At 40.9% G+C, this 72,089-nt stretch overlaps 3 protein-coding genes across 3 annotated transcripts in view; 2 read left to right on the top strand and 1 right to left on the bottom strand.

Annotated features, from left to right (window-relative positions):
* The window catches only part of LOC121926637 (P2Y purinoceptor 8-like), a 17,094-nt gene extending 1,651 nt beyond the window's left edge, over window positions 1–15,443 (bottom strand). The window contains exons 1-2 of the mRNA XM_042459778.1: window positions 15,361–15,443; window positions 1–361 (exon numbers count right to left, since the gene is read on the bottom strand). The exon at window positions 1–361 is cut by the window's left edge and continues 1,651 nt beyond it. Of these exons, the coding sequence (XP_042315712.1) occupies window positions 1–330 (330 nt within the window). The 5' untranslated portion in view covers window positions 331–361; window positions 15,361–15,443. The remainder of the gene's footprint in view (window positions 362–15,360) is intronic.
* A 16,010-nt stretch (window positions 15,444–31,453) lies between these two features.
* AKAP17A (A-kinase anchoring protein 17A) lies at window positions 31,454–40,055 on the top strand. Its single transcript, XM_042460298.1, has 4 exons — window positions 31,454–32,657; window positions 35,548–35,696; window positions 36,371–36,611; window positions 38,219–40,055. Exons 1-4 carry the CDS (start codon window positions 31,896–31,898, stop codon window positions 39,113–39,115), a joined length of 2,049 nt encoding a protein of 682 aa, XP_042316232.1. The 5' UTR covers window positions 31,454–31,895; the 3' UTR covers window positions 39,116–40,055.
* Window positions 40,056–47,079: 7,024 nt separating this feature from the next.
* ASMT (acetylserotonin O-methyltransferase) lies at window positions 47,080–64,495 on the top strand. Its single transcript, XM_042460216.1, has 8 exons — window positions 47,080–47,181; window positions 49,707–49,881; window positions 52,074–52,203; window positions 56,533–56,601; window positions 58,058–58,176; window positions 60,839–60,979; window positions 62,940–63,062; window positions 64,284–64,495. Exons 1-8 carry the CDS (start codon window positions 47,110–47,112, stop codon window positions 64,493–64,495), a joined length of 1,041 nt encoding a protein of 346 aa, XP_042316150.1. The 5' UTR covers window positions 47,080–47,109.
* Window positions 64,496–72,089: the final 7,594 nt, after the last annotated feature.

Raw genomic sequence — 72,089 nt, 5'->3', positions numbered from 1 at the left:
ACCAAAGGGCCAAGTGTTATCCTTGAAATGGTAAATGATTTGAAATGGGAGGAGCATGCTGTACAACAAGTCAGCAATGGTGAGATTAATGCAGAACACTATGGTGGGTGTCCAAGGTCTTGAGTGCCGGCAAAGGAACCACAAGGAGATGGAATTGAGAGGAATGCTGATGGTGAAGATAATGGAGAAGATGATAGGCAAGATGAAACTGAACACGGAGCTCTGAAGCATCTCCAGTGTGGCATCTGTTACATTTCTTCCACTGTTCAGTAGAGGCGATGATTCCAAAATCCTTCTTGATGTCAAGACAAGTGGGATATCTTGGGGCATCCTTCTTTAGAAGAGACTTGGAGCTTTAGCTCTAAAATGAGACATAGCACATTTTAAGAATGAAAAATAACATGTTGATGAAACTGTACTTCATTGCAAGAAATGTGATAATTAAATTTGTTCTTCGGCTATTATTTCTTAGGCAAATGTCCAGTTAAAAATATCTATGAGAGCAGCTGTGCATAAAATGGAAATATATAAATACTCAGAATCATTCATGATAGTAATTTGCACAGGAGGCCTGTGTTATTAATTGAAAGGAGTACATTCGACATATATTGAAAGTGGGCCAGGTTGTCCCTTCAGGGTAAGCTTGGAGAGATTGTTATCACATATGAAAAACCAATAGACCAAAAGAGAAATAGAATGGCTATTGGAGAAGTCTGCAGTTACTGATGATGGACATGAGGTGGCACTGAAAGATACAGCTGCACAAGAGGAGGGAGCGATACCTATAGGAAGAAAGGGCCCGAAGAGACAGGTCAAAATAAAGCTCCTTTGGGTCACTTTGGAGGTATGCTGTTTAAATGATGCATGCATCCTAAGAGGCTGGAAGCTGTGCCAAAGCCATGCTCCAAATGACGTGTGTCATTTAAACAGCATACCTCCAAAGTGACCCAAAGCAGCTTTATTTTGGCCTGTCTGTTTGGGCCCAAAGTTACAAATGGAGCAGCAGCAAGTGACTAAAATAAATCTCTATAGTCTTCCTAAAGCCATTTTCTAGTTGGAGGTAGAATAGATCCAGCGAATGAATGGAACTTATATTAAGTATTGAATTATCAAATTCTATTGAATAAATGGATCTAATCTGCATGGGAAAATCCATTAGATTTAAACCACACAAACAAAATGTGGTATTGTATATGGATGAGAGGGATACCCTCTGAATAAACTTGGAGATGAATTCACTTTCACTGGTTATGGAGCCCCACTCTTATTCCTACAGCCCAATAAAAATGATATCCTGGTGTGTGTGTGTGTGCGCGCACACACACACACACACACACAACTGTTGTTTTTATATGTCTGCAAGTCAACTCTGACTTATGGTGACCTTATTCTAGAGTTTTCTTAGCAAGATCTATTCAAAGGAGATTTGCCATTGCCTTCCACTAAGGCCCAGAGAGTGAAATGTGCCCAAACTCACCCAGTCGGTTTCCATGGCTGCACAAGGATTCAAACCTTGGTCCAGCATTAAAACCACTACACTACCCTAGCTCAGACACACTTAGGTGCATTCCAGATGCGCACAAAATACGTACTAGGTACGTACTAGGGTTAGGAAAGGGCATCCTTTCCGGCCGCCCTAACCCTAGTACATACCTAGTACGTACAAAATGGTGGCGCCCCATCTACATCTATCCCCCTGTCATTCTCATCCATTTCAGTCGCATCTACATCTACCGTCCTGTCATTCTCCTCATCCATTTCAGCTACATCTACATTTACCCTCCTGTCATTCTCCTCATCCATTTCAGCTACATCTATATCTATCCCCCTGTCATTCTCCTCATCCATTTCAGCCGCATCTACATCTATCCCCCTGTCATTCTCCTCATCCATTTCAGCTACATCTACATCTATCCCCCTGTCATTCTCCTCATCCATTTCAGCCGCATCTACATCTACCCTCCTGTCATTCTCCTCATCCATTTCAGCTACATCTACATCTATCCTCCTGTCATTCTCCTCACCATTTCAGCCACATCTACATCTATCCTCCTGTCATTCTCCTCATCCATTTCAGCCACATCTACATCTATCCTGCTGTCATTCTCCTCACCATTTCAGCCACATCTACATCTATCCTCCTGTCATTCTCCTCACCATTTCAGCCACATCTACATCTATCCTCCTGTCATTCTCCTCACCATTTCAGCCACATCTACATCTATCCTCCGTGTCAGAGCCCCCATCCAATTATTATTATTATTATTATTATTATTATTAAAATTTTATTTCACTGCAAAGTAATCAGTGTAGAAGCTGCAGCTTTACTTGGAAGTAAATCCTTTGGTTCTGAAGGAGACCCATTTTGGAGGAGTACAGAAATGATCCAGTTTACCTTATTCTTGCTCCCTAAAATACCATCTCCCTGTATCCTATTCACTCTCCTTCCCTTGTAGGAGGTGTAGTTTGTCTCTTTCATCTTTGTTCCATACACAGTTATTTAAAGTACAGGTGCCTGTTCTCTGTTGCCTAGAATTTCAGTGTTTTCAAACAGCATTTTATGCCCAGGATGGTGTATAATGTGTTCTGCTACTGCTGATTTTTCTGACTGACTGAGTCTGCAGTGTCTCTCGTGTTCCTTGATTAGTGTTTAAACACTGCATTTGGTGGTCCCTATGTAGACTTCTCTGCATCTGCACAGTATGCAGTAAACTTCTGTGGCCATGAGAGGGTTTCTCCTGTACTTCACTGAGTGCAGCATTTGTAGAAATTTTGGACCATGCCAACAACTATCAGGTCAGAATGCATAGGGAAGCCATTGAAATCCCTAAAAACCTGGACAACTTCAACAGGAAATAGGAAATCCTTAAAGTAAAGAAAGTTCGGCTACCCAGAATCAAGACCCAGCCCATGCAAAGGAAAACCACCCAGCAGACAATAGATAATTAGTTAAATAGACACTCTGAGGCCTTGCCATTCAACAACAGAACAATACACAGATTGACATGCAAATCATTTCCCCTCAACCAACAGTATATATGCTCCATTCTCTTCCATGCCAGTGTTCTCTGAGGATGCCAGCCACAGCTGCTGCCAAAATGTCAGGAAAGAACTCTTTTAGAACATGGCCTCATGGCCTGAAAAAACCACAAAAACTATGTATACCAGCTGTGAAAGCCTCCGACTTCACATAGGCCTAGAAAACATAGGATGGGGAAACTGGGATGTACCTTTTGCTTTCCCAGTAGTCCAGGTCTTCATGTTTGTATCTGGGTTGCTATGAGGAAAAGGAGAAAGGATAGGGACCTTGGGGAATTTCCACAGGAAGGGGCAGGGATAGAAGACCTGCAATACTATATTTTCTGCCAAAGCAACATGGCCCATATACATCTGTACTCACTTCTACAACAAAACTTTTATTGAGTGTGCAAGGATTATTTCATAAACAATAATGCAAATTAATCCTCACCTTCATCATCTTTCTTTATTTTGTTCCCCTACCTTCTAGCTGTTAAACTTTTATTATCGCTAATATAATTATGCATGACAGAATGTGGGGAGAGAATAATGCTTGAAATTGCCTTGAGAAGACCGGTCATCTAGAATTTTTCAAAGAAAAAGTAATGGAAGACGTTTGGGCTGTTTGAAGCTGGAGAATTTGCTCAGGGAGCCATGCACTTTGAGGAGGAAATAAGAAGAAAATAAATTGTGTGATTGAAATTTGTTTGCAGAAAAATGTGCTGGAGATCCTGTAGGGAGCAAAAATTATTCCCTTTTTCCTGTGGCTGTAGCATCCCTGCCTTCTGGCTCTTGGCCTAAGACTTCAAAACCAGAATTGCCAGCAAAGGTAACCATTGTCCATATGAACCTAAATGGCCCCACTAATGCTAACAAAGCAGATTATTTTTTTGGAGCTTGCTAACAATGATCAAAATGAAATAATTCTTTCTACTAATGTTCTAAACCCTGGCTTAAATGTAGGCTCACATGCAACCTATCTAATATGGAGGCTGGAGTTTAGGGAAGAAAATGGAGCAAATTGCTTGTGTGCTTTTTGTCTTTCACCATATATTTGATGATGGCTATGTGAGGGTTGTGTCTGACTTAATTATGTTAGGAAACACTTTTTTCCTGTTGCAAGTCACAAAAAATAATAAAAAAATAAAGGCAGCAGGAACTAGCTTGCAACATACACTGCAGTGCGTGACCATCTTTCTTCATCGCTCTTTCACAAGTGAGAAAGGAAGAGGGTTCCTTGCTTCCATAGGCTCAGTTGCTCTCCAGGGACTCAAACGCCCTCAGAGAGAAGGCTGAGAGGTCTTTTTGTACACATACACTTCCTCTTACAATGTATTTCCTGGCATGCTTTGTGCTGAGGTTTGCTTCTCACATTCTTATTTTCTCAAAGTAATGAGTGTGATTCCCTGAAGTGTGTCATGATGCATTTTTATAGAGGGGACTTTCCAAAAGTTGAATCAGCTAGGTGCTGCAAGTAAAACAGAGAGTGGGAACTCCTGTTACAATAATTGATAATCAATCACACATTCTTCTGTAAAGTCTACAGGTGGATCCACACTGCAGAAATAAAGCTGTTTGACACCCCTTTAACTGACATGGCTCTATCCTGTGGAATTCTGGGATTTGTCATTTTCCAAGGTCTTTAGCCTTCTCTGCCAAAGAGTGCTGGTGACTCACCAAACTGCAAATCCCAGGATTCCACAGGCAGGAGCCGTGACAGTTAAAATGGTATCAAACAGCTCTATTTCTGCCATGTTACAATAGCCTAAGTGACAATGAAAGTGTGTAGATGCCAGGCCATTCCCATGCTGGGCTTCACTATAATTGATGTGCATATGCCATAAAGTATGAAAAACCCTCTACCAATACAACCCTTTGTGTTTCAGGCTTTGTGGAGAAGAACTGCTGTACATTATGTACAGTTACCTGCACAGGTGTGGTACAGAGCTACTATCTCAGTGTTGCATATGTCTCCTCAGACCCCTCACATTCAGGACTTTAGCACATGAGCCTTATTCTCACTGTGATCATGTTGATAAAATGAAGTGCATACATATCGGATTGGGAGTACTTCCTACCACATGTCCCTACATTAGTGCAACCAGGCTGTTGCTGATCTCACATAACTTCTTCCACCTGCATCCTTAACCCTGACTCCCTGCATTATTCCCTATCCAGTGTGCCTTTCATCTCTGTGTGTGTGTGTTTAATGCAATTCATAAATTGTGCTAATGTAGTTTAACAAAAAACAAAAAGGAAAAAAGTAAGTAAAATAAGAAAGTAAGTAAAACAAACAAAAAGAGTAAAACAAAAAAAAAACTTTGCTGTTATGGAATTGTGAAGTGGAGAGGAAAGTGGGGAAGAGGAGGAGACACTAACACCATAACGCCACAGGATAATTTACCACGTCTGTTGATTAGCACTATACCAGCGTGATAGGGAGCTTATTGACAAGTTTTCCCTATTAATAGCAAAGTGTGGGCTAACCACAATTGGAAGACAAGGCAGCACCAAAGTGCTATGAAATAAATAAATTATCACACTTCTATGTTTTGATATATATTTCATTTTATTTTTAAAAAATTAATTGTGTTTGTATTTTAACATGTTGTACGCTGTCTTGAGGAGAGAGGGGAAAGAAATAAAAGTTATTTATTTATTTGTTTATTTATATTTATTTTTGCAGTTAAAAAGTCATGTGTGTGCATGAAGAATCTATGCATTGTCGAATGGCTGGCTATGGTTACCACAAGAGCCAACTCAGCCATTAGGAAGAATGAAGCATCTCTCCTCCGGATCACTTTGGAGTACCATTTATCTATTTACAATATTGTTATCCTACCCCTGTACCTAAAAGAGTGAAATATAACTATCAAATACAGTGTGCCCTTGCCTTACATAGGGGATCCATTCCGGACCCCCCTGCGTAAGGCAAATTCCACGTAAGATCAAGCCCCATTCATTTGAATAAGGTGTGTCCCTGCAGCGTGCACCACAGGCGCACACCCCATTCACCATATTAGGGCTCGCTGTACATGTGACCCCAAGTCTACATATGGCAAGCCCGCTTTTGGTGTGGGTGTGCTGTACAGTCAGACCTGTGTATCCATGGATTCTATATCCACCAATTCAACCGACAGCTTCAATTTTTTTTTTAATTTCCAACAAGCAAACCTTGATTTTGCTGGTTTATATAAAGGACACTATGTTACTAAGCCATTGTATTTAAAGGTACTTGAGCATTCATAGATTTTGGTATCCACAGGGTGTCCTGGAACCAAACTCCAGTGGATACCAAGGGCCTACTGTAATACAAAAGCCAGGAAAATATATTAGAAAACACACATACACACATCACACACGCACACACCTAAAGACACATTAGGAGCAGGAGGTATCACAAATATAACGTAGAAACATGACCACTGCAGCAACAGTACACACAAAAGTGGAAAAATACAGTAATACCAACGAAAGAGGACTGGTATCTGAAAATAACGGAGTAGGCTGAAATGAACAAATTAACAACACTGATTAGAGAAAGAAAACACTGGTGACATTCCTGAAGGACTGGAAATCTTTAATTGGCTTTTGCAGAGAAAAGAGAATAATATTTTAACTGTAGGTATTTACACTTGGTAGATTTGAAAAAGATGAAGAAGTATATGTATAATAATTATAATCAGAAAAGTTACTTTATATAGTTATGTTTAATCAACATTAGGAAGAGAAAAATATATATATTTCCTTTTATATATTATATTATATTATATTAATTTGTATCCTGGTTTTCCCTCAAAACTGGGACCTAAAGCAGCCCATAGTCCAAAAACAAACAAAAATGCAATTAAAAATTTACAAAAGTGATAATTAAAATGGAATTAAACTATTACAATATGAAAATAGATCATTTGTTGAACATAGAATACAATAAAAAAGATAAAAGCACTTAAAAACCACACACATTATAACAATACACCACCCTCAGGACATTCTTTAAAAGCTTTCTGTTTTAAACACCTGTCTAAACAAAAAGATCTTCGCTTGCCAGCAAAAGAACAAAGAGGGGGCCATTCTGGTTTCCCCTGGAAGGAAGTTTCAGAACCTAGGGGCAACCACCGAGAAGGCCCTCTCTCACCTCCCCACCAGCCATGCTTGTGATGATGATGGGACTGAGAGAAAGGCCTCTCCTGGAGATCTCAGAGCCTGGGCTGGTTCATACAAGGAAATACAATCTGCCAACTATCCTGGACCTGAGCCATCTAGGGCTTTATAGGTCTTAATCAGCACTTTGAATTGTGTTTGGAAACAGGATCTCTGTAACCTGCCCTAGTTAACAATTTGGCTGCAGCTCTTTGGACCAGCTGGAGTTTCTGAACACTCTTCAAGTACAACGTGTTACAATAGTCCATGTACCACTTGGCACACAAGTTTTAAATGTGCAAAAGCACTCCTGATCACTGCAGAGACCTAGACCTCCAGGTTCAGAGCTGAGCCCAGGAGTACTCCCAAACTGCGAACCTGAGGGTAATCCCATTTAACACAGGATGGATCCATATTCCCTGATCTGCCTTCTGACTGACCAGGAGCACCTCCGTCTTGTCTGGATTAAGTTTCAGTTTGTTCACCCTCATCCAGTTCGTTACTGACAAGCAGACACTAGAAATGAGAGATAGAATTGTATGTCATCAGCATATTGATGACACTGAACCCCAAAACTCTGGATGACCTCTCCTAGTATTTAATAGCATGGGGCATTCAGCCTATGGTGGATGGGGTTACATTTCCTCAAAATCTAAGGTTTACATTTTGGGTGTGCTCCTTGACTCAGACCCAGGTCATAGCAGTACCCAGGACTACATTTGCACAGTTAAAACTAGTGTGCCAGCTACGCCAATTCCTTAAAAAGTCATATTTGGCTATGGTGACACATGCCTTGTTAAAATCTCATCTATACTACTGTAACACACTCTATTTGGGGCTGTCTTTGAAAACTGTTCAGACACTTCAGCGACTCTAAAATGCTGCAGCCAGGCTGTTGACCAGGGCTGGGTGTCGGGAACATGTGACACCTCTTCCATTGAAACAGCTGGATTGTCTGTTTCTTGGCAGAATTCATAGTGCTGGCTTTGAGCTTTAAAGCCCTATAAGGCTTGTGTCCAGACTATGTGAAAGACTATATCTACTTATATAAGCCAGGGTGTACATTAAGATCTGCAGATTGGTGACCACTTTTGACAGAGTCTTCTCTGTGGCTGCTCCCAGGCTGTGGAACTTCAGTTCATCTTCAGTACCTAGACTGGGCTCTACAGGCTAATGGTTATTCCAGCTCAGATATCAGAAGGGCTGTCAAACCCAGAAAAACCCAGAGGAGTGAAGACAAGCAGCCATCCAAAGGGAAGGTATTTTTACCATGCATCAAAGGAGTCACAGACAGAATAGGCAAAGTGGTAAGGAAGCACAACCTGCAAATGATTTGCAAACCGACGAAGAAAATCTAGCAAATGCTTTGTTCAGCCTACATAGGGACCACCAAACGTAGTGTGCAAACAAGAATCAAGGAACATGAGAGACACTGCAGACTGAGCCAGCCAGAAAAATCAGCAGTAGCAAAACATGCCACAAACCATCCTGGGCATACAATACTGTTTGAAAACACTGAAATTCTGGACCATGCCAACCACTACCATGTAAGGATGCACAGGGAAGCCATTGAATCCACAAACACCTGGACAATTTCAACAGGAAAGAGGAATCCTTTAAAGTAAACAAGGTTTGGCTACCAGTCCTGAAAGATAGCAAGATAAAGACAAATGCAAATGAGAAATCTCCCAGGGTCAGGGATTTTCCCCGCAGACAATGAGCACTAATCAAGTAGACATTAGTCTTCTTGTGCAGACCCTCACACCCTGAGGACTGCCATTAGCAACCAACAACACACATGCAAATCACTCCTGCCTTTCCAGATCACACAATATATATAGCCAAGTCCTTTCCAGGCAAACATTTGCTGGCAAAATGTCAGGAAGAAACTTTGCTAGAACATGGCCACATAGCCTGAAAAGCCCACAAAAAACTATGGATGCTGGCCATGAAAGCCTTCGACTTCACAGAACTTAGAAACATCACGTTTTGGATGACAACTCCCAGAAACCCCAGCCACCACAATCAGTGCACTCCCAACAAGTAGCTAGAAACTGTAGTCCAAGTAGCTTTTCAAAGTTCCAACAAAAAAATTGCTGGAAAAAAATTAGGGTGTAGAGAGCTAATTAAATTGAGACTGTCTTACTTTGGCCGCATCATGGGAAGGCATGAATCATTAGAAAAGACCATGATGCCAGGGAAAGATAGAAGGCAGTAGAGAGAGAGGAAGACCACATGCCAGATGGTTAGACTCAATCAGGGAGAGCTTGAAGGGGTCCCATCCACGAGGTCAGCTCAAGGGCAGCTAACAACGAGAGCCCAAAATCAAGCAGTGATGGAGGAAATTCAGTTAACCCGAGCATTGCATAGCCTAGAAACCTTATACAAAAAAAGCCCTGGCAAAAAAGCTGCAGGGAGGCTGTGGCGTGTGGTTGCCATGGCACCCACCTAACTATCTCAGGGGCTCTGTCATGCTGCCCCTTTGGAACAGTCTATTTCGCCCCTGAGAGTAGGAAGTTTGTAGCATCAGCTGATCAAGCACTTAGAAGCATATCTCACAAAAAAATTTTCCATTATGGGAAGGGGACACTCAGGGCTGACGTGACCGAAAAGAAACAGATTTTACCACACACCAAAGTGTCCTCAAAATGGCCCCATTCTGATCCCTGTCCCCAAGCCGTCCCCATTCAGTGCTGAGGAGCATTAAATGTTCAGGTCAGAAGTCTTCAAGCCGAGCAAAATGGCGCACCTCAGCACTGAATGGGGATGGCTTGGGGCCAGAGAATGGAATGAGGCCATTTTGAGGACACTTTGGTGTGTGGTAAAATCCATTTTTTCTCGGTCACGTGTGGTCCTGAGTGTCCCTTTCCCATTCCCATAATGGGGGGGAAATGTGTATGATAAGCTTCTTACTCTGCTTCATCAGATGCATGGACTGAAGTGCTTATGGAAAGATATTTATAAACTTGTGATCTGATCACCACACAGACAACTGTTCATTCAGGGGTATAAATGAATGTCCATAGACATTTCGCTCCATACATCTGATGAAGCAGACTTAAGTCTACAAAAGCTTAGGCTACAAACTTCTTTCTCTCAGTTAGTCTTAAAGGTGCTACCTTTGCATACTGATTTTCCAGACTAACCTGACTATGTCTTTGAATGGAAGCAAATTAATTAAACAATGAAGATAGAACAGAACTGGACTTATTCATACAAGACACAGAGCAAGCCTCTCTTAAATCATGGTACTTTGAGCCAACTGTAGTTTCTTAACATTGTACCACATGTTATAATAATCTAATCTAATTTGGATGTCACCAGGAAAGCACACAGCTGGTTTATTACGCTAAACCACAAGAAAGTACTATATAGGCGATTATCACACGGAAGAATGCAGGTGTGATAGCCAATCATGCTTGCCTCCCATGATTTAATCGTCATTGAGGCATCCCGCTCCTGTCCCATCATCAAAGCGTTTGCAGAGCAGCTAGAGGGAATGACATCTGTACTAATGCACAGAATATGGGAAATAAGCAAGAGTAACTTGGACTCTTAACACAGCAAAACCACCACTTGCCCTTCCTGACTTATTAAACGAGAGGGGGACTGGCTGAGTGTGTACAGAGTGTGGCTAATGCCTCATTAAAACAAGGCAACAACTCCAAGGGCTGCCAGTTCATTCCAGGCAAAATTCAGTGTTGCTTATGACCTTTAAAGTCCTACACAGCTGGGGTCCAGGTTATTTGAAGGACCATATTCTCCTTTAGAAACCAACATGTGCTCTGATATCTGCTGGGGAGGCCCTTCTCTCTGCCCCACCACCCTCATAGGAATGGGAATATGGGAGAGGGTCTTTTCAGTGGCTGCCCCTGTGCTCTGGAACTTGTAAAACTACAAATCCCAGGATTCCATAGGATGGATCTAAAGCACTTAAAGTGGTGTCAAACTGTGTTATTTTTACAGTGTAGATGCATCCTTTGATGGCATTTAAAGGTATGCTGTGGAGATGAGCTGTGCCTTGGAGGCAGTGTAGTGACTAGCATGAATGCCTTATACAGGCAGAAAAGCTTTTGCATTGGGGATTCCTGCTGACTTGGCATGCTTAGAACTGAGTTGTGAAAATTGTACAAATTGGTAAGAACACCATCTGCTCTACCTACTTTGCTGTGGCTCAGATTAATTTGTGCTTGGTCTCACCCCAAGCTTTTTGGTTCACTCACTGTTAGAATGTGGCCACCAAGGCTCTTCTCAGATTAGAAGGTGTCCCCTCCAGGCCAAAAACATTACATGGTTGGAAACTGAATGATGCCACTCCATTGGTCCTTATCATTGGCACACTGTCCCTGACAATCCACTAGGAGCTATACCATCAAGTCCTCTCCACAAGAGGCCCCCTGATTTCACAGAGTTTTGAGTCACTGAGGAGATTCTAAACACATTCAGGTGAATATATGTTCAGGTCCAGGCTACCTATCTTACTTTATCTCCCTGTATGAGCCAGTCTGGGCTCTGAGGTCCTCAGGAGAGGCCCTTCTCTCAGTCACACCACCACTACAAGCACAGTTAGTAGGGACACGAGAGAGGGCCTTCTTGATGGCTGCACCTAGACTCTGAAACTCCCTGGCCCAAGAGAGATCTGAGAGATCTATGACCTTTCAGTAACACCAGGTCGGGTTCCCAGGAAAAAAGGATAATTTTCCCCAAGGCAAGTGTACATCCAGGTAAACAAAACCATCAAATCTAAATTGCTCCTTCATTCCCCCAAGTAATCTGCATTTCTTCTAAATTTGAAACAAAGGCGTGTTCCAGATGCACCAATAGTACGCGCTCGGCATGTACTAGGGTTACGAAAAGGTGTCCTTTCCGAACGGCCTAACCCTAGTACATGCCGAGCACGTACAAAATGGCGGCACCCTTTCTACATGGGCGCCGCTATTTTGATGTAGCGGACGCTTAGAGTCCACACATTGCGGTGCGGAAATGACACCGCAAGTGCGCCATCGGCGCCATCACTGTGCCGCAAAAAGAAGCCGTTTGGAGGCTGAGGCTTCCTGGCAGCGGAAACGGAGGTGGCGGCAGACCGCCCTTTTTGGGTGGTCTATAAACCGCCAAAGGATTTCTTTGCACTCAAGGAGTTATCCAATCTCCCTCTGTCTACTCCCATTGTGTTCCCAACCACACTTCTCCATCCACCCATCTCAGGGATATCCCGATCCAATCACAGCCTTGGTTAAAACCATTAACCAGTCCGGAATCCCATTGTTAATTCCTAGGACAAGTAATTCAGTCTTTGAGCCAAAATTCAGTCTTTGAACCACTATAGAAATAATCCAGTTCAAGACCACTTTAACTGCCCTGGCTCAGTGCTAGGGAATTCTTGAAATTATAGTTTGTTGTAGCACCAGACCTCTCTGACAGAGAAGGCTAAATGTTTCACAAAACTATAGTTCCCATAATACACTAACATTGAGCCAGGGCAGCTAAAGGGATCTCAAACTGGATTATTTCTGCAGTGTTTTTTGGCTCTTTGGCCCGGAAAGTGGCAGTCTGGGGCCGATTTTAGGGCTCGGGAGTGTGGAGCAACCACATGCTCCCGAGCCCTACCACATGCTAGCGGCGCCAGCATGGCTCGGCCCCGTCCATATGGGGGCCGCCATGACGACGCAAGCATGTCGCAGTGTCTAAATGTCGCTGCACTGTGCACATGTCATCACTGCTTGCAAGTGCGCCATTGGCGCACTCATGGCACCCTCTGAGCTGACTAAAAAGAACTTGCTTTCAGCGGGTTCTTTTTAGTCCTGACGGAGGCCACGCCATTTGCTTGCTGCAGCCTCCGTCAGGAGTAAAAACGGGCGGCTCCAGCCCGCCCTTTCAGGGCAGTCTGTCGAGCCCCTTTGTTATCTGGCCAGATAGTCCATCGCCTAAGGCTGGTTTTAAGGTATAAATATGGTTTCAAAACCTAACCTCTGAGCACACAGCTAGCATACAGCCGGCATAGACCTCTCCATATGTTCTGTGTTGCTCCCAGATCTCCCAGTCCGAGCCTCTCCAGCTTTCCAGAGTCTTCTCCTTGGATAGGTAATTATAATCACACTGCAGCCACTAAAAACACTGCTATCCCCTTTCCATATTTCCATTTTTGTTAGCTCTGTATGCTGTGTTAGTTGAACTGCTATCTTGTGTGTGTGGCTGCACTCTGCATTTTTCTGAATAAAACCTCTTTCAATCCAACCCAATTCAATCTAAATCTGGAGTCCTCCCAGTTAATACTGGTATATATTGGTGCACACAGCCCAAAGGTTACTCAAGCCTCTACCAAAGTGAATTTCCCTCTTCAAAAGTGAATATTAATGGAGCCCTGGTGGTGCAGTGGTTAAATGCCTGTACTGCAACCACTCACTCAAAAACCACAAGGTTGTAAGTTCAGTATGAACCAGAGGCTCAAGGTTGACTTAGCTTTGCATCCTTCTGAGGTCGCTAAAATGAGTACCCAGCTTGTTGAGGGTGATTGGCTTACACATTGTAAACCACTTATAGAGTGCTTAAGTTCACTGATAAGCGGTATAGAAATGTAGTTGCTATTGCTGATATCTGATGGGGCTGCCCAGCTCCCCCCCCCACCCACCCACACACCTGTTCTTCGAGAAACAGGCCAGAATGCCCCTCTCCTTGTTGTCCTTCTGTCCACAGGCTAAGACATTTTATTCAGACAGGTTTTTAAAATAGAAAGTCTTTAAAGAATGGACTGGGGGTGTTGTATTGTTTAAAGTATACAATTTTTAAGCACTTTTATTTTTTTCAGCAGCATTTTATTCTTCTGATGAGTAATGTATTTTAATACTGTAACAGTTTAATTCTATTTTAATACTCACGTTTGTATTGTTCTATTTTATCATTAATTGTATTGCTCTATTTTGAATCCAATTATAGCAGAAAGTGGAATATTAATTAACAACAACAACAACATCCCTGGAGCTTTCCCTCAGTCCTTCACATGAAATGGACAGATGTCAAGAGCAGAAGAGTATGGGGGTGGCACATACAGTTCAGATCTCCAATCCCATGTTCTTTGAATGGTAGTAAAACTAAAGCTTAAATAAGAACCTACTTTTTGGAATGCTTTAAATGACAGAGAAGAGCCATATAACTTTGGGCTTAAATATTGTTAAACTTTAGGGAGGGAGGGGAGTAAAGTATTTCTTTAGACCTATAGTGCAGAAATATCAATCCAAGAAAGAACCCACTCTGTAACAGTTTTTTTTAAAAACCCAATGAAAATATGATAATAACCCAAGCAAGTTGTTAACAGTGTAGGGGGAAACGGTTTAATGGTTAAGAATAAACCTGAGTCTCTGATCTCTGAATAGATAATAAATAACTATATCATAAAATTTTGCTATATGAAGCAAATTATTTCTCTGTATGTTGCAAAATCCCATAAACCAGTGGTGCTCAAATTTTTTATGCTTGGGACTCCATTTAACCTACATGGAATCACACACACCCAGTTGATGTAGTATATGAATAAAAATATTCTGTTTATTTAGTCTGCGTATTTTCAGTCACACATTCATGTATATTCATGTTTCAACATTTTATATGTAAATAACATTGTTTGAATTAGAACAGATTTAAGTAAATTCAATATTTAACTCAACACATGTGGGAATTGGAGGGGAAGGATAGATCATGGCCTCCAAGATCAAACTCCCTCAGGGGGTTGCACCCCACCATTTCAGAACCATTGTCATAAGCACTTCTCCTTTTAGTAAAAATACAATAGAAACAAAATAAATAACTAACAATATTACATACTTTTGTGATATCCAGAATCTTACTCTGTCTAATGATTGGACTGACCATGAATGCTGGCACTTTAGTGCTAGTGTAGTTAGGTAAAGATAAATTTATGACACCACTACCACCACCACCAACAACAACATTACTACATGTGGTGACCCACATAGTAACCAAGTAAGGAAAATTTAAATGTAGCACTTGCCTTACCTTCCATAAATATTCACCATATGCATTTAAATATTTTAGCTTGAATTCCAAATCAGCTTCCTTGGGCAACATTATTGACCCTTGCAATCATTTTAATGTTAAGCTAAATAAAACTTTAGCAATGGAAAACAATATTGCATAATAAAAACAAAATATTTGCTAAAAAGAGATTAAGTAGGTTTCATCTACCTGATTATGCATCCACATCTGACACGCCGAAGTTTTGTCAAACTGCATTCATTTTTTTCTCCAGTTTCTTGATGTAAGTGCATGGCATATTACAAAACACCCACTTCCTTTGCTGTTTTAGTTTTGTTCATACATACATAAACTACGAAGACAATGACTCAAGTTCCCCATCTCTTCTAAAGCCCAGGAGACTGGGGAGGGTACAACAATTCATTGAACATTCTCTTTTTAAAATTTAAATTAGTCACAGAAAGGAGAGGTGCTCTGATTATTATTAGAGTAGAAGTGGTGTAGAACTGAAACATACTTATTTCTTGGTCAAACCGCCCCTCCTTACGTTATTCTTTAGACATGCCTCATCTACTATGACCAACGGTAACATTTATTCCACTAGAAATTTTAGATTACAACTCCCAGTGTTTCTTACCACTGGCCATGCTATTTGGAGTTCATGGAAGTTCTAGGCTAATACATCTGGAAGGCAAAAGGTTCGTCATCTCTGATTGAACTACTCCAAGGAAAGGGCAAATATCATGCAATAGTTGTCCCCTCAGTGGGGTTAAAACATTTACCTATTCGGGCTTGATTTAAAAATTGTATAGTGAAGAAGGGGTTAACCTCCTCCTTCCTGAGGGGCAAGGTGAAGGGCCCCTAGACGTGGTGTTCATAAATACCTGGAACAATGCAAGGACAGGTGGTCCAGAGTGTGTGTTAAACAGGATGGTGGGCAGTTTAACCAGGCTCTGCCACAATATAACCAATCACTGGGAGAAGTGAACATACTCCCTCGGGCGTGGTAGAGTCTCCTTCTGTTGAGGTTTTTAACAGAGGCTGGATGGCCATCTGTACAAGGATCTTTGATTTTGAGTTTCCTGCAGTAGCAGGGGGTTGGATTGGATAGTCTTTATGGTCTCTTCCAACTCTTAATTGGTGTTATCAGACGAGCTCTTAAGAGGTACTATTCCAGTGTGACTCCTCAGCTGCCTCCTGTTGCATGCTGGGGATTGGCAGTTTAAGGAGGGGAATTTAGAATTCTCAGGCAGAGAAATTCAGCTCCTTAAAACTGCAATCCCAGCATGCAACAGGAGGCTGCTAGAGAGTCACACTGGAATAGTAGCTCTTTAAGAGCATAGTGTGATAACATCTATATTCTATCATTCTATGAAGATATTAAGCACTGCTAGCGCACCTGAGGTTTATTTTGTTTCATTGTCAAAGCAGTTATAAATCACAAGTTCACTATTCTTCCTTGTGCTCATCAAGCATGCAATCACATTCATGACCTATCCTACTAACCTGGAGAAGGGTGAATTTCTTATCTCTTAAGAAGGAAGGGAGGGAGAAGAAAAAAATGTGGTAGAGTCCTTTAAGTTTTAGCCTGTTTTTATTTCAGCATGAGCTTTCATAGAATAACCCTCATTTTTTCAGATGCAGAATGTAATAGACGCCAAGAAAAATACAAATCATGCCCTGAAATTTCAGAGGGCTTGATCTTTACAGTGTCAGTTAATGTTGATAGGCAAAAGCAATAAATCTGGTTACCAAAAGTCCGTTTCCCAGGTTCGTCAGAACTCTCACTGAGAGATCCTTTTGATAATGTGCAGTAACAAGGATTCTGGTTCAATATATGTAAGCACCATGACCCATTCTCACTGTCAACCTCTGCGCTGCTGGATTGGAATTCGTGGATATACTTACATACCAGATGGTTAGATCTCAGGGAGACCATGAGCTGCGGACCCAAAACGTTGGAGGAGAGGAGGTCTTGGAAATGTCCATCATAGGGTTGCCATGAGTTAGAGATCAACTCAAAGGCAGTTAAGGAACTAAATTTATTCAGCTGTTTTTCTTTCTAGACGTCCTTTGTAATTTCCTTGCTCAGGGACTTTTAGCCAGTAAATCCTATACTGTATCCCCAGGAAGGTTGAAATGTTCTACAAACTAGTTTTTGGTTTTGCCATTTCTAATGCAGATTCGTGCCCATTTTAGCCTCTTGCTAGGACTGTCCTATTTGTCCAATGTAAAGCGTAGAGAGAATTTTTAAAAACTTTGTCCACCAGGGGAGGTGGCCTCTCATTTACCATTTGGAAACTGGGGAGGAGGGCACTGTAAACCACAAGTGGAATATCCCAGATGTTTTTACTAAATATAACTGTTCACACCACACTACTAAGCTTGCTGTCATCAAAATATAAATCACAGTATGTAGTATTATGCAACTTCTCTGCTTTTTTGTGTCATGAACAGGAAGAAGTTGGAGAAAATGCCTCTTCTTGTTGCTGACAGAATGCTCGTTTTAATAGCTCCATTGTCAAATGACTATACAGTTGTCCCCCAATTTTGCTAGTTAGGGGAACAAGACCCCCGTGAATATGGGAAAACGAAAAACAAACACTGTTTTACCTGAGAGACAACTCCTCTAGGAATCTCAGGTCCTCCAATGCAACTCTGTGGTCATGTCCAACATACACTGACCATAAGAATGTCACTTTAGTAGCTACAAATGGTCTTTCAGTGCAACTTTTAGTTAAAGTTGACCACAGAGTTTGCACTGGAGGACCTAGAGATTCCAGAGAGAACATATTAAGTAGATCTGTGAATAAATCAAAGCAGCAATATCAAAGCCGCAAATATGGAGGGATGACTGTATTCCCAAAATCTGAGAAAATCCAAAACTAAAAGACTTCTGCTCCCAATATTTTCAGATAAAAGATACTGAGCGTGAAAATATATTTCTAAATTGTATTGAAAATGTTCAATGTGTCAATGGTTAACTAAGGTTTAAAATGGTTTCCTGTTGCAGGCAGAAAGCCTAGGCCTGGAAGAACGTCTTCAAGTACATGTGCTGAGACATAATATAAACAAATGTATTATTGTTATGCTTTTGTGTGTATGGGGACTTCATGGGTAAAGAGGTGTGTCCACTTGGTGGGAAGGTTGATCTTGTGAGAAGAACAAAGAGATGTCACATCAAGCTTCTAGCTGGATGCTAAAGAGTATAGATGTATAGTAGCCTGCTGTAAAGTGTAAATGCAACAAGTCAAAACCCTCATTTGAGTGAAAACTGTGTTTGAAGTTACTTTGTTCCTGAATAGCTGAGAAACGGCATCTGTTTCAGCTGTACCAGTTCAAACCACACGCAGCACGAGACATCAAACAGTCCAAGATCTTTTCTCTAAGTGGTAGCAGAGGAGGTGGTGCAGGATGGGTTTGCCAGCTGGTGTGCTGAGATGGTCTTCTGGAGGGTCTGCTGTTGCTGAGTTCCGGTTCCACTGGAGGCGGCTGTGGAGGTTTTCTTCCATCTGTAAGTTTGCTCTGTGTTGTTCATTGCCCTGTGCCGGGAGGCAAATGGAAGATACCAGTGTTTGTTGGACATTTTGCTGGGACTCTTGGCTGTTTGCCATTTGCTTTGAGTCATGGGAGCTGGCAGCAAGATTTCCCAAGTTAAAACAACAACATTACAGCTCTTGGGCTGTTTACACAGAAGCGCTGTTGGTCCGTGAGGTCTCTGGCGTGTGGTGGAACAAGGTCCTACTGATGCACACGTGCTGATGATTCGAGGGCACGAGCTACATTTTAACTCACTGTTGAGCCTAACCAGATTAACATGTGAGGCTCAAGCTAGTGCTAAAGCTGTCTGGGACACTTTGAAGAATGTGCATGAAATAACACGGCCTTGTCAGGATGCTGTTTCAAAAGGTTATATGCCTGCAAGATGCAAGCAATCAAGATCCTGAGAGCATTTAGAGGAAATGCATGACCTGTTGCACAAGTGCAGCTGAGAGGTGTCACCTTGCCTGAGGACAAAAGGCGTACATCTTGCTTGGGAGTGGTCCCAAGACTTTGAGCACATATTGCTAGCTTCCAAGGGATGGCTGAAGACATAGACTGCTGAGTTGGTGTCAGCGCGCCTTGGAAGAGAGCCAGCGACGGAAGTCTGAAGGGCTCCAGAGCAGCAGCGACAGATACCAAAGGTTTTCAAACCCACTGGAGGTTGTGGAGAATTACCTGCAGGAGAAAGCTGCAGTGTCCAAGTCTGTTTCTATTGCAAGACAAAGGACCGTCCAAAGAAACTGTTGGAAGTTTGCAGCATCGAAGAAAGCGGTACTAGTTCCAGGAGTGGCAGCAGCAGTTGTGGCTGGGGACAATGACTCAAAGTTCATCAAGCAGCCACATGAGTTCAGTCTGGATGCTGGATTCTGGAGCTTCTAACCATATGTGTAAGCAATAAGTTCCTGAAAACTAAGTCTGTGTCAAATGTTCAGTCTGTTGCAATGGCTGATGGTGTTTCACAGAGAGGTAAAACAATGGGTACTGTGCATGTCCTAGTTTTGGGGAAGATTTTGAAATGTTTGTGTGGTTCCCAAATTGCCAGAATTGCTTGTTAGTGTGTTCGGCATTACACTGATGGTTATACTTTGAAATTGAGGGATAAATGTATAATTAGCAAAGGGAACAAGTGTGCAAAAGCACAAAAGAAAAACAAAATGTATTATATGCTGACAACGCTGAGTTTGCCAGTGGCAAAAGGTGCCTTTACATGCAAATGTGCACATGATTTTCACAGAGTGTTTGGTTCATATAGGGTTTTCACACGTTTAGAAAAGCTAGGAGAGTTTTGTCCTGAGTTCAAAATGAACTCTTGTCCTAATCATCTTGATTGTCAGTTGTGCAGTAAAACAAATTGAAGGTTTTTTCCTGTGGCCAAGCAAACAAAATGTGTCACCAAGAGGCCATTGAGGTGGTGCATGCTGATCTGGCTGGGCCTTTAACTAAAACGGTTTGGGGAAGTCAGTATTTGTTCTTGTAATAGTAGACAGGCACACAAGGTACTCTATGTGAAAGCTGAAGGAGAAAGTGAGGTGCTGAAGTCTAAAAGACTGGTGAATCAAAGAGGCGCAATTTGAGTATAAAGTGGGTTCTTTGGTCACTGACAGAGGAGGCGAATTTTTATCTCTGACCTAAAGAATTGGTTGCAGAGAAAGGTATACGTCACAACACCACAATCCTGCAGTTCCACAGGAAGATGGTTGGCAAGAGAGACGTATTGTGTGTTTAAAGCAGATGAAAGACTGCATTTTATTGGAGCTAATGTAATCTGAAAAATTTTGGGGTGAAGCTGTTTTAATGGCTAACCATATAGCAAATAGGGTGTGGAATTCAGCTGTAAAGCAAACACCTACAGATGCCTGGTAGACCACCAAACTTAAAATACCTGAGGGTGTTTGGGCAAGGCAAATGTGTTTGTGCCAGCAAAATTCAGAAAGAAGGGTGAATTAAATGGAAAGGTTGATGTTTGTGGGTTATTCTGGCAACAGTTATAAATTTTTTACAAGGGTCATGGGAGATTTTGTTGTCCAAAAGTGCCAATTTGAGAAACATTCTGGCGGGAGAGATTGCATTCCAATCAGGAAGTGTTTCTGCGACGGGCAAAGTACTGGAAATGGAGGGGTAAGAAGCCCACAATGTCCACAATGTTCTCCAGAGGAGGAGAAACCCAGTACTTTCACAATATACTCAAACACAGCCAACACTTAACAACACACCATCACAACAAGTCGTTTGAAGTTGTGTCAAGAGGGCACGGAGTGCAAACTAGTTCAAAAAGTGAGGATGAGAGAGGTAAGACAAAGGTGTTGATCCTAGGAGGACTCAAGAGTGAGAAAGCCTCCTGAGAGATTTGTGTTCAAACTGCAACTGCTTGTGTGCAGTGGCTGAATGAGCCTGAGAGTTTTAAGAATTGGCAAAGTTTTCCTAAGGAGGAGAAAGAGAAATGGTATTCTGCTAGGGACCAGAGTTCTGTTCGCTAGTTGAGAAGCAGGTTTTTAATATTGTTGAAGGCCCTAAAGACCACAAGGTTGTGGGTTGCAAGTGGGTCTAAGAAGAAGGAAATGCCTGATAGTAGTCAAAAGTACAAGCCAGGTTGGTGGCTAAAGGCTTCACACAGCAAGGTTTGAGAATTTTGACAAGACTTCTCACCTACTGCAAGCCAGAAAGTTTGAGATTAGTGCTTGCATTAGCTGTGAGGCAAAGAAAAGTGGTAGGCATTTTGATTTTGAGACGGCTTATTACCTGAATGCTAAACTTGAAGAGGAGAGTTACATGGAACAACCTCCTGGTTTTTGGTAATGATACTGAGACGAAAGTGTGTAAGTTGAACAACGCATTGTAGGGCTTGAAACAAAGTGCACGTTGTTGGAATCAGTGTACTCAGGCAGAGCTTGAAAGGCTTGGGTTTTAAAAGAAGTGTTGCAGATGCTTGTGTTTACACTAGAGGAGGGGTAGTTCTTGTGTGATTTAGGTGTGAGTCTTTGTGTAACAGCTAATTCAGAACAAGAAGTGCAGAGAGGTACAAAAGGAATTGTCTCAGAAGTTCGCATTGAAGGACTGGGAAATCTAAAAGCTACCTAGGGATAGAGGTAGAGTGGACAGAAGATGGCAGATATCTGTTGCAGTCCAGAAGAAAAAGATTAGAGGCTGATGAGAAGTTGGATTGCAGGATGCAAAACCTGTGAAAAGTCCAATGAACTCCTGGTTATGCAGTGCAGAGTCTGCTGAGATTGTTTGATATCCGGAATTTTACAGAAGTTGTAATGGTAGTTTGTGTGTTCATTGCTAACAATACACGGCCTGTATATTTCTTTTGCAGTTGGTTTATTGAGTAGAAGGGCAAATAGTCCAAAGGGGGATGATTGGACAGCTGTGAAACATGTTTTGAGGTATGGAAAGGTAGCAAGAAACAAGAAGCTTGTGTTTCAAGGGAGTGAAAAAAGTTCTAGTGTGTTCGCAGATAGTTCTTTTGCAAGTGAGGCGAAAAGAAGCAATAACAGGAATTGTGATTAAGGCCTGTTACAGACTGCCAAATAAAGCTGCTTTGGTTCTCTTTGGGGTATGCTATTTAAATGATGCATGGGTCCTAGAGTCCGACAGTCGCACCAAAGCCACACTCCATTCCTAAGCAACTGGAGTGCAGCTTTTGGTGCAGCTTCTGGATTCTTAGGATGCATGCCATAAATTGCAATAACTCCAAAGAGACCCGAGCAGCTTTATTTGGGCAGTCTGTAACAGCTCATGTTTGCAGGTAGTCCAGTTTGTGGAGAAGTAGAAAAACAGAACTGTGTAGCACTTAGTACTTCAGAATCAGAATGGCTGCATTGTCTGATTTGTCTGGAAGAGGAGTTTGGATTAGACAGTTGTTAAGTGTCTGGGAGAAATTGCACTGAGCCTACTTTGGTTTTTGAGGATTCATAATCATGTATTGGGATGGCAAAGGGCTGAGAATTTGAAGTGCAGGACTAAGTACATTGGAGTAAGGTACAGAATGTAAGAGAGTTAGTTCAGAATGGTAACCTAAAGATAGAGTACATTGACACAAAGGATACCTACCTGGCTGATGTTTTAACAAAAGCATTTCTGGACAAAGACATGAACAAATTTTCTTGTGCAAGTGTATGGTTCCTTAACTTCAAAAAGAATGAAGTGTAAATAAATGGTGTTATTTGCACTCTTACATTTGGAGGGGCATGTTTAAAATATATTTCTAAATTGTATTGAAAATGTTCAGATGTGTCAATGGTTAACTAAGGTTAAAATGGTTCCTGTTGCAGGCCAGAAAGCCTAGGCCTGGAAGAACCTTCAAGGACATGTGCTGAGACATAATTATAAACAAATGTATTATGTTATGCTTTGTGTAGTATGTAGGTGACTTCATGGGAAAAAGAGTGGTGGTCCGTGGTGGGAAGGTTGATCTTGTGAGAGACAAAGACTGATGTCAACATCAGCTTCTAGCATGGATCGGAAAGAGTATAGATGTATACAGTAGTCCCTCGGGTTACAAATTAATTCGTTCCGCGGCTCCGTTCTAACCGTAATTTCGCAACCCAAAAGGCTTTTTTTAGCGCTGGAAAGCCGCTAGCCGCGCTTTGCGGTTTGAATTCGCGCCGAAAAAAATTCGTAACCCGAAAAAAACATCGTATCCCGGACTTTTTTTCCAATGTAACTTTTTCGTATTCCAAAATTTCGTAACGCGATCAATTCGTATCCCGGGACACACTGGTAAGCCTGCTGTAAAGTGTAAAAGCCAACAAAGTCACATAAACCCTCATTTGAGTGAAAATCTGTGTTGAAGTTACGTTGTTCCTGGTAGCTGAGAAGACTGCATCTGTTCCAGTTGGTACCAGTTCAAACCACCGGCAGAACGAGACACAACAATCCCAAAGATCTTTTCTCTACAGGCCATGTATCCAATTCTTGTGTTTTTGAAAGAATGAACAAAATGCTTTTTTGCTCTCTATCAGTAGTGGACATGGGAAAGGTGGGATGGGTGATGAGCAACAACCCTGGAGACCTAAAGTTGTATTTATACTCTCTCTCTCTGCCTCTCTCTCTAAGAGCAAAATGCTATTGGAGTAATTTACCATCTAGAAGAGCGACACTTCCGACCTGGGTCTTTCTGCTAATTATTGTGTATGTTCAAAAAATAAAAATGGGAGAAGAGTAGAGAGAATGGGCTGATGATTAACGGATAACATTATCTGGTTGGCTATGAAACTACCACAATGATCCAAGTACATTAAATGCACATTTAAGAGTGTATGGAAGCAATCCTAGATCTTTATTTAACATCTATATGAAGCCGCTGGGTGAGATTATTCGGAGTTATGGAGCTGGGTGTTATCAGTACGCTGATGACACCCAGATCTATTTCTCCATGTCTTGTTCCTCGGCCTCAAATTCTTTTTTTCTTTTCTTTATTTCTCCATCCAAAACATCGGCATCTTATCACTTAAAAAAAACAACAACAAAAAAAAAACAGCACATAGAGCATGTAGTAGCCTCTCCTCCTTTCCCCCTAAAAGCGAAAGAAGCTACAGCCAACTCCGGTAAAAAAATCCTCCAGGAACACCGCAGACTCTCTCTGTTCTTGTCACTCAAGTAGGAAAAAAAAAAGTAAAGGAAAAAAAAACACTCACCCCAAGTGGTGCAACACCACGGGTTGGGTCTAATTGTAGAAAGGAGTTCTGCTGGTGAAACAAACTTTTTCAAATTGTCTGGAAAGTCCCAAGGATAAAAGATAAAAAGTGGTGGCTGAGCCCTTGCTGCGGCGCCTTAGCTCGCAGCGGCCGACGCGGACGTGGTTGCCCAAAGTCTCTCTCGATCTGCAGCTGTTTTCCTTTGTTCTATTTATGCTGCTTAAGATTTACAGCCGGGAGAGAAATTTGATGGGCCCCTCTGCCTTCCCCTGATCAAGGGGAATACTTTCAGCTGCCGGTGCCTCACCCCAGGCAGCTCCTTTCCGCGAGTAGCCAGGCGCCCTTTGGAGATCTCCTAAAGGGCGTCCTTTTGCTCGGCCATGCCACCGGAAGTCATCACCGGCCTCAAATTCTGATGGCGTCTCTTCTCTCAATGAATGTCTTCAGGCAGTAATGGGCTGGATGAGGAAAAACAGATTGAAACTGAATGCGGACAAGACGGAGGTGCTCACGGTAGCAGCCCCGAAACCAAGAATTGGGTTGCAACTTCCAGTCCTGGATGGGGTCACACTCTCCTCTAGTGACTGTGTTCGCAGTCTGGGGGTGCTCCTTGACTCGTCGCTCCTGATGATAAATCAGGTAAATGCAACAGTCAAGAGCGCCTGTTATCAGCTTCGGCTGATATGCCAACTGCGCCCTTTTCTGGAAGTAAGGGATCTCGAGACTGTTGTACACGCGCTGGTAACCTCACGCCTTGACTTCTGTAATGCGCTCTACATGGGGCTACCCTTGTGCCTGGTTCGGAAACTGCAATTAGTGCAGAACATGGCAGCCAGAGTAGTGTCAGGAACATCGAGGAGGGACCATATTACTCCGGTATTAAAGTCCCTCCACTGGCTGCCTATTAGTTTCCGGGCCCAGTACAAGGTGTTTGTTACCTGGGTCCAAACTATCTCAGGGACCGCCTCCTCCCATATAATCCTCCCCGCACACTCCGGTCCTCTGGGAGGAATTTGCTGCAGCCTCAAAGATCTAGGCTTTCGGCTACCTCCCAGAGTGCTTTTTCTGTTGTCGCCCCCAGACTATGGAACGACCTGCTGGATGAGATCCGTCAATTGACATCTTTAGACAGCTTTAAAAAGGCTGTCAAGACGGATCGCTTCCAGCAGGCCTTTCTGGATAGATAATCCCAGCCTCAGGAACCCTCTTCTCATGAGAGTCCCCAAGGTCCTCCCTGGAAATTTAAGTAGAATGCTACCGCAGTTTACCATTTTGTTTTGTTTTGATTTGTAATAATGTGTATGTGTTGATGTTGTTTAATTTGTTGGTTTTAATTATAATTGATTTAATAACTTTTTAAGGGGGGAGGGAAGTAGATTTTGATATATATTGTATTGTATTTTATTATTGTTAGCCGCCCCGATTGACCTCAAAGGGGCGGGATATAAATATAAATATATTATTATTATTATTATTATTATTATTATTCTTGGAGGTTGTTAGGGAAGCAGCTCCAAATGTGCAAAATCAAGCCCTTGCCCATTGCAAAGTTCTGGATTAACACATAACTGAAATAATGCTGTGTATCCTCTCCACAAGCTTCCAACATTTGGCAAGTTTTCACAGTGGGAACGAGAGGCCTTTTGGAATCGATCAGCAACATGGAGCAAAGGCAAATCAGAAAATGATGTAAAATGCAAGTGGGAATGAGCTCCTTGTTAGCTGTTAGAAAGGCCATCAAAACCAGAGTCTTCCCCTTGGCCAGCAGCAGAGTCATCATCATAACAAAGCAACAGAAAACAACCAGTTAGTGTGTACCCCCTGGTAAGACCCTGTCTGAAAAGCAGTTTACATAAAGTACGTAAACCTGCTCATCAGTTTCTCCTCTGAAGGTCTTGTCCCTTCATTTGCAAATGATGCAAAATCTTGGTTGAAAAGATTTAAAGACTTCATTGAGGCATCGAGAAGCCGTTCTCCTGTATGTTTAGTGACTAACAAAACTTCATCACATTCCTAGACATGATTATTCTCCTCTCCTCCTCTTCCCCTTCCCCCTCACTATTACCAAGCAGGTGTTTTTCATGTTTTTCAACTTTTTAAATTTTTTATTGAATGGGTTTCAGTTGTGCTAACAATAGAAAATAAATAAAAAATAAACACAGACCAAAAAGCATGCAAGGCAGTGAGATACAGCAATGGATGCTGGTATGTGGAAGACAGGAAAAAAGCATCACCATGAGAGTTTGGAAGACCTGTGGGATAATGTCTGTCCCCATCCCAGTATGTTTACATTTTATAGACTAATGTGATTGTGACACCTTACAAGCACCTTACAAGCAGGGTGTGATAAAGTCCCTAGAGTCCTAATCCAACATAGTTACACAAGACTGGACACAATTAATTGGACTCATTTCAACACAGGGCAATTGTGGTCTTCTAACAAAGGGCTGCCCTCATTGCAAGGCTATATATAGATACTGCTTGCAGCAAAAACAACAAGGAGTCTTACAGTACATCGAAGAGTAACAAGTTTTATTGAGCATAAGGTTGGACTGCATGAGATGTGATCTCCCATTAAAGCTTTTGCTAACTAAAATTTGTTGTTCTTTTAAGTGTCTCTCGACTCTTCTATTTGTTTTGCTGCTTGGAACTTACACAGCGTCTGTCCTTGTAAAAGGTGCAGCAGTGCCATGACTACAGAAATATTGGTTCTTTAAATCTCCTGTTGAATAGGAAACAAACAAATTAAAAATAACACGATACAGTGTCTCACACACACTAATCCACTAGGAGGCGCTGCATTACAGTACTCCACCAAGATCGCATTTTTAAATTGATGGTTCTGAAACTTGTCCCTTTCTATCTCTATGATTCTAGGCTTATAAATGTGTGTGTGCGCACGCATGCACAAACATGCACCTTCAAGTCAACTGTCAATATATGGCGAACCCATAAGTTTCATAGAGTTTTCATATACAAGGAGTACTGAGAGGTGGTTTTGCCAGTTCCTTCCTCTGAAATATTGCCTATAGCACATGGTATACATTGGTTGTCTCCCATTCAAGTACTAACCAGGGCTCATCCTGCTCAGCAGCCAAGATCAGATGGGATCTAGTGCCTTGAGGGTATTTAGTTCTCTTGTGAATATATTCAAGGAAATATATACTGTAATTGAATACCAACATCAGGATTGTCCATGCCATCCTATTTCTAATATCTACATCTGGTTGTGAAAGCTGGACAATGAAGGAAGCCGATAGGAAGAAAATCAACTCATTTGAAAATGTAGTGCTGAAGGAGAGTTCTGTGGAAACTGTAGACTGCCAAAAGGACATAAAAATGGAGCCAAGAGCAAATCAAGTCTGAAATGTCCCTAGAAGCCAAGATGACTTGAAGATTTCCCATAAAGCTGAAAACTCCATGGATGCTTGGTACCAGCCTTCTCTCCAAAAACAAAAAGTAACTACAGACTTTCACATGTTTTATATGTGGGTTTTTAAAAATGTTTTAAATGTTTTAAAAATTATCAGTGCAAGTGGACAATATAGAGAGCCAATACCGGGGGGGGGGGGGGCACTGTAGAGGGCCAAAGCAGGGGACAATACAGGGGGCAATATTGCAGCCAAATATAGGAGGGTCAATATATGGCTGCCAATATACTGTATGCATCTAATCTAGGGGGTCAATATAGAAGGCCAATATAGGGGGTAATAGTATGCACTTGTCCCTCCATATTCACTAGGGTTAGGGGCACAAAACCCCTGTGAACATGGAAAACCACAAATAACAAAAACACCATCTTTTTACTTGCGAGGGCACCTCTCTAGGAATGTATAGGTCCTCCAGTGCAACTCTGTGGTCAACATCCGACGGACACCGACCATAGAACTGCCCTGGATGCCTAGTAGAGTATTCTCTCTAGGAATAATCTCTTTGTCTTTCAGTGCAATTTTTAGTTAAAACTGACCATAGAGTTGCCCTGGAGGACCTAGAGATTCCTAGAGAGAACATAGTATTAAAACCCACAAATATGGAGGGATTATGTATTTATTTCTCCAGTGTGGGTGCATCGTGCCGCTCTATCCCTCACCAACTCTATGGTCTCCCGGCCGTTTCACTTCCGGTCCTCCTGACAACCACTTCCGTTTTCTGAATTTCCTTGCCTAACTCCCTCCCTCCCCGAAGGGAAGCGGAAGCTTTTTTGTTTTGGTGGCGCTAAGCATTGTGGGAAGGCCGGCGTCGCCGTCGCGCGGCTCTCTGGCGAGGAAGAAGGAGAAGAGGCCTCGGCGGGACCCTCTCTCTTGGGTCGCCCTTCGCGGACAGGGCAAGTCTCCTGAGGGAAAGGGAGAGGGAGGGGGTCCATTCAGCCTCCATGGAAACCTGGCCCCTGAGAGAATACAACGCTTGCCTTCCCCAAGGGCCACTGGCCAAGGATGGGATTATTGCTCTCTCTCTCTCTCTCTCATCTGCCCTCCCATTCCATAGATATGTATATATAACACACACATAATATACATACATATATGTAGAATACACACACATAATACATATATAACACACGTTTATAATATACATAATATACATACATGTATTATAACATACATGTATACATTTTATATATATATATATATATAATACAGTACAGATGGCCTCAGTTATATATATATATGTATATCAAATAAATGCATACATATAACACATATATAATACACATGTACATATAATGCATATATAATATACATGTATGTATAATATATGCATGCATTTTATTTATACACACACACACACATATATCAGTCCTCCTTATCCACAGATTTTCTTTGCATGGATTCAGGCATCCATGGCTTGAACACATTGTTTAAAAAGTATAAACTCCAAATAGCAAACCTAGATGTTGCCATTTGATATCAGGGGCACCATTTTGCTCTGCCACTGTATTTAATGGGGCTTGAGCATCCATGGATTTTGTTCTCTACAGAACATTGAGAGTGGCTTTTTCCAGTGCCTTCCTCTGAAATAGAGCCTCAGTAGCACCCTGTGTGTGTGTGTGTCTGCCCCCTTCCCTACACACACACACATCTATATAATACACACGCACATAGAAAAACAAACAAAATGAAATAAAATAAGGAAGAAAGAGAAAGAAAAATAAGGGAAAAAATCAGTTCGAGATGTGTCCACTTCACACTTATCTTTTGCAAAAGTGGCATAGGTGTGTTGTTGTTGTTGTTGTTGTTGTTGTTGTGTCTTCAGGTTGTTTCTGACTGATGGTGAACCTGTTATGGGTTTTGGGGGAGAGGTTTTGGCAAGATTTGTTCAGAGGGGGCTTGCCATTCCCTTCCCCTGAGGCTGAGAGAGAGCGCCCAGTGGGCTTACATGTGTGTCTCTGGGACCTCAGGGCTGGACCCATGGACATGAATGCTGTTGATAGCTCTTATTGTGTTTCCTTTAAAAGAGTCTTTTATAATTAAGAGAGAAGAGCGGCTTTCTTGTGAGGAATACTTCTTCAGTAGGGCTAGACCTGTTCATCTACCTGTTTGTGTGTGTTCTGGTCACCTGTCGACTTAAGGTGGCCCAATGCATTTCATAGGGTTTTCTTAGGCAAGGAATACTCAGAGGTGGTTTTGCCAGTTCCGTCCTCTGGAATATAACCTCTATAGCATTTATTATAGTTATTGTTGTGTGCTTTCATGTCTTTTCATTGTCGAAGTCTTATCAGGTTGTTTCCTTATGGAAATCCTAAGGGTGTTTTCTTGCCAAGATTTTTTCGATGGAGGTTTGCCATTGCCTTCTCTGTAGGCTGAGAGAGTGTGACTTGCCCAAGGCCACTCAGTGGGTTTCATGGCTGAGCTGGGAATTGAACCCCAGTCTCCAGAGTTGCAGTCCCAATACTCAGAGCACTAGGCCACCCTGGCTCTCCCTCTCTCTCTCTTCATATGTGTGTGTATGTGTATATATACAGGGAACAAGATGAGATGAGAGACAAATCTCTTTCTCTCTCTCTCTCTCTCTCTCACACACACACACACATATGCAAACTGCACATGGTTCTGTTTATCTGTATTCTTACTTCACAGCGGCCTCTTCTGATTATAAACTGCACCAGGACCAAAGCTTATAACATGTTTAAGCTTGATGCCCTATTGAGAATTTACATCTCTGGCAGAAAGGGAGTCCAGGATCACCTTTGTCCAAAGGAAGGAGGTGCTGGCCATAATGGTGAAGCCACGAAGCCTCTCATGCAGGAGTATTTCTCAGTCTTCCTCAGCAAAGCCATAGCAAATTAGCTGCTGTGTTGACTGGAAGCATCTGAGTATTGCAGTCTCCAAAAGTACATCTTCCAAACTCTGACTCTAAAAAGCTTTATTTCACAAACAAATTTTAGGATGTACCATTTAGCTTTTACCATAAAGAAATGAACAAAATATGAATGAATATTATCTATAATAAAGAACTCTTAATTATAAATAACATTGATTCATATTTTGTTCATTTCTTTATGGTTAATCTTAATTATGATGAGCAGAATGACCATGCGTTACTCTGTTAAATGAATCACAGTTGGCAACTTGAGAAAATGGTTAGTAATGCTGTGTTTTATTCATCATCTGTATGGCATTTTTCATTTTTAATGAAATCTTAAGCAAAGAACTTTGTTGTGTAAAATGTGCCGTCACTAAAGCTGTGTTTTTAATGTATCAGCTATAAAATACTTTAGATATGATATTCAAGCCATTTTCTTTAGCCTATATGTATAATTTTGGGGGTTGTTTTACTGAGGTTTTCTACTCAGAAGAAAAATCTTGCGAACTTAGTGAGTTATGTGCTTAGTTTGTTTTGCAGTTATGCTGTATACATGTTAGAGATGTACATTTTGTTTAAGTGCTACAGTTGTTATCCAGTTACCCTTACTTAGGCATAATTTCCACTGAGCTCAGTGGGAAGTATGTTGTTTTTGACTAAATATAGAGGTTGTAAAGGTGCTTGTTATATAAATTATTTCATAGTTAACTTTGGAGTTGCTGAAGTATTCATGTTTCATTGCCTAGAAATACCATGTTTGGTCTCGTCTAATGAGATTATGCAAGACACTAACTCATTTATTTCATTTCTCCACAGAATATTTTTTTCCTGGCTTTTACAAAAGTTGGAATTCCTATCAAGATTGTCATAGTTCGTAGAATCAGCAGTCTGAAGCAGAGTGCTCCAGGAAGACTTGTATTTTCTGCTTCTGGAGTCTCAGCTGTGTAAATGCAGCTGACATTCTTGGTCCGCCTTGCACACTTTTACAGTTGCTCTGCAAATGTAATTTATATTGTTTACAATTAGAGAAAACAAGAACTGTGCGATTAAGAGAGGGATAATATATTATGAACTCATATATGGTGACAAATTTTAACAGGTCTTAAAGACAAATGCCTTGCAATATGTCTCTGAAAGCTGCTTTTGGGATATAGTTAAAATGATCATTTGTTCAAACAAAGGAACAGTTTTCTACCAGTGTCTACAAGATAGATAAGCATTTTTCATTATTAGCTTGCTAGCTTCATTATTTTTGTAGCCATGGCAGCTGCTACAATAGTTCACGATACCTCCGAAGCTGTGGAGCTATGTGCTCCATATGGGCTGTACCTTAAGCCCATTACAAAAATGACAATCAGTGTGGCACTTCCTCAGTTAAAGCAGCCAGGAAAGTCTATTTCGAATTGGGAGGTGATGGAAAGACTGAAAGGAATGGTGCAAACACATCAGTTCTCAACATTACGGATTTCCAAAAGTACCATGGATTTTATCCGCTTTGAAGGAGAAGTGGAAAATAAGAGCCTGGTTAAATCCTTCCTTGCGTGTCTAGATGGCAAAACTATAAAACTAAGTGGTTTTTCAGACATTCTGAAAGTTCGTGCTGCAGAATACAGAATTGATTTTCCTACTCGACATGACTGGGATTCCTTTTTTCGTGATGCAAAAGATATGAATGAAACTCTACCAGGGGAAAGACCTGACACTATTCACTTGGAGGGTTTACCTTGTAAATGGTTTGCACTGAAAGACTCTGGCTCAGAAAAGCCAAGTGAAGAAGTTCTTATTAAAGTGTTTAGCAAATTTGGGGAAATTCGTAATGTGGACATACCCATGTTGGACCCATACAGGGAAGAAATGACTGGAAGAAACTTCCATACGTTCAGTTTTGGAGGCCATTTGAATTTTGAATCCTATGTTCAGTATGTGGAATATGCAGGTTTTATCAAGGCTATGAATGCATTGCGAGGGATGAAGCTGATGTACAAAGGTGAAGATGGCAAAGCAGTAGCTTGCAACATAAAGGTGAAGTACTGTTGAGCTATTCCTGGCATGTATTTTTAGAAAAAAATGTTGGATGCAATTTTCCTATGTATTTGAAAGAGCTGGTCCAAAATTAGCAATTTTAGGCTCTTGTGGTGTTATGTATTGTCATAAACTGGATTAATTGTTCAGAGAGTTGGGGAAGGGAGAAATAGTAGAAGTACCTGTATCATCTTTATATCATCTTTATGTTATCACAAATGCTGTCCATGGATGGAAAAGCTTCTCTCACGTTTTCATAGTTGTGGAGTCTATCGTCACCTACTGAGGCTGAATGGTGAAAGATTCAGGACATAGAAAGGGAAGTAATTTTTCAACCCTCACATAGTTTAACTACAGGATTTGCAGTCACAATATGTAATGAAGGCTGCATACTTGGGCAGATTTAAAATGGACATAGATATATTGATGAACTACGCATCAGGAGAGCTGTGTATCTTCTTCAGTATCAGATGTAGTATGCCTGTCTATCAGTTGCTGGAGAATGTAAGGTCGGGGGGGGGCAGTAGCACTGAAGGTCTGCTGGTGGGCTTCCTCTAGGCCAGTGGATCCCAACCTTTGATCATTTGTTCTGGACCTCAGATCCCAAAAGCCCCAGCCAACTTGGCCAACAGTCAGGAATTTTTGAATCCAAAGTCCCAAAACATCTGGAGGACCAAAGGTTGGGAATCACTGCTCTAGGCAACTGGTTTGCCACTGTGTGAACAGGATATTGGACTAGATGGACCTTTGCCTTGATGAAACATGGTCATTTTTTATATTCTTATAGCTTACAATAGTGTACTTATTGTACAAAACATTATATATATGTCGTTATTCAGCAAGGGGTTGGCACGATGTTATTACATAGGGGAAGTGGCTGACGTGCCACAGGCGGCAGTACACATGGGACACTTCCAGGGCCCTTTTAAATAATGGATCAGGATTGCCAGTGTGCATTAGTACACTCCAGTTCACCTTGGGACATCTTGCCAGTGCCCTGATAAGCATATTCGCAATTCACTAACATGGTTCTGTAGCACCTATACTACGGAGCTAAGTAAACTTAAAGTTACATGATATAGGCTGTGATATAGAATTCAGCCGACATTTGTAACACACCCATTCTTTTCTGAGAATAAGCCCTTGACCTTAATTCATGGCACTGCCTCCTGCACTTCAAATTCCTTTTGTTGTTTGTATAGCCACTCCTGCTGTAAATAAAAGTGATCAAACAGCATGTATCACCGTACTGCTAATTTGTAATAAGTCAGGGTTCTTTTGAATCCCTGGTTTGTTGTATCTGATAAATACATTTAGAAGAATTAAAAGATGCTGAAACTACATAAAGAAATTCATTACATTAATATTTATTCATGAGAGAAAGGCACAATGCTTATATGAATATCAGAATATATCATATAAGAAACCTTTAGATGCACATTCAATTTCACTAATCTTTTGGGATTTTTAGGTTACATTTGTATTGGCTTTTGAAGGGATGCAAAGGAGCCAACAAAAACACTATCATTTTCTTTCAGTTATTGGCTGCTTCTAATTTACACTTCTCTCTTTAATGTTCTCACAACTGTATTTACTGGAGCTGGCCCCAAGACAAGTGTGCCTAAGGAAGCAGATAGACTGTTTTGAAGACCATGTTTACTTGTATGAATGTGCCCATCACTTTAGAACTGCAACAGAGGTCCTGCTCATGTGATTTTAAAAAAGATTTTATGTGTTCCTGTTTGTTTAGGTTTTTTTTTTAATCATTTCTGGTGATATTCTCTTTTTGTACATGTTGGAAGATATTTACGCTTTACTTTCAATTTGAATAGTATGCTAATGCTGACGTTATAGTTCATTCTTTTAATGTGTAACATAACATTCTTGTTTTTGTTTAGAGTCAGTCTTGAAAAGTTGTTAGAAATATAAGTAGCAAGTACATTTCTATACTGATTATCAGTGCACTTAAGCACTCCCTAGGTGGTTTACAATGTGTAAGCTAATTGCCCCCAACAAGCTGGGTACTCATTTTAGTGACTTTGGAAGGATGTAAGCAGAGTTGACCCTGAGCCTCTGGCAGGTATTGAACTCACAACCTTGTGGTTTGTGTGTCAGTGGCTGCAGTAAAATTTAACCAGTGCGCCACCAGGGCTCTTATAAAAATAAACATGTAGATGCAGAAGTTCTGAAATACTATTGATGATTATATAATCTGCTGTTGTGCACTTCCAAATTATTTTTAACTTACAGTGAACCTTTTACAGGGTTTTCTTGGCAAGTTTCTTCAGAAGGGGTTTGCCATTGCCATCCTCTGAGGCTGAGAGAGTGTGACATGCCCAAGATCACCCAGTGGTTTTTATGCTCAAGCATGGAATCGAACCCTGATCTCTAGAGTATAATACAAACCTTAAAATGAAGTGATTTAAGTACCTTAAAGGGGGGAGGGGGGGCAGACTGTTGCATGGAAGAAAAGTGAGGGGATGGAGGAAGTTGTTGTTAAAAACAACATTAGTGTCTCAGATGTTCCCAAGTTTTTGCCCTCAACAACATGTAATCCACTCTACAAAATGTAATTAATTGAGGTAATTTAATGGCTAGCTGACAACATGGTATAGTGGTTTGAGCATTGGACAGGAGCCAAAACCTGTCCAGGGCTTGAATCCCCACTCAGCCATGGAAACCCACTAGATCACTTTGGGAAAGTTACAATCTCTCAGCCTCAAAGGAAGGCAAAGGCAAACCCTCTTTGAACAAATCTTGCCAGGAAAACCCCATGATAGAGCCTCCATAAGTCAGAAATAACTTGAATAACCACCACCAACAAATTTAATATATTGATGCTTTTAAATTTAACCCCCCCCCCCCACTAATTTTCTTTTGTCATTGAAAGGTTTCATTTGATTCAACAAAACATCTGAGTGATGCTTCAATTAAGAAACGTCAGCTAGAAAGGCAAAAACTTCAAGAGCTTGAAAAACAAAGAGAAGAACAAAAACGTAAAGAAAAAGAAGCAGAGGAAAGACAAAAAGAGGAGGAAAGGTATGTCTTATTGCTTTCATTTAAAATGATAAACTCTAGGCTTTTATGTATTTGTAAAATCTATATATTTGTTGGGATTTTGGTATATTTTAGGCAGTTTACTAGTAGACTTTCAAAATCTTTTGGACATTTTAATTTGAACTTCATGAAAAAGCATGTTGTAAGGAATCATTAGCTGGCAAGTAAAATGGGAGCATACCTGTTAAAAATTCTTATCCTTATAATCAAGAACCACAATATTATACTAATGGCTTTTGATTCTGATAACAAAATAAATTCAGAAAAGTAACAGTTTGTGGAGAAAGTATTCTACACACAACTAATAAATCCTAATCTTTTAAAACCAAATTGACTTTGAATAAGTATCTTTAATGAAGCTACTGGTCTAGTGCAATTTGACTAACTATTGAGCTAACAGTAACCTATAATCTCTGGTATAATTATTTCAGAATATCCGCTTTGATATTTTGCTTCTGTATGTGGCATGAAGATTGCTGCCTCAGGCATTTTGTAAATTTTTTGGTCCATCTCATTTATCAAGGCATTAGATTAGTTATAATGAACAATGAGTGTTTAGCTGTTATTGAGGACTGCATGGAAAGGAAATATTATTATGTCATTCAGTTAAATTCTGAAATTATACCTATTTTGATTAATATAATGTGCATCCTCAGGAAACAAAAAGAACTTGAGGAATTAGAAAGAGAGAAAAAGAGAGAAGAAAAATTAAGGAAAAGAGAGCAAAAACAAAAGGATCGTGAAATTCGTAGAAACAAAAAAAGACTTGAAAAAATACAAGCTGAAGAGCAAAAAAAGCTGCAAGAAAAAATAAAACTAGAAGAGAGGAAACTTCTCTTAGCTCAAAGAAATCTTCAGTCCATTCGCCTAATTGCTGAACTGCTGAGCAGAGCCAAGGTAACTTATCTTTGGGGGCCTGTTTCCATGCAAAAGTACTGTTTTAAAGTGCTAAAAATGTGAATTTGTTAAATATATGGAGAAATGTATTATCATCTGTCATTTTTGACTCCTTGTTGGATATCCTATATCATGGTTTCATGCATAAATCCTCACATGAATGACAGCATTCCACAATGGGCTGTGTGTCTGCTTGTACATCAGACAAAATGCCTGCTTCCAGGAAGAATGTACGCACGTGGACTCCAGCCCTGGTTTTATGCTTTTCAGTTGTTATATAATTTGCCAATTCAGTTCATGTGTTTTTAGAGTGCATCAATAGTCGGAATTGCACTATAGCTAATAGCACTACCAGTATCTGGAGAAGACCAGAATTGGTTCCTGTTATCCATGCACTAGTTACTTCAACTGGTACAAATGCAGCTACTGCCCAATTTAAAATGCCTGTATTCAACTTCTAAACAGTGTGAGTCCGTGTTATTTGAAGGACCACTTCCACCTCTGCTAACTTGACTGCACTTTGTGATCAATACTGGAGCCATAACTGTACCTGATTGTAAGATCAGTTCGATTGGCCAGTGCAATTCTCCCCCCCCCCCCCCCCCCAGCAACATTCTGATTAGTATTGTCAGTCCCCATCATTACAGGCAAGCTCTAAAGACACACTTGTTTATCTTGATCTGTAAGGACTCTATTGGAACTATGTACATGAAGCTGTTTGATTTCAACAGTTAATTATTCATTCTCTGATTTTATCATGATCTTACTATATTTGGTGGTTTTAGGTTTCATATAGGAGGATTTATGTTAAAGGCTGCACTTTAAAATCCTTTGTACAGCTGTACCAAATGAATGAACGTCTACATCTGAGACTGATAGCAAGTAACCTAGAGCATGAAGGCGTCCCACTCTTTGCAGCACCATTGTCTTAGTTTCTCCAGCAAGCAAATACTGCATGGCACTGGCACGTTCATAGAGCTGTCCATGGGCTGATTGCAAAACTCATTTGAGTATACAGGAGCGCAGTTGCATGTTGATGTTTGTATTGAGGAGGATTTTATGTATGGCTTTGCCAGGCTTGGCAATCTTAGCTCACTGCTTCACCAGTTCTACCATACATAGTTTGGCAACTTAATGGAATACTGTCTGGGTATAAATTAATTTCTGGTAATTTACAGATAATAGCTTAAAACCCTAGTAGAATCTTCAGGCTGCTCAGTCAAAGAGAATAAATACATGAAATCCTTCGTCTTCTACTTTTCTGGAGTAGGAAATTCTTGAAACTTGTATTTAAGGTGTTCCTGGACTTCTGTAATATATTGTATCAATATACCTTTCATTCCTGAGGTCATTATAGTGGTTAGGATTGCTTTCTAAAAAGTGGCCTGGGTTGAACATATTTCTCAGAAGCTATTGGATGATAATCAAGGAATGGAAATCGAAAAGCCCCACATATGCAAAAGGTTGCTTTAGGTTTTCTCTCATTTAGAGTATTTTTATGAGATTTCCTTCTTTTCAGCAATTCTCTGACTTTGTTACAGGACAAATGTGTTTTCTTATGAATGTAGGAATTAAAATATATTTTCTTCTTCCCTTGTTTTTCTTAGACAATAAAACTTCTGGAACAGGAGCACAATGAGGAAAAAGTTCGCATTCAGCAGTTGGAAGAGAGAAGGGTGCTGCAGGAAGCTGAACTCCGAAGAGTAGAGGAAGAAAAAGAGAGAGCTCTCGGACTGCAGAGAAAGGAGAGGGAGTTGCGTGAAAAACTGTTAAGTAACCTCTTGAACAAGAAAATAGAAGCAACCCATCTAAAAAAGACTGTACCTAGTACACTGCAGTGTATCCCTTTGAAAACCCCTGCAAGTTTTTCTCACTCTATGGTACCTACCTCAGTTCAGTCCATCATGACTAAACCAGTTCTGCTCCCTCAGAGCACCATAGCAGCTAATGAACATCTGGGCCATCAGCTCAAGTATTTAAATGGGAGCCTTCATGAGGATGTTCTTGTCAAAAACCCTAAGATTAACATAAGTAACAGAGACACAGTTTCTGATGAAAGTAGTACAGGTGTCCTTTCATGCATCACAGCAAATCAGCAACATAAGAACTCAACAGACCACGAACTGAACATCTACAAAAAGGAATTCATATCAGAACAAGGCAAGTGTAACAGAGAACCCAGCAGGGGAAGAAGTGACTCATGCAGAGACACACACAACCATCACAGCAAAGACAAAATTGGAAAAAGTAGGCATAAAAGAGACTTGAGTAGCGAGGATGAAAAATGCAGAAAAGAAAGACGCCTGCATAAAAAATACTCTACAAAAATTAGCAGTCCTCACCATAGGAGTTCAAGTCGAGAACATGCACGACATAGACGGTCCTTCAGTAGAGACAGGGAACAGGATAAAAGAGGACATAGCCATGGTCACAAGAACACAGGCAAGAAACAAAAACACCAGAAAAGTTCTTTGAGCCACCAGAGAAGCACTTGGAGTAGGTAATAGAGAACTTTGTTTTTTATAAGGGCTATGCCAGACAGGACTGGAGTAGATTTTTCCTTTCTGCCCTGGAAGGGGGAAAAACTGATTGGAAAATTTACTTGAATATAGTTTCTGGAGTTAAGAAACATATAAACATACCTTTCAGAAATATTTTTGTGACTTCTTATCTGTCAACTCTGTGTTGACATCCAGGAATTCTAGTCATTCTTGTCCATGCTTTTTATCTGACAACTAGCCCTCATCAGGCCTTCATCATTTCATTTATTTTTTTTTTTACAAAAAATCTTCCACTGGATCCCTTTTAACAATCACAGCAGTCTTTCATAAGACATAAACTGGCATGTCTGTGTTTCTGATAAGAGATATAAACTCGATGCGGAGCTGCGTACTTGATTCATAGAACTCAGTAATTCCTTTCAAGGTTTTTTGCTATCTCAATTGGTGCTAGATGCAACCATATTTTTATACAGTGCTGTAATGATGCCTTTGCTCTTTTTGACAACTACATACTTGATAGATTGTTACAGGGCCTGAATGGTCATAGTGTTTGCAAATTTACCTGTTTCTGTTCTGTTCAAAATAAAGATGCCAGGGTTTTGGAGCCTCTGAGAAAATTGACACAGGGGTTGCTGTTGCATTAACATTTGACTAATTTTTTTCAAACTATTGGCTGTTGTCTACATGCTATTTTGCAGACATCTATATTTTGAAAGAGGGACCTTCCTGATAAATTATTTTTATGTGCAATATTCAGCTTGTACTTTTCTCTTTTTATAACACCTTTGCTTCTAGAAATGAGGCTCAGGAATTTCCCCAAATAGTACTGCAGTGCAAAACCAGCTTTTTTACCATCTCATGGTAAAACCACAGAAGCCATTGCCAGTGAACCCAAACTGCTGTTTTATGTTTCGGTACATTAAAAATCTATACATATGCATTATTAAAACGTTTTGCTTTGTGTTTTGTTTGAAAAATTATTTATTATACTCTATTGTACCAGTTGCTTAATAATATCACTAAATATTATAAGAAAATATATCTTAACATCACTTCACAGGAAAAGGAAGCCTTGAATTTGATTCAGCTTTTCCTGCTGTGTCTCACTCCCACCTCCAAGGCAGGAATTTATAGGCAGATCTTACATGATGAGTCTTTATATTTCCCTTTACAAACAACTTTACTGCAAGTCAAAACTGATCTTGGATAAACTGCTCCAGACTTTTTTTTTTTTTTTTTAAACAATGCTTTTTTTATTCTACAGTTATTGGGAACTTCTCATTACCTGTTGAGTTTAACATAGGTATTGTTTTGTGAGGAGGCAGAATTTGGCCTAAAACATAGAGTCCATGTGGGTTATTTTTTGCTATGCTAAGATTTTTGTGATTCTTTTTAAATCCTGTGATATCTTGAGATAGTGTGCCTAGGCCAGGATTCAGAGATAAAATATTCCCATGGACACAGTAGGCTTTACATAAGGATTGACTTACCGATCAGCAGTTTTCAGCAGATCTGCTGTACTTGATTTGAATTAGAGGTATTCTAATTCAAATCCACAAAGAGCAACTTCTTTGGAAAATGGGTTTCAATCAACATTTAGCTGGGAAGCCCAATCAGTTAATTTGATTTAGACATGCTTAGTTTTGCCTATTTCAAACAACATCATGCTGGTACTGTGGATAAAATAGCATAAAGTCCATGTAGTGCAAATTGAACTTGGAAGAAGGATGGAATACAAATGTGTTAGCCTCTGTGTTTCCTAACATAAAATGTTGGTTTACTTCCAAAAATGAGGTGGAATGAGCTCTCTGTGTGTTCTCTAGATTGCATTGTAGAGGAGCACACATTGTCCCACAGTTCAGTTTCCTGAGAAGAGTAGCACTAAGTTTTCTTATGAAGCAAATTTTAAACTTTCAAGCCTACCTTCAATAGCCTCAAAAGACTTCTGTCACTGTTCCTTGGAAGAATATGGTTTCCTAGTTGATTGCTGAAGTTAGTACAAAGTGCTTAACACTGATATGTGGCATAAATGGAAAGGAACCTTACCAGAGGCCCAGGCAAAAGAATTGCATTGTCATACATAAGGATCTAAGAGGCACGCTGGATCAAACGAAGACCTTTCTAGTCCAGCATTCTATTTTCACAATGGCCGCCAGATATATGTGGAAGCTTCCAAGTGGGATGTTGTGCAGCATCCTCCTCCTGCTCCCTAGCAACTAGCATTCAAGGGAAGGCCTTGGATGGCATCCTTTTGATTAGTCCACACAAGAGTAGACCTCTTCAACCAATTGTTGAATGGTGAGCCATAGATAAATGTAATTGAGTCAGTCGATTTTATTCAGGATTAACAATTTAAGCTCATGTCTGATACTAGAGCTGATATGTAGTCATTCTGACTAGTAGCTATTTATGTCCTTAACCTCCATTAATTTAGCTAGTCCTTTATGAATCTGCCTTGGCAATTAATTCCTTAGTTAAAACTATGCTCTGTGAAGAACTATTATATGTCCTAAATCTCCCACCACTGAGTTTCAATGGACAGTCTTAGATTTTAGTATTCTTGAGGGGAAGTGTTCCTTATCATTACCCACAAGTATAAGACTATCTAACTGGATGATCCTTATTCAGAAGGTATAACCCTGTAACAGGTAGAGGATAGAGCCTAAATAGCCTGAAGACATCAGTTCCCATCTGATCTTAGAAGCTAAGAAGGGTTAGCCCTAGTTGGTTTTGGGATGGGAGTCTGACAAAGAATACTGGGTGCTGTAGGCTATATTTCAGGGGAAGGAACTGGAAAACCACCTCTGAGTATTGCCTGTGAAATTCATTGGGTTGCCTTAAGTAGACACGTGACTTGAATACACACAAACAGGTAGAGGATAGATCTTGCCCTATTGAGGAAATATTCCTCACATGAAAGCTGCTCTCCTCCCTTCTACAGTACTCTTTTTGAGACTATGCAATATGAGTTATTCACAGTATTCCACAGGTATCTACATCCAACACTAATTTAAATGTTTATATTTATCATACTTTAAATCCCTAAATAGCCCATAGCTCTTTCACAGATGTCTTTACCTTGCCACAGAACTATCCAACCATGACTCCATAATCTTACCTTGATACTTGCTACCAGTTCAGGCCTCATCAGTCTGAATTTATCATTGGAAAAAAAATGGCAGAAAAATTTATTGGCCATTTGTTTTCATCAGTAATTATATATCACTCATTTTTTCCTCCAGGCATCTTAAATGCCTGCATCTGCATTATTTTTTACACAAGAATTCAAGCTCCTTTGTCTTGGCAGATTTATATTAGGGTGTCTACAAATGTCCTGTTCATGGACAATTTTTGATGAGGTTTTTAAAAAATATGTTAAAACACAGCGGCCTAAATTCAACTGCTAGTTCTTTATATTACAGACTCACTACGTCAGTTGTTGAATGGTGAGCGAACATTTATGTAAATTCTATCAATTCATTCACTTGCAATTGGATTTTCACCTCACCAGTTTAATTGTTTAGTTATATCTAGGTGCAGCACTGCTGAATATTTCTGGTTGCTCATTAATGATTGAAATAGTAGTAGAATCTAGGGTAGCTAGCAGAAATCCAGCCAAAGCCTTTTTTTCTCATCTACCTTTTGTTCTGTAGCCTTATTTCAAATACTGATTTAGACATTTTGTATGAATTTACTATTCTGTTTTCATGCTTGGCAACTGTTTTCTGTTTCAAGGAACAATGAAACACTTTCAGATCTTTAAAACAAAAACAAAACCAAGAACATATATGTGTAATAAGCACTTTGGGGTATTAAACTCAAGCATCTTAAAACATTCTTCATCAGTGAAAGTAATCCCAGTTTTATCCTTTTCATGTTCTAATAAGAGGTTACCCAGTAATCATCAGTAGCATAACACAGAGCTTGTAGTGTATTCAATCCTCTTCAGAGACATGACTCAAGTAAATCTTTTTAGCTGATTACCTCGGATATCTTCCAGAGACAGATGCTATTTCAGCTGTAGCAGAAAGGTATTATAGTATCTGGTTTAATCAGCCATATGATTTTAGATAGGTAGACTCATATTTAAAACTAGAGCAATATTTTCCTTTTGACTGAAAGGTGCAAGTTATGAGCCCCACATATGATAATTGTCTATCAATTTTTGGCATGACATGGGAGCAATCCAGGGCATGCATGCTATGTGTTACCTAGTTTTGGTCAATCTACAACAGCAACGTACAAACATACTGGTTCAAAGCATTTTGAATGCATTATTGTATAAAATGCTTATGCATGTTCTCATTGCAAAAGCTCTATAAGTTCATATTACTATCCGCCTCCCACTCCCCATTATATTTCTGGGAAGGAACAGACATGAGAGAGACTTTCCCATGGCAATTTAAAACATTGATGGCAAAGGCAACTGTCAAACTGGTGCCTTCATGGTAGCCCAGTAGCTTAGCTATTGGGTCATATCTATAGACAATTTTTTTTTCTTTTTGGGACCACACTAGTCTGTGATTTCTACTGATTTTAAGAGCATAGGGCAGAGCCATACTAGATCAGGGCAAAGGATTGTTTTATGGCCAAACAGTTCCCCACTGGATTTAAGTCAAATTACACCCTCCATCTCCTGCTCCCTAAGAACTAATACATGGAGGCATTTTGCTTCAGATACTGGAGGTGAGTTATATCCATCCTAACTGGCAGTCACTAATGGCACCATAGTCCATGAATTTATCCTCTTTTGAAACCAAGCTGACAATGATTTCCAAAGTTTAATTATGTGCTATGTGAAGAGGTACTGTAGTTCCATTTATTTGTTCTGAATCTCATGCTGTATGGTTTCAGTGGATGACTGTAGGTTCCAAAGCTTCTCCATCCCTTATAGAAATGGGGGAAAGAGATGGTTACTGGCTAAGCTCCCAAGGTAAATGTTCCAAGATCTTTATGAGATCTTTGAACCTTGACAGTAGCGCACCTCAAGAGCCTGGTCCCACATTCACACAGTGATTTCTAAAGGAATTTTATTGAACACACATCTGTCTGTCTACACACAGAATGCACTGAGCAAAAAAAAAAAAAGCTTCACTAATAGCAAACCATAAAAGAATAAAACAAATAACTAATAAGAAGGAACCCTGAAAAATAGCCTAAATATGGCACATGGCTTAGGCCAGTTGTTTCAATAATTCGCAAAACGAATCCAGGAGCAGAAAGTAGGACAACATTTTGGGAGTATCGGCCAGAACAGACTGGCAAGAAGGGGTGGCTTGAAACTGCTCCCAGTGAAGATGGATCGGGGCCATGGCCATCACATGTTGTGGCCCCAATCCACCTTGAACCCGGCCCAAAAAGGAGCGGGAAAGATCTGCTCCTTTTTGGGCAGGGAAAGAGGCACCTTTCCCAGTCCTGCCACAGCCCAAAGCTGGCTTCAAGATGCTCTGTTGGTATGCAACATGTTAATGCTACACTGCCGCAGTGTCTTAAAGCCAGCCACATCTAGTGGCTGCCCAACTTCCAGGTAGCTTCAGGATGGCTTGGGAGCGTGTAGTGTATAAACACCACGCTCACAAGCTGCCTGGACAGCTGTTTTAAATGGCTGTATGTTCTGGCCCTATGTCTTACAGAAACTGGATTATAAAAGTGCCTTCTTGTAGACACAAGCATGACTCAGCCCAGAAAAACCAGAACAGCTCTGAAATGCAAACTTTTGGACAAGTAAATCTCTTGAGTTTTGCTTATTCTTCCCTGCTTGCCATTCTCCCACATTAGCTTAATAACTCATTCTAATTGTCCTCATTTTGCCAGTGGACAGGAAAAGAGGGAAAGAACAAAAAAGGGAAAGAATCCACCAGCCTATGGTGGAAGGCATTATAGTCATGTTAAAGCACAACAACTAAAAAGAATCCCAAGCAGATCATGATGCCTAAATGTGATTCTCAAACCAGATTTTTCCTGCTGGAGGCAAATTCTCTGGGGAATATTCATGCCTGGTAATTGATAGATTTCTCCCTGCATCATCAGATGTGCACTTCATTTAATGGTACTGGAGTAATTTGGATTACATATTCAAGTTGTTTCCAGAAGGAGTTTCCTCAATCTGACCAACAAGATTTTTTTTCAGTTACTGGCTGACCTGGGAAATTGGTATTCAAACCAGCTTCCTTTCTTCATACAATTTCTAGCCTAACTACTAATTCAGTTTTTCACACATGTAACACTTTTTTTGCAAGAGACCTTGTTGATTTTCCCCCCAGGGGTATTGCCAGCATGGTGTAGTGGTTTCAGGATTGGACTATGGCTCTGGAGACCAGGGTTTGAATTCCAGCCATCTAAACCCAAAGGCTTACCTTGGACAAGTCACACTCAGTCTCAGGGGAAGGCTGTGGCAAACTTCTGAAGAAACCCATCAAGAAAACCCGATGGTAGGTTCACCTTAGGATTGCCATAAGTCAGAAATTACTTGAAGGCACACAGCAATACCAACTGCACAAATACATGCAGTCTCCCATTACTCCCTCATCATTCATGCTCACTCAAAATCCATCTAATTTTTTTGTCAGTCAGCAAAGTTACAAGCCACTCTACAAAAGTACACATTTTGGTATCATTATATTCTCTTTGGGGCAAAATATAAAAACCCTGACAACTTTAGTGGCCATCCCAGCAGGCTCCTGGAGAAGGAAAAGAAACTTCTCTTTTATCAAATTATTTCAAACCACATACAACTAATCAAGAAGAATGCAAAACGATTTCTTCCCTGTACTCAACACATTTTTCAAATCAGAGCCATGCTTAGGGTAGACTGCTGGAGTGCGGGGGAGCCACATCAGCCATTGTAGAACCAAGAGATGTGTTTTAAAAAACAGATGACTTCTTGTTGTAAAAAAGGGGCCTCTCCTGGACATAAAATGGACATGAGGGACCCAAATACATAGCAAAAGTCCCCCTCAAAGCCTCCTAGAAATTGGGGGGGGGGGGCTTTTTTGCAAGTGAACGACAGAGGAATGTGGCTTTCCAAGGTGTCCTGGAGAAGCAATATGGCCCCAAACTACTGACTGTTCTCTACCCCTGGAGCAGACCTATTGAAATCAATGGGTGGAACCAGGTTTAGGTGTGTGGCTGGCATTCCAGAAGTAGACTTCTTTGTCCCTCCCTCAACTGTAGTCCTATTAGCAGCACACAAGGGTTTTGAGGATTGTGGATGGCAGTGGTAGATAAGGAAAACTGGATGGAAGTGAGAGAAACGTAACAGAACGTGCTTCATTTTTATTTTTTAGGAATTCCCCCTATGCCTCCATACCACATCCCAACCCATTCAGCAGGTTCTCTACTTTCTGTGTAGCAGCATTTTCAGGGGGCTTTTAGGTGGAGGCAGAAGTATCTGTATCCAACAGGGTGGCCATTGGATTTGCTGTATTGTGTGTGTGTGAATCTATTCTTGATTTTACTTCTACTTCTTCAACAGATGCTCCAAGTTGAATTTGAGCTCTGCCAATGTTGGACTCCTATATCTTTAGAGGTTTGGCCCTGGAAGGACTCCTGTTCAACTTAAGAGCAGCTGCAGGAGGAGGGAGTAAAACTCACAATGTATTCACTGCCCCTGTAATGGGAAATCTACTAGCTGCCCCTATCCAATCCAATAGGTCTCAGGTTATCCTTGACTGATTTGCCCATTCATTTCAATGTCTGGATCTTTCCTAAGAATGACACTCTAGATTGAACCCAATATGTATATATAATAATTATGCCAACCTTTATTTTAACATATGCCATCCAAGCAGTCCATTTCTATCAGAAGCCACTGAACCCATAGCAACATGTTTTTGTAGAAAAGAGGCCCCATATCAGCACATTTGTCAGAGCATATGTCTGAAATGGTATTAGTACAGTTAAACAGGACTACGCAGAATGATCTGTGTCCACAAGCAAAAGAAGCTTATTTAAATGAAGACAAGGAAAGAGGATTTCTCACAGATCACTGCAGAAAAATGAGCTCCGCAGAAGACCTTGAATATCCACACATCCTAATTCAGTACCAGAATGGATTTTTAATATCAAAGGTAAGGCAATAACTGAAAAATATTTTGTTGTTGCTGTTACAGCTGTGAATTAAACAGTCTGGAAACTATGTATAGTATTGGCAAAATGGGGAAAACCTTTTAACCTACCTTTCGAAACAGCTTTAATATGAATTAAAAATACAGATGTTGTCAGTGTGCATTGGAATGGATATTGTTATTAGATTATGGAGCAGTATCAAAATAACTAGTTTAAGCTCCCTGAACTAGGAAATTCCAAAATCTCTGTTGGGGCAAGGTCGGTGGAAATCCAAAATTAAAAACTTGACAGGCAAGAAATTTATTTGCCATACTAAATTAAAATGCCTTGATTTTTTTTTGTTACCATTTCTGCTTTAATATGTAGAATGAATAGAATTTGTTAAATCTTCTGTAGCTCATGCCCCTAGCTTCCCCTAGCTTGGCCTAAATGCCATAAAGGCACCAGCTTCTGTCTGATCTTGGAAGCTAAGCAGAGTCAGCTCTGGTTAGTACTTGGATGGGAGACCACTAATGAATATATGCTCTAGGCTATATTTCAGAGGAAGGAAGTGGCAAAACCATTAAATTAATGGGGTTGCCATAAGCCAACAGGTGACTTAAAGGCACACATACAAATATAGAGCTTATGCCCCTACATTGACCTTGTTATCATCTAAAGTTTGTTATCTTTGGCTGTTAACTTGTTGCACTTCTAGTATATTGGTTGGTATAATTGTCTGTTCATAGAAATTTCACTCCATATGACTGATGAAGTGGACCAGAATCCATGAAGTGTCTTTTTCTCAAAGGTGCTACAGGATTCTATTATATCCTTCTAATATTTCAGATGGAAAGAATGTACAGAATAAAAGACAGATCTGATTTACACATGCTAAAATTCTTCACTAGTGTGAAATAAAATGTAGACCTAATATCATCACTTTTCTTCTCCAGTCTGGTTTTTAACATCCTTGTCTGATGAAGAAGTTTCAAAAGTTTGCATTGCATATTTTGTTCTTTTTTAGTTGGTCCCATAAAGTTATCACTGTTTTGTGGATTTTGGACTTTGTTGTATTTTGCTGCATGGCTAACACAGCTATCCCAGAATATATATCCTGCATTTGACATACAGTATTAGCTTTTCTAACAGAGATAAGGAACACAACCTACATTGGCAACTGACTACTGATAGTTTCCCTGCATCTTTCCAAATTTATGCTATCTCTAATCTAGCCAAATGACACTTAAAACTTATTAAAGCTTTATGAAGAAGGTTCACTTTTGTCCCTGAAAACACAGATAATAAAACAAGATCTGAGGTCAGTCTTATCTCATGGACCAGGGGTAGGCAACCTGCGGCCTGCGGGCCGGATGCGGCCCGGCAAGGCCTTGGGACCGGCCCCCGCCCAGTCCTGCCGCCGATTGCCGCCGGAGCCTTTGGCCTCTTGCGTGAGGGCGTGGGGCCTTTGGCCTATCAGGAGAAGGCTGGCAAGGGGGGCAAGCGGCGGGCAAGGGGGGGCAATTGTCTATAGAAGCCTCCGAAACATGCATTTATATTAACATTTTTTAAAAAATCAGCAAATTTTTTGCGTGTCCTCCATTTTTTAAAAAAACCTGTCCTCCATTTGAAATTTCTGTCCAACATTTGTCCCGGTTTATTTATGTATTTAATTTTTTTAAAAATTATTTAATTATTTATTTTTTTGGCTTCGGCCCCCCAGTTGTCTGAGGGATAGCAACCCGGCCCCCGGCTCAAAAAGGTTGCCTACCCCTGTCATGGACAATAATCTGATTTATCTCACCAAAAGCAAACAAACAAACAGAATTTATAAATGAGAGGACAAGACCAACATAGATGGTAACAGAAACCTAGTTCTCCACATTTATTCCAATTATTGGGAGACTGAATTCAGGTGGGCTGGTATTAAATATCACCTTTTAAGCCATTTTATCCAATGCTGAGTTCACTTATCAAGAAGCATTAAGCCATTAGTCTAATCTATCAGTATCTGGAGAAAATATGGGTGAGGTATATATGTAGGAAATCATAAGGAGAAAGAAGTGTTTGTTACTGGGGAAAAACAATAAGGACTTCTGCTTACAGTTGTGACTTTAATATGTTGTATGTTTTCAATTTGTTTCTGACTTATGGTAATCTTAAGGTGAACCTAACATCTTGGCAAGATTTGTTCAGAGTGGGGTATACCTTTGCCTCCTTCTGAAGCTGAGAGAGTGTGACATGCCCAAGATTACACAGTAAAGTTTCCATGACTGAGCAGGCTTAAACCACTACATCATGCTTGCTCCTAACTTTAACATACTAGGGAGTTTTGTTTGGTGCAGCAACAAAATATATGAGAGATGTAAATGACACATATAAATCACTACATATGAGCAGTGCTTTGTTGCTACATTAAAGCTTAATCAAAGTTCTATAATGGAAGGTTACATTGTCATTCTACCTTTCTAGTGTAAACACATCTCCCAAGACTGTGTACTCTCTCCTTGTTGGCGACTTTAATTCCCGTTCCTTCCTTTGCCTTTAGGTGATGTTCACTGCCTGTGAACTGGGAATTTTTGATCTCCTGAAAGAATCAGGGAAGAACCTATCCTCAAAGGTCATTGCAGAACGGCTGGGTTGCAGCCTTCATGGAATGGAGAGGCTTCTGGATGCCTGTGTTGGTTTAAAGCTCTTGAGAGCAGAGGTGAACCAAGAAGAAGGTAACATGACCAACCACTCCACTTCTGGTCTCTGCACTCACCAGGTTGTATTACATCAACACGATGCAGATGTTGAAATATGAAAACTGAACATGTGCCCACGGAACTGCAGTGTGTGGGCAAGTTAGCAAACCTTATTAATGAAAAAGAACACATTAAGCTTGGACAAGCTGCATAGTTTGCATTTGTCCCAGCCTGCAGGGAAGGGCAAGTTTCCACCAACCCTATCCCCTGTTGAGTTAGTTGAGTGCCAACTACTTTTGCACTTTGAACTCAGAGGTTATTCAGACAGTGAAAATAATTTTGGTTGAATGTGGGTTGAATCTTTGTTGTTTGCATGCGTTTCAAATGTACCTGAGTAAGTCTTGGGGGAGGGGCTGTAAAAAAAAACCTCACTTAACTCAGGATAATCAATCCTGTTTTTTCCCCACAAGTTTTCCTAAAAGATTTGCATTGTTGGCTATGTGAATAACCAATGCGAATAGACCTGAGATAAACCAGGATAAAACTCTGCATGTGTTCAATGTGTTTTGAATACATCCGCATCATCAACTCCATCTTTATGCGCAGTGCTGACACATGTGAACAACAGAACTCACAGAGATGTGCAGAGATGTGGTTCCGATTTAAAAAAATAGTGTGAACAACAAAACTGGAATGTACAGTGCACCCGTGTCATATGCGGATGCACCATACGCGGATACCTGAAAGCCGCCAGGGAGCCCGTGGGAGCGCACAGGGAGGAAGGGGCGGCACATCCCATTAAGAGTAATGGGGCACGTGCCACCGCACCACCGTGCACCGTGCCATGCACGAGCCCCATTATTTTCAATGGGGCTCGAGCATACGTAGGTTTTTTTACGCGGGGGGTCCAGAATGGATCCCCTGTGTAAAAAAAAGGGCACACTGTATGAGTGAAATTGTTCACATAGTCACACTAACAAAACCAATGTCCTTAGTTTCTAGCAATCAAAGTAACCTGAGTAAAAAGAGGGAAAGTGGTAGTAGGATGGGACCTAGGACATTTGACACGCATCTAAAACAGTGAGACAACAAGGGATTAATTAGAACTGTCCCTGCCAAATCAGGATAGTTGGAGTGTCCCCACCCCCATTAAAAAACAAAAGAAAATGGAATGGGAATGGGAATAGGAAACCAGCCACTTCTGGTTTGGATTTTTAATGTTTTTGTCACATTTCTGGACCAGCTTCAGTCCACAGACAGGTGTATATAAAAGAAGTAGTTCCCAGACCATCTCCCATTGCCTGTTCCAATGTATGTCACGTACAGAGATGGATATTGGAGCAAAGATCCCGATTCAAACTTGTTGTAATGGGCTTTCATCTGGTATTGATTGTACAAGAAAGGATTTGGGGGGTTGAGGTAGCTTGATGAAAATATTGACCCTATGTATAGCTGCTAAAAAACAAACAGATTCCATGTTTGAGGATCAATAAGAAAGGGTTAGGGTTGAAAATGAAACTTCAAATATTGTGCTGCCTTTGTACAAATCTATATTTTGATTACTGAGAAAAATTCTGGACACCACATTTCAAAAATTATATTTCAGAACTGAGAGGGGGATAGAAAGGGATAATACGAATGATTGAGAAAATGGATAATTTCTCTTATAGGGAATACTTACAACATTTGTGATTTTTTTAGGTTAAGAGAAAGGTCAGAATATAATGAAAGTGTACAAATTTGGCATTGGTGGAGCAAGTGGATTCAGTGAGAATTTTGAATGGGTTTAGCATTTGTCCAGAAGATGCCCCTGAAAAATATGTGACTAGAAATGATAAAAATATTAACCTGGGCTGCTGCCACACTTTGATACTGCTTTAACTGTCCCGGCTTCATCCTATGGAAACTTGGCATTTGTAGTTTGATGTGGCACCAGAGGCCTGACAGAGAAGAATAAATATCTCACAAAACTACAAATCCCAGAATTCCATAGCATTGAGCCATGGCAATTAAAGCGGTGTCAAAGTGCATTAATACTGCAGTGTAAATGCAGCCCTGGAACATGGTAGAACTGAAAACTGAATGGGAGTTCTGAATCTGGCTTTGATGTGTTTTCTAAATCCAGTCTTCTTGTGATTAAAATGAAGATGAATAACAAGAGCTGTATTATTATCCACAGTGTAAAGTTCTGATTCTTCCCCTCTCATTTCTTCTTCTTCTTTTTTTAGCTCTTTATGGAAACACAGAAATATCCAATCTCTACCTCACCAAATTGGGTCCCAAGTCTCAGTATCATAATCTGATGTACTACTCCAAAACCATCTATTTGTGCTGGCACTACCTGGCAGATGCTGTAAGGTAAGGTGGATAAGAAGTGATCTTATGTTCCACAAGAGCATAGTGCACTTCTGCAAAGCTCTTTGCTGAGAATCATTGCACCCCCTTTTCATATAACTTTGTATTCAAGGCAGTTGGGGAAAGTAACTGATTCATTCCTAATCATGATCAAAAAATGTTAAAGTGCTTGTTGCTTGCAAAGGAGTACTCAAAGCAGAGAAAAGTTACTATTTTGAATGAGATCCCTGAATCCCAGACAGAGTGATAATAGGGATTCGGAGAGTTGTCACCCATAAAAGAAAAAAAAGTTTCCAAGCTTTGAGACTGCTTCAAAGTTATTACTGTTCATGTTTCATTCTGAACACAAATGCTAAAATCGCAGTATCTCTGAGGACAAAGGTATTGCAGGTGTGAGAAAGTATCTAGGGAACACTTAGTCCTAATAACACTATTTGTGGAAATAGTTCCCTTGGGATACCTGCCAGTGAAGAACAGGCATGTAGGCATTGAGATGCTGTTGTCTGTGTGGAAGAAAACAAAAAAGAAAATGAGATTTTTTTGTGACTGAGAAACAACATATGGTTCTCTGCTTGGGCTCCTGTGAAGTTATTATTATCAGCATCATTATTATAAAGCCCTACTTCACAATCTCAAATGGAATGAATAAGAACTATGCAACTGACATTTTCTGTATGACTATAGATATACAGTAGAAACACATTTAAGACTGCATTTACTCAGGGCTTTTTGAGGCCAGTATTTTAAAAGAAAACAGGCTTGATCATTGGCCCTGGTCTAGAGAAAGCAATAAATAACCAAGAAATGTAGGACACTATGAAATACAGGGTGAAAGCCAAGGAGAGGAAATCTCTAGGCATTTGAAGATATACGTATAAAACTTCCATATATATTTATATAATTTGAAATTAAAGACAAAGGGACTACAAAAGAGGACAGCCAATTATATTTTACATGCTGATATTTTTAAGGTTATATATAATATCAGGCTGCAATTTATTTTTAACTGCTGTTTGTGAAATTGAGGATTATACTTTATATCATTTTTTTTAAAAAAAAAAACTTTTTGAAGTTGTGTAGTGCCCCTGAAGGAGATATTCAGAACATATTGGGCTTGATAAATATTTTTTGTGTTTATTTCTTTCTTAGCAGGCCCCGTACATTTTGAATCTCCTCCAGGGGCAGTATATCATTTAAGTACTGTATAAAGCAGGGGTAGGCAACCTGCGGCCCGCGGGCCGGATGCGGCCCAGCGAGGCCTTGGGACCGGCCCCAGCCTGGTCCTGCCGCCGATTGCCGCCGGGGCTTTTGGCCTCTCGCCTGCAGGGGCAATTGTCTATAGAAGCCTCAGAAACATGCATTTATATTAACATTTTTTAAAAAATCAGCAAATTTTTTTGCGTGTCCTCCACTTTTTTTAACAAAGTGTCCACCATTAGAAAATTTTCTCCTGCATTTGTCCCAGTTTATTTATTTATTTAAATTTTTAAAAATTATTTAATTATTTATTTTTTGGCTTCGGCCCCCCAGTTGTCTGAGGGACAGCAACCCGGCCCCTGACTCAAAAAGGTTGCCTACCCCTGGTATAAAGCATCCAGTGGAAGTTATAGCCTCCATACAAAAATAGTACAGGCATATACTCCTGTCTTCAGTCTCACAAATTTCTCACCCATACAGTATATCTATATTTGAGCTCATAAAGAGATAAGATTTTTCATAATGCTATCATGTTTTACAACATGAGTGGTCAAATTATGGTCCAGTTGTTGTTACACTGCAACTTCCTACACCCCTCCAAGCTATCATTCCATTAATGATGGCAGACTTAGAGGCTGTGCAGACCGCCCCTAAGGGGCAAAGGAACTGCTTTTTGCGGCTCCTTTTTGTACCCTGGAAAGGCCAGATCGGGGCAATGGCATGTGGTTGCTGAAGCCCCTATCTGGTGCAGCTGGAAGCAGCTGCAGGCCGCTCCTCAGGAAAGTCAGTATGGCGGGATACAGACGGGCAAAAGGGGTGTGTTCATGACGTCATGAAGGTATAGCCTTCAGACGGCCCTTACCTGAATGCCGCCATGAACACGCCGCCCGCACGCCCCAAGTGGGAAGAAGCGGCATTAAAAAGGTGCCACTTTTCCCCGCTTCTTTTCTATATGCTGCACAACTGCGCAGCTCCGTCTATAAGCTGCTGCACCGGTATGCCAGAATTGCTACGCCGCTAATTTAAGTTGCCCATTTAAAAGCTCCGTGTCTGCTGCGTCGCATAATGAGTTGGGGTCCTGGAACATGCACAGTTTGCACCAAGGCTCTAATTAGAGCGTCAGATGCCATGCAGATGTGGAAGCTGCAGCACAGCTGCACTCTATTTTAATGCTCGTAACCCTAACCGTAGAGCAACATGTATGCATGCGCTGCTAGAATTGTGGAAAGTTTGGAATATAAAGTGAACCCCTACACACATTCCTGTGCCATTTTCACCTAACAATAAAAAACCGCTAAAACTTTAAATATTTACATATGTACAAAAGAGGTGATGGGGGATGGCAGGGGGACAGCGGTGGCAGCGGCGACAGCTGTGGCTGTGCATTGCAGATTCAGCCAGAGCGCGGGGACCAAAGGAGAGGAGGCATCTATGATGCTGGTGACACTAGCAACGTGCAAGCGGACAAGGATGACAACACCAGCTGATCACCAGTTGGCAGGAGACCACCACTGTTCTTGGCCAGGGCGGGGGAAAAGTTTAAAGGGGCCTGGGCGCTTTAAATATGCACATATGCTTTCTGCCGCCAGTGCTGAGCGCCGCAGCTGCGCAGCTGCGCATCCGCCAACCGGCAAAAGAAAAAAAAAGCCCCGTTTTTGGCTGCCCGTGCGGAAGCTGCCTCTCTCTTTGCAGCATCCTGCGAGGCGGCGATATGGAAACTGCGGGTCAGAAACGGCCCCAGGTGAGGCGTCTTCACTGCCCCCCATGTGGAAGCCCCATACACCTTAGCCACGCCCCCGGGGCGGGCGGTCTGGAGGCTCCGTATTCAGCAGAATACACCTCCAAGACGTCTTCCCCTGCCCGTCTGTATCCCGCCTATATTTCATTAAAGACAGCTTAGACACCATTTAGGTTATTTTACATCTAAATATCAATTTAGTAATAACTATGCATGGGAGAGCCAATTCATTTTTATTAGTGAATGAGGAGTTTTTATTTAATAATGAAATTTAAATATAAAAATTAAAATATAAATACAAAAACAGTTCATTTTTATATATTCCCATTGAAAATTCCACCAAACTCTCTCCTGGCCTGCTGCATTGATGTGTGACCATGAAGCACTTGTCTAAGCTTACAAAACAAGCAAAATCTCCTCTTCTTTGGTTCTAAATTATCATTCGCATGCTGAAAATTGTTAATACCCCAGCTACAATGCTGGCTGATTAGAAGTGAACAGAGTCTGGCGTATTTATTCTTTGACTGCTACAATTCCAGGAGAGTTAAACTGCCTGAAGTTCATTCAAATATGTATATGACCAGAACTGCTCCCCACACAGCCCACTTGAAGAAAGGAAACCCCAACTGCACCAGTTAGCTGTTTGAGGAGGTGGGGGAAGTGGCATGATTTCATTTACTTCCAGCTTTCTCTCCCTTCCTCCTGCACAGCGGTCTGGAAGAGGTAGATAAGATCTGACAGCTGAATGGAAGGGAAGTAAGTGCCCAGAGTGCAGCACCTTGCTTGCAGTATTGAGGGAACAATTCCCTCTGGCTCAATTAAGAATGAGCCTGCTTGGCAACAGCAACCTTCCTCAGAAACTGTTGTGATGGTGGCAGAGGGTGTGGAGAAACACATCTGCTTTCTAAGAGTTCTCTCTCTGGCTTGTCATGTTCATACATATGTGTTGATGATAAGGCGGCTTTTCTTATTTCGACTGGTGCTCACCGCAACTGTAACAGCCTGATCCTTGAAAATTAAGTGCTTTCTCCTTCAATTTAACCTCCCCCCCCAAACTCAAGCTACTTTCTTTTGTGAGCTGACTTGAAAAATCTTCTCATCTCTCTGTCCTCCCTGCCTTTTGTAGCTAATGCTTTTCCAAAATAAGTTTCACATAGCAAGGAGATATGCAGTTCCGGGGCAGTGGCTGGCTCCTATGGCAATGGGAGGTGAATCCACTTTGGGGTTCACCCTGAATTTAAAAGGAGCAATCCAAGGTTACCTTTGGTCCCATCCCAGAAGAAAGGTGGGATACTAAATAAATAAAAAAATATCTTTATTTTCAGGATGAGGGTCAGTACCTTGGATAGCTTTGGGTATGGTGCCAACAGATAATTTGTGCTCTTTTCTTTCCTAAGGGAGGGGAAAAAACAATATCAGAGAGCATTTGGCATTTCATCAAAAGATGTATTTGAAGCACTTTACAGGTAAGATCTCCATGCAGTAACTTAATATTAAAAGTGTAACTTTTGTCTTTGGTAATATACTGTGTGTGTTTTTTAAATAAATCTCAGTGTCAGACTTGTAAAATTGAATATCAGTTACTCCAGCCTGAATCCTATTGATAGTCCCATCTAGAGTAGACCTTCTGAATCATTTGATGAATAGTGAATCAACACTTATGTAAATCCTTTTCATTCAATGCATCTACTCTGGTTGGGAACTCTAATTTAGGCCAGGGGCAGGCAAAAGGTGGCTTTTACATCAGCACCAAGGGCCATTTTTGTGGCTCCCAGATGTCAATAATTCAAATCTACTAAATGGCTTATAGAAGGCATGTAAGCATTTTCATTATGCCCCCCTTCCCATATCATTTTAGGCCCAAGAAACCTTTTCTTAAAATGGGGTGGAAAGAAAATGAATGTCCAGTCACTTTGGGGCTTGACAGACCATCCCAAAAGGGCAGGCTGGAGCCCCCTGTTTTTACTCCTGAGGGAGCCCGCAGCAACCAAACTGTGCGGGCGCCCTCTGCACCAAAAAGAACCTGCTAAAAGCAAGTTCTTCTTGGTGTGCGTGGCCACCATCATGAGTGTGCCATTGGTGCACTGTGGTGTGTTGATGATGCAAGAGCAGTGCCATGATATGCGGACACTGTGCCGTGCCTGCATGATCATGGCGGCCCCTGTGTGGATGGGAGGTCACCATGATGGTGCCGCTGCCACACACTATGACTTGGGAGCGTGTGGATACTCCACACTCCCAAGCCCTAATTTTGGCCCCAGGTTGCCACAACCCAGCAGTCTGTACCAGACCTTTGTGTTGTAAAAAGGGCATTCCTGGGCCTAAAATGCCCCTCAAGGTATGGCAAACACCCCCCAAATGCCTCTTAGAGAACCTCTGGGGGCAAAACATTTGACTTTTTTTTTTGCAGAGGCATGACCTTCCAAGTTCACCTGGGTCATTACTGCATCTTTCTAGCCTCTGATAGTCACCAATCCCTACTGTAGGCCAGTATGTTTTATTAAAGGCAGCTCTAAGGTAGTGAGTTAAGATCCATTGTAATTATATAATAAGTAAAAGTGTGTGTGTGCATGTGTGTATTCATCCTCATGGATCAGTTTCCATACAATATTTAGAGTCCTGCATTTACAAGAAATTCCTCTGTATATGCAGGAGTCCAGGAGTTTCCTATGGGTTTTAATGAACCATTGCATAAATTGACTTTTTTTTTTTCCTACAAAGGATGCATCATTCATGCAAGAAGGACAACAAATCCATTGATTTTCAGATCTGTTTCTGCTTTTGAAATGAATGGGTCAGTCTGCATGGATACTGAACCATAGATGATAGTGTTTAATCTGAGAATTCATGAATGTCACATAATTTTAGTTTGTGTGAATAAATATTACATTGTATATTGCTGATGCAATTTCAAATCTGTAGGTCAGAGGAAGAAATGATAAAGTTCATGTATGGACTGAATGCCACTTGGAGCATATGTGGCAGAGATGTGCTAGTTGCATTTGATCTTTCTCCATTTACTGTGATTTATGATCTCGGAGGTAAGTTAAAGAATTTTCACTTTCTGGCTTATTCAATTATGGAGATATCAAGATGCTTATCCCAAAGTTGTCATGCACACAGCAGCTTGTGTCTTTGGATACATAACTGGCCTAATGAAGTAGAGGGACTACAACTGTGGGTAACTGATTTTATGTATTGTGTGTTGTGTGCCTTCAAGTTCTTCCCAATTTATGGCGTTTTCAAGGCAAAATCATGGGGTTTTCATGGCAAGATTTGTTTAGAGGAAATTTGCCATTGCCTTCCCCTGAGCCTGAGAGGGTGTGACCTGCCCAGGGTCACCAAGTGGATTTAATGGCTGAGTGGGATTCGAACCCTGGTCTCCAGAGTCATAATCCAATGCTCAATCCATGCTGGCCATAGCAGTTAGAATGGAATAATAACACTCTAACAGAAGTGTGATATTGTTGCCAGTTGCAATCTCTGTACTGCTTCAGCTCAAGTAGAGCTAGGCACATCAAGTTCCTTCCCCAGTCTTATTATTATTATAGTGGCTGGCATGTCCTGCTCTACAGTTGTGCTAGCATATGGTGAGGATCAAGAGCCTAATAGCATTTCAGGAAATTCTCAAGGGCTGTGTTCCAGTGGTGGAGAAGTAAAAAAGGTGGGACTAAAAGCACCATCACATTTAAGCTTAAAGTACTCAATGCCCACAATTTAGAGGAGGCACTTCAAGCTTTTAGAAGGGAGGAAAAAACTGCTCAGAAACCGGGAAACTACCAAGTAATGGTGCCATGGGAAAAGGAGAATGGGCATGAGAAAGTTCAAAGGCCTGTACTTCCTCCATCCCCTGAGGGCTGGTTTGGCCCCAAGGCCTGCAGATGCCCACTGTGAACCTAAAAGCTTAGGAGACTCAATTATACAGTATCAAAAGAAGCTGTTTCTGCAGAATAATAAAAGTTGTCTTGCATAGTTCAGCTGTAGTTAAAAGAGATTATTTCAGTTCCTAGTACTTTTTGGATCCCCATGAAGTCTTTTGTAACATATTTTTACTCTATGCCAGGCCCCTTTACCTGGATTGGGGAAAGTGTGGCCCTCTGACTGCTGTTGGAATGCAACTTCCATCTCCCTGGAAGCCAAGTGAGGGATAATGGTGGTTGTAGATCAACACCTTTTAGATGGTCAACACACTCCATATCCCTGGATTACTGGAAACCAACAGAAAGCCTAAAATATCTTTCACTCTTCAGGATGATCAGCTGGCCACTCTTGACTTAAGCCTTTTTCTCACCTTCTACATTGGTACCAACATCTCCACTGCCCCTTTTACTGCCTATGTGTGGAAGGGGATTTATGGTCAAAAGAAGATGTGGCGGAAAGTTATCACTATATGATACAGTCAGGCAAATGTCAGCACTCACCCTGTTTGCGTTGGCAGTACTCTGGCCTATCCCTTCTCTGATGCCTGAATCCCTCACTTTGGTCCCCTTGGTGACCAAAGCATGCCATCATCTTTACTTTCTGAAATTCTGTACACAGATGTTACAATTCCATAGTGCTGCAGGTGACATAAAACATGACTTCTTTGTTGCTGTCATCAAATTGGCATGGGTTTTTGGGAACCCTATGAGTGAAAGAGCTCCAAGACTCTGTTATTAACAGCACTGCTCAAGTCTTGTGAAGGCTGGGGTGCAGTTTCCTTTTGTTTTGTAAGCCATGTTTGAAAACCAGATATGATAAACCACCTCTGAGTATTTCTTGCCTAAGAAAATCCTATGAAAAATAAGCCATAAGTCAAAAGGTGACTATGGGGCTTGACAGGCCACCCCAAAAGGGTGGGATGGAGCCACCTGTTTTAACTCCTGAGGGATGCCACAGCAGCCAAACTACATGGCCTCCCTCAGCAGCAAAAAGAACCCGCTAAAAGTGGGTTCTTTTTGGTATGCGTGGCAGATGCCATGAGTGCACCATTAGCGCATTGTCGCATGCCGATGCTACAAGTGCAGTGCCGCGATGTGTGGACGCTACACCATTCTTGCATCATCATGGCGGCCTCCATGTGGACGGGACTGCGCCATAAAGGCGCCGCTGCCACATGGTAGGGCTCAAAAGCATGCATTCCTGAGTCCTAAAATCAGCCCCAGACTGCCGCTTTCAGCCAGTCTGTACCAGGCCTATGGCATGTATACATATACTTGATATAGAAACAATATCCTGTCATGATGTGGAACACTGTTCACATAGATGTTTATCTGCATGATGAGAGAGAGAGAGCTTTATTACATTACGAGATCCCGTGAGAAAATGGGAGTTAAACATGATTTAAATTAAATTGGAACAGAACTTGCAAATTTGGAAAGTTTATCATACTGAATTGCTGCTAAAATGAAATAACTCGAAGTTAATCCGAACGCAAAACGGAAAAAAACAGCAGCTTTTTAAATTCGGTTCTAAATTTGAAAAGCTGCTGGTTTTCTCCATTTTGCATTTGGATTAACTTTGTGTTATTTCACATTAACTGCAACATTGTGTGATAAACATTGGGCATTTCCAGGTTATCTTCATGTTATATTGCTTTTAACTCTTGTTTTCTCATGGGATCTCGCTAGTGTGATAAACTCCAGACAGAGAGAGAGAGAGAACAGTTTCTGCTATGCCAAGTGTAGGTTATGTCTAAACTTATTCTAATTTTTCTCTGAAAAGGAGGTGCTGGTGCCCTGGCCCATGAATGTATTTCACTGTATCCCAACAGTGCAGTCACAATTTTTGACCTTCCTAAAGTAATAGAAACAACAAAAAAGCATTTTGTATCTTCAGAGGAACGCCGGATTACTTATCATGAAGGTAAATGTGGCTTCTTTAAGGGTTGTGTTTCCTGTGCATCTTGTTTCAGACACAGGCTTACAGCTGGAAAGAAAGAAGGAGAAGAGCATCAATTCCTATGTAAAATCTTTCCCCCTCTCTGTAGGACAGGGGTGGGACCTGGAGCAGAAACATGAGCTAACTCCAGAACCCCAGAGACATGTTTATAGGGTCTTGGCCCACCAGGTGCTAAAAATGGATTTTTTAAAAAAATGAGAATCACAAATTCTGGAAGCTTTGAGATCTGTAACTCTTCTTTAAAACAGTATGTAGCTCATTCTTCTGTTTTGCTCCCCTGGGGTTTTACAAAAATGGTTTTGCACTTTCTTAAATGTAGATTATACCAGAAGTTGATCCTTTGGTATCTTAGGGCTCTCTTGATTCGTCGCTTCACCTTACATCTCACGTGGATGCGACGGTCAGGAGCACCTGTTATCAGCTTTGGCTGATACGCCAGCTGCGACTCTACCTAGGCCGAGGGGACCTTGAAACAGTAGTACATGCTCTGGTAACCTCTTGTTTGGATTTCTGCAATGCGCTCTACATGGGGCAACCCTTGTACCACACTCGGAAGCTACAGTTGGTTCAGAATATGGCAGCCAGACTGGTCACTGGTGTCTCCAGGGCCAGTCATATAACACTTGTGCTAAAAGATCTACATTGGCTGCCAATTTGCTTCCGAGCTCAATACAAGGTGTTGGTTATTACCTATAAAGCCCTAAATGGCTTGGGCCCAGGGTACCTGAAGGACCGCCTCTCTCCATACAATCCGCCCCGCACACTCAGGTCGGCTGGGGAGCATTTGCTTAGAGTTCCAGAGTCTAGATATGTTGTAACATCACAGAGGGGCTTTTCTATCTCTGCCCCCAAGCTCTGGAACTCACTTCCCAGTGAGCTCTGCTCTTCCACCTCCCTTGACCAGTTCAAAAAGGGTTTAAAAACCCATTTATTCCAACAGGCTTTCCCCTAAACTGCCTTGCAGCTAGTTTTCCCCTCTAATTTGTAATTTCACCGCATTGTATTGTTTTATTTGCCGCTGGCAGGATTGTGATTGTGATATGTATTGTTGATGTTTTTAATCTGATTTTTATATGAATGTAACTGTATTATTGATTGCTGTTGCCGCTTTGATCTATGAAAAGCGGGATACAAATAAATATTTTATATTTTATTTATTATTTTTACACACTAACTGCCATGGTTCCATCCATACAAAATCCTGGGACTGGTAGCGTCAGGAGAAGTGTTTAGAATGTCCAGCCAAAGAGCTCTAGTGTCTCACCAAAGTACAAACTCCAGGACTCCATAGGATACAGCCATGGAAATTAATGTGGCATAACAATGCTATCATTGTGGAGCATGAAGAAGTCTCTGGTCTGAATGTCCCTTTAATGACTGAATATAATTGATTTATTGAATGTTCTGAATGATTAATATTTATTTTTAAATAGACACTTAAAATCTTTGTTATGAATACTAACAGTCCCTTCTGAGCCTGTCCTTGCTTTCATTTTGGTGCCAAATTAAAATGTTCCTCCCCCCCCCTGCCCCCAAACATTTTAAAGTTTGATTCAATGATGCAATGCCATCTGTGTGGTTGTAGGATAAAATATTATCAAATCCCCACAAACAAACAGTTTTGTTTCTTGTCCATTGTGTTCTCTGTTGTCCTAATCACAGTGAGATATTAATTAAGTCAGTGGAGTTATTTTCTTGACATTCTTAAACTTGATCTGCTGTTGAGAGGCAATGGTCCATGTGTGTGACAAATTTTGATTTTGCTGCTATGAAAATTCGGGGCAAATTTTTGAGACAAAATTAATTCTTCAGTTGGTCTTTTAAAAACGTTTGCTATATAGATCGTGCTTGAATAACATAGTGTGCTGACTCAACAGAAATCAATGTATTGAATTTGTTTGTTTCCCCTGACATTTCAATACAGGAGATTTTTTTAAAGATCATATTCCAGAAGCTGACCTGTATATTTTAGCAAGGATCCTCCATGACTGGGAAGATGAGAAATGTGTGCAGCTGCTTACAAAAGTGCAAAAGGTCTGCAAACCCGGTATGTATGTATGTGGAAAACAGGATATTACCATATGAGCCCTTTTCTCGCTGCAATCTCACCAGTTAATAAAAAAGGAAACTTACCAGTTTCAGAGCAGCAATGATTGAACGTCTTTTCAACTGCATGACTGAGGCTGCTTCTGCCATTATGTTCTCTTCTTGACTCCACTTAACTTCATCTCCCTGTCCTATTCCCTACACAACATGTCTTTCATTTCAATACAATTTTCAGTTTCTCACACAATTCCTGAATTCTGTTAATATGACTTGAGTTTAAAAGAAAGAAAGAAAGAAAGAAAGAAAGAAAAGGCAATCAGCCTGCTTGGGAATAGTGAGGAGGAGAGAAGATAGGGGGAGAGGAGGGTATACTGACACCATGGAACTGCTAATATTGTAGCTGTCCTGGCAGTGACATTTCACACCTGGGACCAGTGAAATTGCAAGTTCATTGATGAGTAACAATCCAGACTTATTTCACTTTGAGAGTAGACCTTTGACTTGTAGAAATAACATAAAATCCGCATCTCAGTGATCGAGATCTTTATTATGATGTAGGAGATTATTAGACGGGGGAACGAAATGTCCTTGTCCCGTCCTTTTCCTGTTCTGATAGCACAGGCAAGAGAAAATCTTCATATGATGTCATGCTTATCCAGACATTATCCCGTCTGGAAAGTGTGATTGACTGTGATCACGTGAAAGACTTTCAAACGACATTGCGCAGATCCCATCATTGTCCCGTCATTGAAATGGCATTGCCTGACATTTTGTATTAATGGGAGATCGCGTTAATGCAATGCCACTTCAATGACCGGACAATAGCACTGCAATCTGAAAGCCTATTGTGGGATCGCAGTCAAAGACGGGATAAGGACGGGCGAGTGATCCTGTCCTTACCCCTTCCCCACATGATAATCTTAATTTCATGGCCTTTGCGGATGAGCAATTTAAGATCTTTCAGATATTATTGGGTTGCATCTCTTATCAGTCCCAAGCAACAATGAAAGAAGATGGGGCATGAGTCCTATGTGAAAGCCACATGTTGCCTACCTCTATGTAGCATTAAGCATTAAATGAGTGGTACTTCCCAGGTAAACAGTGCTGTCTCTGTGTTGCACTGCTCAGTTGAGGTTGCAAAGCTATTTGGGAGAAGAGGGACAGATTGGGTTGTGTGTTACAGTGATGGGTTGTGTGTTCATGAATCTTATATCCCAACTAGGTGGTGGAGTCCTGCTTATTGAAACACTTCTGAATGAGGACAAAAGTGGACCACTGGAAAGCCAGCTCTATTCTCTTAATATGCTTGTTCAGACAGAAGGAAAAGAGCGGACTGCAACAGAGTATGGTGAACTCCTCACAGCAGCAGGTTTCCAAGAGACTGAAATCAAGATAACTGGGAAGCTGTATGATGCCATTTTAGGAAGGAAATAATTTAGTCTCTGCTGCTCTAGATCATATGTACATGTACACTAACATTGACAATAGAGTATAGTTCCAATGCCCTTCATCCAATTCACAAGTTTAGAATAGCAAAAATCATGCCAGTAGCAATATAACAGCTATGAAATGTTGCAGTATGGATTTGTTTAACTATAGTCTACCTTAAAAGAGTGTCTGCTTGACTCTTTCCCCCCTTCAATTTCCCAAATAGTCTACATAGTACATACAGTATTGGAGGTCTTCAAACGGAGGCTGGATGGCCATCTGTCGGGAATGCTTTGATTTGGATTTCCTGCATGGCAGGGGGTTGGACTGGATGGCCCGTGCGGTCTCTTCCAACTCTATGATTTTATGATTCTATGTAAATGAAGTGCTTCTCTGAGTTGATAAGGACAGATACATATTACTGTAGAAAAGAAACAGTTATACCTATTGATGTCAAAGGGAAATCAATGCAAATGTAATTGTTTTAAGAACTGGTGGGCAGATTGTTTAGAAATTAAAAACAAAGTAATGACAATGTGAAATTGAAGGCTTTCTTGGCCGGCATCCATAGTTTTTTGTGGGTTTTTCGGGCTATGTGGCCATGTTCTAGAAGAGTTTATTCCTGAAGTTTCACCAACATCTGTGGCTGGTATCTTCAGAGAGGCATCTTTCTCTGAAGATGTCAGCCACAGATGCTGGTGAAACATCAGGAATAAACTCTTCTAGAACATGGCCACATAGCCTGAAAAACCCACAAAAAACTAAAGTAATGACACCTTCACATAACAGTGATATCAGCCATTAGATGGTGCTGTTGTGCTACACTTCAACTCAGGATGGCAAATACCAGTGCTCAACATTTTATGCCAGATTTTACTCTTTCACTCATTTTCTAGACGTCCAGCAAGCTAAAACTAAGTTATTTAAACCTTCAGAGAAATGTTGTCAGCAAAAATATGGCTCCTCCTTAATTTGGCAGAACAAACTTTCCTCTGTGACATGTTTTCTTGCAAACTGTTTGTGCAATTTCAACATTTAGGATGGAGCTGACATTTTGGGGTTTTCCCCCTAGATTGCAGACTTATTTATGAAGAGATTTTATTATTTTTCATATTTCATATAGTTGATTGCTTTGATAGAATTTTGTCTAGTGTTTTAGCATTTATGAACATGGAAAGCAAGGCAATGCAGAATGTGTTTAATCCGGAGGGATGCCTTGCTGAAATAATTAATATATGTATTTTTGATACCCAGAAATCTCTGTTTAGGAATTAACACTTAACTCAATCAGGAATGCAGTGGAGAATTAAACAGGAGTCCAATTCCCTTATCCCAAGGCCTCAATGGATCAAATGACAACAGAGCTTACAGCCATGCCACTGACCATCATTAAGTCCTTCATCACAGTACCAGGTGGAGCTTTTCCTTATAGTGTTTTGACTGACATCCAGTCAGGTAAATGTGGGGGGGGGAGGTGTTTTCAGTCTGGAAAGACATCCCCCTTCCCTAAGGAAAAGGATGGGAGAAGCAAGAGGACCAGTCCCTCTCTTTCATGAGAAACATGAAGCCCAGACTGGCATTTAGCCAAGTCTTGCAGGTGCTTGCCGACAGTGCAACAAAGAGTCCCTGCTATCTCTAATCAGAGAGGCTTTGCAGGATTCTTTGCAAGAATCAGACAGAGGTTCCCCTGCTGCTTCAACCTCTGATTAGACATAGCAATGATTCCTCCCCCTCTGGAACTGGCTGGGGTTTGCCAAAAGGGGATCCGCGTTTGTGAAAGGGCAAGATAGAGGAATCTCCAGCAGGCTGAATTTTGATCTTCTATTGGATTCTTTGGGCCACTCAGATGTACATTTCTCTTCCCTGGGCTATGTATCAGTATTCTAATCACCAAGGATTTTTCCTAGACTCTGAAGCCTACTATAACCAGAATGTGGTAGCTCTGGGTGGAATACAGGGGTTGAGGAAAATTACTTGATTGAGAGGACTTAATGACCAGAAGGTGATCTGGTACCTACCCCATATCCTGTTTTCATTTTTTCTTAAGCCTATATTTCTTATGACGTAGGAAAATGATAGGTCAGAATGGCTTTGAATCAAGCTATCTGAAGGATGCTCTTCATCTGTGAAGTCCTACGCGTATGCTGATATTTATTTTCGGAGTCCCTCACAAGTAGCTGGAATTAAGACTTGGAGGCACCAGATCCTGTCTAGTCTTGGACCCTATGGATGGATAATGGGTTTTCTGGGCTGGGATGGATCCCACCCACCACTGAGGTAAGGTAAATGGAAGGTGGTCCTTCAAAGTTATACAGTATAGGACCAAACAAAGAAAATAACTGCCAGGCATGATCCACCTCTCATCCTAATAGCTATGAGAACTGTACAAGCACATTCTAAAAGGAAGGCTTACTCCCATAGTCTGTTCTTACTTACCATTCTGTTCCCAGTTTTAACTGGATATGTTTACCTTGGAAAAGAGGTATTATGATAGCTTTATTTAAATCCTTCAGGAGATGCCATACGAAAAATGAAGCAAGCGTGCTTTCTACTGCTCCAGAGACTAGAACATGAACCAAACGATTCAATCATAAGACAATTGTCCATTAGGAAGAACTTGAGTGGAAGAGCTGTTCAGCAGTGGAATAGACTGGCTCTGAAGGTTATGGACTCCCCTTCTTCAGAATCCTTTATATAAAATTTGAATGGGCATCTTTCAGTGCTTCAGATGTGTTATTTGTGCATAGTGGGAGTTGGACTACATTGGACTTGTAGTCTCTTTCAATCTTATGATTCTGTGCCTCTAAATGCCAGGTTAAAGTAGGTCTATCTAGCATGGTATTTTAAACACAAAATAACCTTTTTTTTTATCCCACTAGACAGATGCTAACATTTGGCTGACAAGGATCTAGGACAGTGGTGGAGAACCTTTTAGAGACCGAGTGCCCAAACTGCAACCCAAACCCCACTTATTTCTTGCAAAGTGCCACGTCTCTCTGGATTTCTAATGACAAACTCTAGTGAAGTCTGTGTTGGGATGATGGTGCGTGTGCCCACAGAGAGGGCTCTGAGTGCCACCTCTGACACGTGTGCCACAGGTTCGCCATCACTGATCTAGGACCTACCTGTCATACCTACTACAACATATTCATTTAAAAGTAGCTTAAATATAAAAGTAAATACATACAAATATTTCTTAGCCTTCATTTGAGGGCTTGTGAATGGCTTTTAAATTTAAAGTGATCTGTTTTACATACTTCAGCTCCAGTACTAAAAATATCACTAATCTTACCTCTCTAATAGACATCTATAGTAATTTCATTTTCTGACTACAATTTTCACCAGTAGGAGGTAAAAGATGCTGTTTGACAGGTAGATGCTAACAGATAAGGAAAGCCTGTGAATGCCATTTCCTCTCAAAATGTGCTAGTCATCATCACACAGCATCTATTTCATGAACAGGCAGACCAACATCCATTTAAAAATTCCAAATTATGATAGTACAGTGGGCCTGTCACACTGGCAATCTAGCAATCTGTGAATTGGACCACCTGCAGATCACAATGGCCCAATGGTAGGACATGCACTCAGATTCTGATTCAGATGTGCACATGTCGCCACCCATTAAATAATATGGGATGCAACCATCCATGGTTTTTCCTATCAGCAGTGGGGGGTGGACAGAATCAAACTATGGATGGAAAGACTCCAGTGCATGTACTGTATGTTGCAGGGACCCATAAGCTACATTTTTAGTGCAGTGCTACTCAAAGTAGTAGTCCATGGACAACTACCAGTCCACAAGCCATTCACTGCAGGTCTCTGCCAAGTTTCCAGGAAAGAAAGAAACAATTGGAGCCAATGAGCACAAATTTGACAAACTGGAAAAAGAAATTTCTTGTTCCTAACATCAGAAAGCTTGAGATGTACTTGTTTGGTGTTTTTGCTTTACTGGACATTTATTTTTATTTTTGGTTGATGTACTCTGGACATCACCTTCCAGAAATATTAGCCATCATAACCAATGTTAAGCCAAGGTTCCTTAATTGTGGGAGCTGAATTTCAAACCATCTAAAAAGCCAAAGATTCCCTACCCCAGACGTAAAGCCAAATATTCCTCCCTATAAAGAAGAAAACAACTGACAGGTACTGTGAATGTGGAAACCTGCGCCAAGCACTGATTCATGTGAAAGGTTCTAGAACTGTTTTGAATCTGTTTTGTGCATAACATCACCTGGCTTGAAATGAGACTGTGGCTGGATTTTAAACACAGGAACTGTGGTCCATTTCTAAAAGTGTGAAAATTCCACAATATTAAATTGCAGCTCTGTTGACTGAGATTTCTGACTGGATCCATGCAAGTACTGAAACTGACAGGATCAATATAAGTGCTGAAAATAGAGTGAATGCAGGATAACAATGAGAGGAGATAACCAGGTAGGGTGATGACTGGGGTGTGACACTTAAGGTATATACTACAAACAAAACTGTCAATAACATTTGAAAGTCCAGAAGTTTCTCATTTGGTGAAAGCATTTAATTTGAAGCTTGAAACAATTTTAAAGCCATGGATGTTTACAGCATGAATCAGCCATGGAGGAAGGCAGTGGCATATCTCGTCTGAAGAAAGCATGGCAAGAAAATTCTAGGATAAGGTGCCATAATTCAGAGTCATTTTAAAGACACATAACAAAAGTGTTGCTTTGTGGAGGGTTTTGGAGGGGCCAAGGTGGAGGAGTTATCTTTTCAAAGAGCAAGCCTACATTTTGCCATTTTATGTAAGGGACACCATTTTACTACACCATTATTTATAATGAGACTTGAGCATTCATGGTTTTTGGTATCTAGGGGGGGGTCCTGGAACCAAAATACCAGCAGATAACAAGGACTCACTGTATAATAAACTCTGGCTTTAGATCACAGCTGCAGTTGGAGCTCCTCAACTGGAGTGTCTCAAGACTAATGTATCTCCTGCAAAACATTTCTTTTCAATATCCATTATCCTGAAAAACTCAAATTATTTACCCATAGCTCCTATTTTACTGTTGCTGCAGGTATCCCCCCTCCCCCATTATGTGTGTGTTTGTGCAGAATAGAAGAAAGAGTAGCACTAGCTTTGCCTGGATTGCACTCATAGAGTATAATGTTGTGTGTTATCTGTGCAGATCAAACAACATTTTTATAAACCTGCTATGTGACTTTAGGATTATACAAATCAATGTGTCGCACTTGCAAGAACAGGATTTCTGCTTGCTCTTTCACCTCCTTTTACATCTTTCAGCTCTGGAACTTGATGACTGTACCTGAGAGTTATGATGCATCACAAGGTGACCTTGCCTATAGCTGCTCTTTCTTATGAGTAATTCATTCAAAGTGCAGACACTTCCATTTCCATAAACAATAGAGCAACCTTTCTGTAGCAAACATGGGAAAACACAGAAATTGTACTAAAAATGGAACAGACTGAAAAGAGTGGCAGACAAAAGACTAGCTGACTCACAGCTTTCCTCCATGGCAAGTTGACAGGCAACATTTTGCACTGGTCAGGGAGACCAAATATTTGTTCTTGAGGAAAGAGAAAGAGGTGGTGTTTAGGGAGGTTTCCCCAAATTTTTGACAGTCAACTTGCAGTTTTTAAAAACATTAAAAGAGATTTAGCTAGCTTTCAAAGTAATAGAGATTAAAACACAAGAAATATTACTCATCCAAGGCTCTGAGCTTCAAGGGACAACTGGAGCTTTAGTGTTTTGGAGTGCAACACCGTAAACCCTGAAGATGATATAGCCACTGACCAGTCTGGCCAGGGCATTCTGGTCCAAAAAGTGAAATTCACAAGCTCTAGTTGATAGCCAACACTTTGTCCATTGTCCTTCCCCACACAATGATCACTTTAATAGTCAAAGGGAAAAAAATTACCATTCAAAATAATTACAATTGAAGAAAAAAATCTATAGCAGCCAGTTCAATGGAAACTCCAATGTCTGGATGATGATGATGATGATGATGGATTATTTATTCATTTATAGCCTATTTTCCCCACAATAATGGGACTTAAGGCAGTTTATAAATTACTACTTATTATTTATTCAATGTATACCCTGTCTTTCTCCCAGGACAGAATGCAAGGTAGTGTACAACCATTTAAAAGCACAATACAACTGAAAAACTTAATGCAAAAGTAAAAACACAATTAAACCAAAAGTATTTTTTTAAAAAACACACAATTTAAAAATACTAGTTAAAAGCAATTTTGAAAACACATATAAAATGTAATATAATAAAAACAACCTATCCATCCCCATTTTTAAATTTCTTCAACATACTAAAAACCAAATGCCTCCTTAAATAACAAGGTCTTCACCTGCCAGTGGAAAGACTACAGGGAAGGGGACAAATCAACAAAACAGCACACCATTAAAACTTCATTATATTCAATTCCCAAACCCCTGATGGAATAGGAAAATTTCATCAATGGAAAGACTGCAGAGAGACAGCCATCCTAGCCTCCTGATGGAGGGAGTCCCAAAGTTTGAGCACAGCCACCAAGAAAACCTTTTCCCTTGTTCCCACCAAATAGATCTGAGAAGGTAACAGGCAGAAAGATAACCCCCAAAGATCTTAGAACTTGAACAGGCTCAAATAGTCAGATATAGCCATATCACCTAGCCTAAAGGTGGCGAACCTATGGCACACATGCCAAAGGTGGCACTCAGAGCCCTTTCTGTAGGCAGGCACGCTGTTGCCCCAGCACAGAGTTTGCCAGAGTTCATTACTAAAAACCCAGAGGGATGTGGCACTTTGCTATAAATAAGTGGGTTTAGGGTTGCAGTTTGGGCACTCGGTCTCTAAAAGGTTTACCATCACTGACCTAGACCTAAGCCATATACGTCTTTTTAAGGTCCTAACTAGCTATTAAAGATCACATAGATGAGGACATAGGGATGGACAGGAGAGGCTGCTGGAACAAGTGGACTTCACATAGGGAGAAACGCTTCAAGCATAGCGGCGTGGTTCAATGACTATCAGAAGTTTAAAAATCTAAAAGAAGGAGCAACATATTTTCCTTAAATGAGCAGACTGACAGAGATGGGTTAACAGGCTATCTTCTGTCAGAGCTTCCTTTCCATTAGGCAGAGTGAAGCAGTAGTCCAGACAGCAGATGTTTGTGATATGGAAAGTGGTGTTCAAGGGCAGAGCTACATCCTAGCCTCTTGGCCTCAAGTCTAGTGGGGAATAATTTCTCCTTGCCATTGTCAGTGAAGATTGGCTAATGTGGTTAAAGGAGGCATTATCTTTGCCTCAGAGAGAAAATGCATTGGGCCAGCCTTGCAATTCTACACAGAGGGTGGATGACACAGCCATAGCTCAGGCCACTTATACCAGTACTGCACCCAGATGTTCTAGGATGGCAATATATTTATATATCACCACTAATAGTGTTGCATAAGAATTACACGCCCCTATTTCAGCATTTGGGAAAAGTTACTTTTTGGACAAGAGCTCTCAGAATCCCAGCCAACAAAGCCACTGGCCTTGCTGCCTAGGGAATTTTTGAAACTCTGGTCTGGTTAATTTATATGTGTAAATGCAAATATAGAGA

This window comes from Sceloporus undulatus, chromosome 3, assembly GCF_019175285.1.
Source record: "Sceloporus undulatus isolate JIND9_A2432 ecotype Alabama chromosome 3, SceUnd_v1.1, whole genome shotgun sequence".
Lineage (NCBI taxonomy): Eukaryota > Metazoa > Chordata > Lepidosauria > Squamata > Phrynosomatidae > Sceloporus > Sceloporus undulatus.
The sequence above is the reverse complement of the archived record's forward strand: the minus strand, read 5'-3'. Positions and strand labels throughout refer to the sequence as shown.

Coding starts and splice junctions, on each gene's coding strand:
- AKAP17A (XM_042460298.1), top strand. CDS start 31,896: ATGGCAGCTGCTACAATAGTTCACGATACCTCCGAAGCTGTGGAGCTA. Junction 32,658..35,547: donor CAGTAGCTTGCAACATAAAG/GTGAAGTACTGT, acceptor TGTCATTGAAAG/GTTTCATTTGATTCAACAAA. Junction 36,612..38,218: donor AACTGCTGAGCAGAGCCAAG/GTAACTTATCTT, acceptor TGTTTTTCTTAG/ACAATAAAACTTCTGGAACA.
- ASMT (XM_042460216.1), top strand. CDS start 47,110: ATGAGCTCCGCAGAAGACCTTGAATATCCACACATCCTAATTCAGTAC. Junction 49,882..52,073: donor AGAGGTGAACCAAGAAGAAG/GTAACATGACCA, acceptor TTCTTTTTTTAG/CTCTTTATGGAAACACAGAA. Junction 52,204..56,532: donor TACCTGGCAGATGCTGTAAG/GTAAGGTGGATA, acceptor TTCTTTCCTAAG/GGAGGGGAAAAAACAATATC.